General features: G+C 32.8%; 1 long non-coding RNA gene across 1 annotated transcript; it reads right to left on the bottom strand.

Moving 5' to 3' along the window:
* Window positions 1-35,005: 35,005 nt before the first annotated feature.
* Window positions 35,006-41,621, bottom strand: LOC107852883. Its single transcript, XR_001669580.2, has 3 exons — window positions 41,112-41,621; window positions 35,588-35,716; window positions 35,006-35,489 (listed from the first exon to the last, which is right to left on the bottom strand). It is a non-coding gene; the product is annotated as an uncharacterized LOC107852883 (long non-coding RNA).
* Between the last annotated feature and the right edge of the window lie 30,468 nt (window positions 41,622-72,089).

Here is a 72,089-nt window from a genome sequence, read left to right as displayed (position 1 = left end):
TGGCTAATTTTGTTAATCGATCAGCATCACCCAAATATCATGCCTATGGAAGGAAGGAGGTAAATGTGATAGAATCCACATTAATATCCTCCAATTCCATGTTAGGATTTTAGGTAGTCTATGCTAGGCCACTAGGTCTCTGATTCTCTTCTTGTTGACAATTAAGGCACTACACCATATGATCTGAATTATTTTTCAATATATTGTCCCACCAATTGATCTCTTTTAGAATCTGATAGATTTTGTAGAACTCGAGTAAAGAATATCATAAACAGTACGCCTCAGCCATAATCTTCTCTATCTTTCCATATTAGGAACACACAACCTGACTTGGTATCTTGAAGTGTCATCACCCACAAGCTGAAATGTTGTGACTTTATGCTGGAAAATAGCTTTTTTGTATAGTTTTAATTTTGGGTCATCAAACTGTCTTTCCTTCACTGTTGTCATAAACGATGAGTTTGAACTACCTGAACCACTATGGCTCCATCTGCAGTGTCAATTAACCAAACACCTAACTTGATAGCTTATGAACATCTGTGACTATATTCTGCTTTGCTGCCTGCAAGTATAAGTTACACTTCCCATAGATTTTAAAAAAGAAATCACAACGAACAATTTAATTGCCATTGTATCTTCAGATTATGTTGTGCAGCAATAGCATCCAATGCTTTTTTGGTGTTTTATTGGTTTCGAATAGCCAAATTGTTACGGTAATTTCTTCATTTAATAATTTTATGACTAATGAAAATCTTATCTAAATTGATTTACTTAATCACAAGCTAATATATATTCTTTTGATACGTTGTAACGAATCAAAGTATCAAAAAAATATCTTTCTGGAGAGCAAAGTATTAACAAGCTCTTCTAAAATCCATAAGAGAATTTTCTCCCTCAAAATAACATAAATAACATGTCACAAGAATCTTTGCTTGTACCAAGATAGATACTTGACTTATTTTATTTTCAACACTAAATAATCACTACAAAAAGGAATATGTGACTAATCTATCAATAAGAAATTCATACCTAAGTTTTTAAAAAATGGTTATCTGAAACTTCTTACACACTACACAGCGAATGCCCCTCCATCAGAAAGTTCTCTTGGTACATATTTTGGTAAGGACTTTTTTCGAGCACGAAGATGTTTAACCTCAGTAGGAGCTACAACAGGAGCAACCAATGGATCATAAATATTCAACTAGTTATGTGCATTTTCACCATGAATCATGATCAAAATGCTCATAGTTAGTTGGTTTCTTTATGATCCTATGCCTATGGTGGTTGTTTTTATTGCTCGAAAAAGAATCTTACAAAACTATGCATCCATGGTTTTTGTAGATGGAGGGGCATTTGTTGTGCAGTGTTCTAGATGCTTTAAATAGCGGTTCTTAAAGAAATTGGTATAAATTTTTAGTGGTAGATTAGTGACATATTTCTTTTGTAGTGATTACTAAATGTTGAAAAAAAAATAAGACAAGTATCTACCTTGGTACAAGCAGGGATCCTTAGACTTATTTCTCATGTTAGTTCGTGGACGCAAATTCTCTGTTGATTTTGGATGAGCTTGTTGTTATTTTGCTCTCCGGTAAAATATTTTTTAATGTTCTAGTATTTTACAAAATATCTCAAGAGAGTTTACTAGCTTGCAATTAAATAAAGTAAAGAATATATTTTGACATGGGTAATTTATGGAAGCTACGATTTTATTCTCCTAATTTGTATACAAGTCAGCAAGTTTATTTCTTTCCTTACTTATTGTTAGCAATAGGATAAATATAACAGGTATATATTAAGTGTATATTTTTCTATAGGGTAAATATGGTTGGTATATATTCAGTCGGTTAGAAGTTTTTGTATATATACGTCCTTGTATTACAGAAAAACTCATTCAATACAATCAATATTTTTCCAATTTTTACATGGTATCAAAGCCTTAGGGCTGATCCTTCCTTTCATATCATTTTCAATGTTATTTTTTTGCTTCCTTTTTTCTCTCATCTTGTTGACAATGGTGAATCCAACAGCCCATGAAATAGCAGCAGTAGCTACTGATAGCACCAAGGATGCAACCAACTCTACCTTGACTGATTCCACCCACTTATACTACCTTCACCTTTCTAACTCACTAGAAATAATACTGGTGAATGCAGTTTTAGATGAAAAGGGTTACGGACGATGGCGAAGAGTTATATGTATCACACTGTCTGCTGAAAATAAGCTAGGGTTCATTGATGGGAGTTTTGTTTAACCAGAGTCCTCTTCTCCTCTTTTTCAATCATGGAGCCGCTGTAACGACATATTAATCTTGTGGATCTTAAACTCTTTGTCAAAAGATATCACAGAGAGTGTATTGTACTCCAAAACAGCACATGAAATTTAGAACAAGTTAAAAGACAGATTTGGACAATCAAACGGTGCTCAATTCTATCAGTTTCAAAAGAAATTGAGTGGGTTGGTTCAAGGAAATTCTGATATTCCCGGATACTACAATAAGGTAAAAAGGATCTGGGATGAGCTTGATGCTCTCAATACTTGTGTGCACTGTAGTTGTGATTGCACATGTGGGGGGGATCCAAAACCCTTAAGTCACTTCTGGATGGTCGTTTAATCTAATTTTTTATGGGTCTTAACGATACTTATTCCTCTGTTCGAAGCAATATTCTAATGATCTCGCCACTTCCTAGCGTTAATCAGGCTTACTCACTTCTCATCCAAGATAAAAAACAACGTGAGATACATGTGAGTAAATATTCTATTAAATCAACTTTTCTGGTAGCAAATCAACAAGGAGGAAATCAGAAAAATAATAGGCCAGACAACAAGTTTAAAGGATATTCTGAGGAAAAGAAGACCAACATGTTTTGCAACTACTGCAAGAAACTTGGTCATACAATCGACCATTGCTACAGGTTAAAAGGATTCCCTCCTAATTTCAAGTTCTCTAAGCCTAGGAGGTTTCAAGGAGGGTTGTCCAGTAACCAAGAAATGGCTTCAAAGAAAACAGGAAAAGAACAAATGTATGACACAGATTCTTCAGGGAAAAATATCACACAAGAGCAGTTTTCTCAACTTTTTCAACTGCTTCAACAGGTGAAGTTTGGCCAACAGGGAGAACATACCTCTAATGCTACTGCTACTGCCAATTGTGCTGGTATAATCTAGCCTCACTTTAATCCTCTTTCGTGCTTTTTATATATTGATTCTATTTCCTGGATCCTAGATTCAGGAGCTACAGAGCACATGACATACGATAATTTTATTTTCTCTGATATTAGACCTTTACTTAAACCTGTCTTTGTTAATTTGTCAAACTCTTAAAAGGTTAGAGTAAATCAAATAGCAACGGTCAGAATTCTTCGAAATTTAACACTAAAAAATGTCTTGCTTGTTCCAAATTTTAGATTCAATCTTTTATCTATTTATCGGCTAACCAAAACTCTTGATTGTCACTTACTCTTTTGTTCTTTTGTTGCACTCTTTCAAGCCGCTTCAATGAAGAGGCCCATGGTACTTAGTATAGTGCAAGATGGTTTATATTTGCTCAAGTCATTCCCAATCAAGCAGTGTCCAGTTTCTAAGCCAATTATTCAGCAAGTTTCTCAGCGTTCTTCTAGTTGCATTAGTCAAAGTGATACTCAAGCTTTTCATTCATTTTCTAAGTTAAGTTCAGATGTAAGCCTTTGGCACATGATATTAGGGCATATGCCCCTCTCGAATATGAAGAACATTTCAAGTTTGCAGTTTTTGTCTCCACCTAATTCTTCTACTCCCTGTGATATTTGTTTTAAAGCTAGACAATGCAAATTAACTTTTCAATCAAGTCATATTTCCATTACTTCTATTTTTGTAGCTCATTCACATTGACACATGGGGGCCATATAAATCCACTACTTACAATGGTTTTAGATACTTTCTCACTATAGTAGATGATTTTAGTAGAGCTACTTGGACTTATTTACTTGAAACCAAGAGCAATGCTTTCTCTATTTTAAAATACTTCTTGGCCATGGTACGAACACAATTTCAAACTAGAGTTAAAACCATTAGATCTGATAATGCTCTAGAATTGGGTACAAGTTCACTTACGTCGGCATATCTTTCTTCTATGGGGATCCTACACCAAACTACTTGCGTCCACACTCCACAACAAAATAGTGTTATGGAAAGGAAGCACAAACACCTTCTTGAGACATCTAGAGATTTACTTTTCCAATCCGAGCTTCCTATTGCATATTGGGAAGATTGTATATTAACCACAACTTTCTTAATAAACAGATTTCCTTCCAAGGTTTTAAATCTTAAATCTCCCTATGAAGTACTTTTTGGAAAATCACCTTCTTATGTTGTACTCAAGCCTTTTGGCTGTCTTTGTTATGCATCTACTTCATTTCCACATAGGTCAAAGTTTGATCCTAGATCCACGAAATGTGTTCTCTTGGGCTATCCTTTTGGGAAGAAAGGATATAAGCTTTTAGATTTAACTACTAGGAAAATTATTATTTCAAAGGATGTAATATTTTATGAAATAATTTTTCCCTTTTTAGATCAGTGTATTTCCACTCCAATTTTCCTTAACTACTCTACCACTCTACTCATCGAACCTCCTATTGATTTTTTCTTGCCTGAGCACACTATCCAATCTACTCATATTAGGGAATAGTCTTCTGTTTCATCTTCTGTTCCTGTTAATCCTGTTATTTATGTTCCTGTAAATCCGATTGAACTAGTTCCTACAAATTCTATACCAAGTACTGCTCCTATTATGCCTTCTTCACAACCAGCTTCAAGGAAATCCACTAGATCGCACACTAAACCTTCCTATTTAGAGGATTATGTGTGCAATCATGTGTACTTAACTAATCTCACATCTTCTTGTTTTGATGGTTCCATTAACCCCTCGGTTTTGCCTATTTCTACTCTAACTTCCTCTAATCAGTCACTCATTCATTCCTTTTCAAGCATTGTTGAACCTAATCATTTTTCCCAGACTGTTTGACACCCATGTTGGTAGGAAACAATGGCTAAAGATTTTCAGGCTTTGGAATCTAATAGAACATAGGATTTTGTTCAATTACCTAAAGGGCACAAACCATTACCTTGTAAGTGGGTTTATAAGGTTAAATATCGCTCTAATGGGAATGTTGAAAGATACACGACTGGTGGTTAGAGGAGATACTCAATGAGAAGGCATAGATTTCACCGAGACTTTCTCCCCCGGAGTTAAGATGGCTACTGTTCGGTGTCTTCCGGCTATTGTTGTTAAAAAGGGATGGGATTTGAATCAATTAGATATGAACAATGTATTTATTCATGGAGACCTACAACCTACAAGAAGAGATCTATATAAAGTTTCCTCTAGGATTATGTGCTCCTAGTCCTAATCATGTATGCAGGTTGCGTAAATCTTTGTATGGGCTAAAGCAAGCTTCTCCACAATGGTATGCTCGACTCACTGCAGCCCTTAATTTCAAAAGATATTCCCACTCTTTAAATGACTACTCCCTATTTTATAAGAATTCTGACTCTGGGATCACTATATTAGCTGTTTATTTTGATGATATTTGGTCACTGGCAACGACCCTACTGAAATTCTAAGTCTGAAAACATTTCTTGATTCAGAATTTCAAATCAAAGATATTGGCTTGGAAAGTTATTTTCTTGGCATGGAAATCATTCGGGAACAAAATGGTTTAACTCTGAGTCAACGAAAATTCACATTAGCATTGATTTCTGAGTTTGGTTGTGCTGATATCCCACCTGTTAACTCTCCACTGGATCCCACTTGCAAGCTTCGTGCAGATTTAGGTGATCTTCTTTCAGACCCTACCATTTATCAGAGACTCATTGGCAAACTTAATTACTTGACCCATACCCGACCTGATTTGTCATTCGTTGTGCAACATCTAAGCCAATTTATGTAACAGCACCATCGTCCCCATTTTGATGCTGCTTTATTCGACCCCTCGGCTTGGAATTTTCATGTCCTTAGATTCTTCCCTTCAATTACTTACTTTTTGCGACTCTGATTGGGGAGCATGTCCCGATTCATGCAGATTAGTGAGTGGTTTTTACACTATCCTTGGTGGATCTCCTATCTCTTGGAAATCCAAAAAGTAGCCATCGATTTCCCTTTCTTCTGCCGAAGCTGAATACAGATTAATAAGACGAGTAGTTGCAAAACTTACTTGGCTCATTCGTCTTCTTTCTGATCTATATTTCAACCCTTCTCTTCATATTTCTCTTCACTCTGATAGCAAAGATTCAATTCACATAGAAAAAATTCCGGTCTTTCATGAACGGACGAAACACATTGATTTGGATTGTCACTTCGTCCGATAACAATTCCTTGCCAGTCTCATTTCTCTCTCATTTGTTCCATCAACTTGCCAAATTGCGGACATATTTACTAAGTCTCTCTCTGGTCCGTAACGCCTTCGTATTTTAGGCAAGTTGGGTATGTCTTCCTCCCCCTCCAACTTTAGGGGGGTGTTGGAACCAAGAGTTTTATCGACAAAAGCAATGAAGTGAAGAATAAATTTTCACATGGGTAATTTATGGAAGCTACGATTTTATTTCCCTAATTTGTATACAAGTCAGCAAGTTTATTTCTTTCCATACTTATTGTTAGGAATAAGTTAAATATGGTAGATATATATATTAAGTGTATATTTTTCTATAGGGTAAATATGGTAGGTATATATTCAGTCGATTAAAAGTTTTTGTATATATACGTCCTTGTATTACAGAGAAATTTATTCAATACAATCAATATTTTTCCAATTTTTACAGTATTAAACGAAGAATTACCATAGCAATTTGGCGATTCAGAACAAATGAAACACCACCAGTATTTGACATTGTTTCTACACGGAAGAATCCGCAGGCACAATAGAAATTAAATTATTTGTTGTGATTTCTTTTATAAATCTTTTGGCACTTGAAGACATTATATTTTCAATCATTCCCTGTATAATAAATAGAATTGTTTTATTATGTCATGCATTTTACTTATCACAAAAATGTATAAGTTTTACAACATGTAGTACAACATATAAAATATATATATATGTACTACAACATATAATAAATATATACGTATATTTTTTCAATAACTAAAAATTAAGTGTTTAAAAGTAAGATCACTATGTGACTATAAATAATATGAATTTGGATAAACAACTTCAATTTACTTTATTATGAAACAGGTTCAAATGTATAAAATAAAACTAGACAATCAACAAACAACAACATACCGAGTGGATTCCAACAAAGTAGGGTCTGGGTAGGGTATAGTGTATGCAGTATATACCACAATCTCAGACGAAGTAAAGATGTTGTTTTCGATAGACCGCCACCTCAGAATAGATAATGGTATAAAAAATATAAAAACAAAATGGGACAACACATCAATAGATAATAAAAGAAATAATACATTAGAGTAATACTATTCACCAATCTATTCGAAAGTTGCAAACATCACTAAAACCTCACAAACAAGAAACTACATGACACACACATAATAATATGACTATAGGTACAACTACAAACAAAGCACTCCTTCTCACTAACAAAGACGCACTCCTACCCACTAACTCTCTGTCGTAATTCGCGTCCTCCACATGCACCTTCCTATCTAGGGTCATATCCTTAATAAGTTGTAACTATCCTATGTCATGTTTAATCACCTCTCTCTAACATTTCTTAGGCCTACCTCTACCCTCAAGAAGCCATTCATAGAAACCTCTCACACCTCCGTACTGGGACATCCGTGTGCTTCCTCATCACATGCCTGACCTATCTCAACCTCACTTTCTACATCTTGTCTTCCATCTAAGCCACTCTCACCTTCTCTTAAATAATCTCATTTGTAACCCTATCTTTCCTAGTTAATCCACACATCTATTGCAGCATCCCCTTCTCCATCACCTACTTGTATGTGGGAGTTCTTGAATGACCAATACTCTGCTCCAAACAATATAATCGATTGAACAACCACTCTGTAGCTTATGAACATCTGTGACTATATTCTTCTTTGCTGCCTTCAAGAATATGTTACACTTTCCATAGATTTTAAATAAGAAAGAACAGCGAACAGTTTAATTGCCATTATGTCTGCAGATTATGTTGTGCAGCAACAGCACCCAATGCTCTTTGGTGTTTTATTGGTTTTGAATAGCCAATTGCTACAGTATTTTGTTCATTTAATAATTTTACCACTAATGAAAATCTTGTCTAAGTAATTTATTTAATCACAAGCTAATATACATTCTTTTGATATGTTGCAACGGATAAAAATATTAATAAAATATCATTCTGGAGAGCAAACTAACAAGAAGCTCTTCTAAAATCCCTAAGAAAATTTGATCCAACAAAATAACATAAGAAACATGTCATAAGAATCTTTGCTTGTACCAAGATAGATACTTGACTTAATTTATTTAGAACACTAAATAATCACAACAAAAAGGAATATGTAGCTAATCTATCACTAAAAAATTCATTCCTAAGCTTTTCAAAAACGGTTAATTGAAACTTTTACACACTACACAACGAATGCCCCTCCATTTGAAAGTTCTCTAGAAACATATTTCGGTAAGGACTTTTTCGAGCGCGAAGATGTTTAAGCTCAGTAGCAGCAGGAGCAACCATTGGATCATAAATATCCAACTGGTTATGTGCATTTTCACAATGAATCATGATGAAAATGCTCATAATTAGTTGGTTCTTTATGATCCTATGTCTATGGTCGTTGTTATTGCTCGAAAAAGGTCCTTACAAAACTATGTATCTAGGACTTTTACAGATGTAGGGGCATTTGTTGTGCAGTGTGCTAATAGCAGCTCTTAAAGAAATTGGTATAAATTTTTAGTAGTAGATTTAGTGACATATTTCTTTTGTAGTGATTAGTTAATGTTGGAAAAAAAAAGACAAGTATCCCCCTTGGTATAAGAAGGGATCATTATGACTTATTTCTCATGTCAGTTTGTGGAGCAAATTCTCTGTTAATTTTGGAGGAGCTTGTTATTATTTTGCTCTCCGGTAAAATATTTTTTAATGTTCTAGTATTTTACAAAATATCTCAAGAGTGTTTGCTAGCTTGTAATTAAATACATTAATTCAGATAATATTGTCATTAGTGGTGTATTAAATGAAGAAATACCATAGTAATTTGGCGATTCAGAAGCAATGAAGCACCATGAGCAATGGATGTTGTTGCTACACAGAAGGGTCCGCAGGCACAATAGAAATTAAATTATTTGTTGTGATTTCTTTTATAAATTTTTCTGCACGATATGACATTATATTTTCAATCATTTCATGTATAATAAATAGAAAATTTTTTATTAATTTCATGCATTTTATTTATCACAAAAATATAAAAGTTTTACAACATGTAGTAGAACATATAATAAATATATATGTACTACAACATATAATAAATAGAAAAAATTTCAGAAATAGCAACTCTATAGTCTTAATTATAACTTTTATAGCAACAGTTTCATAATTATGAAAAGTAGCAAATTGCATTTTGTATTTAAGAAAAATGTTGCTATATAAATACATATACAAATTTATATGTATTACTCATAAATACATATGCACAAATAGAAAATACATATTCTTCTGTTACTATGAAGTGGGTAAAATATTGTTACTTTTGCTATAAGTTATAATTTTGAAAAAGTGTTGCTATTTATTGTAATTATAGTCTTAAGGATGCGAGTTTCTGTAATTTTTCCTAATAAATATATATATTTTTAATCAACTAAAAATTTAGAGTCTAGAAGTAAGATCAATGTGACTATTAATAACATTAATTTGGATAAACAACTTCAGTTTACTTTATTATGAAACAAGTTCAAATGTATATAAAACAAAACATCAACAAATAACAACAACATACTGAATGTGTTCCAACAAAGTAGATGTGTGTACAGTCTATATCACTACCTCAGACAAGGTAGAGAAGTTGTTCTTACTTGACCACCACCTCACAACAAATAACGGCATAAAAAACATAAGAACAAATGGGATAACACACCAATAGATAATAAAAGAAACAAGACATCATAGAGTAACACTATACACCATCTATCCAAAAATCGTAAACATCACAAAAACCTCACGAACAAGAAACTACAAGACACACATAATACTCTGACTATAGGCACAACTACAAGCAAAGAACTCTTTACCACTAACAAGAACACACTCCTACCCACTAATCCCTCTATCCTAATTCGCATCCTCCATACCTTCCTTTCTAAGGTCATGTCCTTAGTAAGTTATAATTATCCTATGTCTTGTTTAATCACCTCCCTCTATATTTCTTAGGCTTACCTCTACCCCCTCCAGAAGCCATCCATAAATAACCTCTCACACCTCCGTACTGGGGCATCCGTGTCCCTCCTTATCTCATGTCTGAACCACCTCAACCTCACTTTTTACATATTGTCTTCCATCTAAGTCACTCTCACCGTCACTTAATAATCTCATTTGTAACTCTATCTTTCCTACTTTGAATGTGGGAGTTCTTGAATAGCCAAAACTCCACTCTATACAACATAGTCGATCGAACTTTCACTCTTTAGAACTTGTCTTTAAGCTTAGGAGGTAACTTCTTATCATATAATACTCCTGAAGGGAGCCTCCATTTCAACCACCCTGCACAATTACGGTATGTGACATCCTCATAAATATCTTCATTTCTCTTAATGATACACACAGGATACTTAAAACTATCTTTCTTCTGAATAGTGTAGGACTCTAGCTTCACTACCTCGTCACCTTCATGCTTCAAATCACTGAACTTGTACTCTAAGTATTTTGTATTGGTTTTGATTAACCTAAGCCCTTTAGACTCTAGGGTTTTCCTCAAAACGTCCAACTTATCATTAAATCTTCCCTAGGTTTCGTCAACTAGAACTATGTTACCAGCAAATAACATACACTAAGGCACCTTTTTTTGAATATCTCACATTAAAAAATCTATCACCAAGGTAAATAAAAATAAACTAAGAGTCTATCACGGGTGCAACCCTATCAAAATAGAAAAGTACTCTAAATCTCCTTCAACTGTACTTACACAAGTCTTTGCTCTATTATACATATCATGGACCTAGTGTAAGCGATGGGAACACCTCTCTCTATATTGCTCCACTAATATCTGCACGAGATGAATGGCCTCGGTAGTCAAGTGACCTTGCATTAATCTGAGCTAATTTTTAAAAATAGCCATGATCCTTCTCAGCCTTAACTATTCCCCCCTTCCCAAACATTCATAGTATAACTCAACAACCTGATACCCTATTGTCGTTTCATACTCCATCTCTAAGCTTCAAGTATCTTCATTACCTCAAAAATGATGTTAAACAACTTTATCAGCAACTCTATACATGCCCCACTAGTGCTCTTTAAAATATCAACTGAAATTTCACCTGGCCCAGTAGCCCTACCTTTACATATCCTAAGAATAGAACTGGTGACCTCATCAACCTTTATATATTTACAATAACCATAGTTGCAAAACCTCTGTGAGTGATCCAAGTCCCTCATCTTCAAGCCTTTGTCCTCCTAGTTATTCAAAAGTCTATGAAAATATGACTATCACCTCCTCCGAATGAGGGCTTCCTCTACCAATACTTTGCCATCCTCCCCCTTGATGCACTTCACTTGGTTAAGGTCACAAGCCCTTCGATCCCTAGCCTTGGAAAGCCTATACAATATTGTATCCCCATTTTTCTCTTCTAAAGTCGTATATAAGCTATTGAAAGCTATTGTTTTAGTCATCGTAAATGCTAACTTAGCCTCTTTCCTACCTAACTTAGACTTTGTCTTATGCATCAGCTTCTCCTTTTTATTTTTTCTCTCAACCGAATTTGCATATTCCAACTTCTTAGTATTTATCTTCTTTTAACTTGTTCATTCCACCGCCCCTCCCCTTGGTGCTTGTCAGATCAGTCTCTGAAGACACCCAACTCATCTTTAGTTGTCTCCCTAATATAACTAGCAATCTTCTTCCATATATTATCTGGCTCCCCTCTACTCTCTCAAGCCCCTATTATCGTTAACTTCTCTCCTATCCATGGTGCACTGGCCAAAGTCAAGCCACCCTATTTAACTCTAGCCCAATCCTCCAGATCCCTCTTTTTTCTACCTTTCTTGATTTCTAAGTCCATCACTAAAAGCTTATGTTGGGTTAATAGATTCTCGCTAGGTATTACCTTATAGTCTTTACATAGTATTATGACCTTTTCTAAGGATCAAAACGTTTATCTTAGTCTAGGACACTAAACTACGAAAGGTAATAAGGTGTTGCTACTTCCTTAAAAAGTTTGAATTGACTACCACCAACCTTAAAGCCCCAACAAAATCCAAAAAAAAAAAAAGCCCCTCCTTCATTCCTTTCCTGAGACCATAGCCTCCATAGACATCATCATAACCTTTCGTTAATGACCCAAGATACCTATTGTAATCACCTCCAACGAAAAGCATCTCAGTACGTAGCACATCTCTGACTATCTCATCCAAAACCTCCAAAAATATCTTCTTCTCCTCCTTGTCCAAACCCGCTTGCATAGCGTAGGAACTCATAATGTTTAACAAAGACCCTCCAATGAATAACTTAATCAATATTAACCCGTCGTTGATCCTCTTAAACTTAACTACTTACACCTAAGTTCTTTATCTACTAAGATACCTACCCATTCCTATGCCTCACGCTACCCGAATAATCATCCACATCTTTTGACTTAGAACCCACTCATTCTGTCTACTGGACACAAGCTATATTAATCCTTCTCTTCTTAAGAATCTTCACACCCTCGATGACTTATTCTAAGGATTCCTAATATTCCAAGACCCAATTCGTAACCTAGAGACTTTCTTATTATACATAATTGTACTACTCCTTTCTCCTAAACCCAAACCCAATCCTAACCCAAACCTAGATCCTAACCCCATCCCCCACCTCACCTTGGATCTCAATCTCGACTCCAACCCTGACCTCAGCCGATGGCATAACCCCAGTTTGCCATTAATCAACAACCCTAACCTTTACCTTATTGAAAATGTGCCTTATCTTTTCTTCACCTGCCCCTATGCTACCCAATTTTGGGACACCCTCACCCACCATTATAGTGGTAAATTGGATTTAAACATTCATCTTGTCAATCCTCCTAATTGGGAGAGCACTTGGGTACTTCTTAAGGGTACCAACTTTGATACTTTGGTTGATTGGTATACCCCCTTTCCTTTCTGCATTTGGACTATCTGGAAAAATAGAAACAATAATGTTTTCTATAACAAGTCCCACCCCCCTCTTCCTTCAAAGTTTCCTACTCTAAAGTAGTTGAATTTTTCCAACTTGAGCCCCCTCTTCCCCACAAATTAGTAGAATAATTTTGCTTAACTAGACCCCCTACCCAGTAATACTTATAAACTGAACACTGATGGTACTAGTTTGAGCAGTGTTGTCAAAGGCGAGCGCCTCATTGCCAATGAAAAATGGAGAGGTAAGGCGAGGTCATGTCCCCTCTTTAGTCCATGGCGAGGTGAAAATCAAAAGGCGACACCTTTGAGAGAAAGACGACGTGGCGAGGCGAGGTGGCAAAAAGGGCATCGACTTTTAATATTTTTAAAAAAATTAGGTTTTTAGGTATACAGGCTAATTTTAGGGCTTTATTTACACATTTTAACAGTACCCTCTTACTAACTGGTACCTGCAGCTGCTACCCTTCAACTCAGAAGTTTGATTTTGGCGACATACTTTGGCGACTTTTGCTACTTTGATAAGTAGTGATTTATGTTTTTTTTCTTATTTTTTCTTCTTCTTAATCGTTGCATTTTACTTGGTATTTTGGTGCTTTTTTTTCTTTCCTCTTTTTATCTTCTTCGTCTTCTATTTTCAGCCGGTTGTCACTGTATCTGTGATTGTAACAATAAACTGGTGACATACACTATTACAGTAATAACCAGTCAACCAGGGCCATTATCCTTAATTCTTATTATGTATTTTTTTAATAACTTATGTAGAATTAAAATAGCGTGATAGTAATATACTAATTAAATTATTTGATCATTAACAACTTTTAATTTCAATAGCGTCTCACTCTCAATCTACTAGTAGTAAATAAAAGGACATGGGATGAAATTATGGTACACAAGGACTGACAAAAGATGCGGTGATTTGTAATTTTTATCGACGTACCATAAATGGCGGCATTACTCAATTCAAACAACACTTGATAGGTGGAAACAAAAATATGAGGATATGTCAATATTGTCTGGTAAACATTAGGGATGAAGTAAAGACATTTGTTGATAGCAAAGCCACAAAAAACCCAAAGAATCAATAATATATGCCATCATATAATATCATTGATGATGATGATATGAATGAACTTGAGGAAATGATGCCTCTCTCCAAATATCAAAAAATGTCTTCGAGTGGTGGTAGTGTATCATCCTCGGCACATGTGACAAAAGGTCATATGGATAATTTTTATCCATAAAAGCCACAATATAACACCGGCTTTGAAAAGGTGGGAGTATGGGGAGGACAAAGAATTAATGAAACAAAAAAGATCTTAAGGGAGCGGGCGGTAAATGCTTTCATGATATAGATGTATGATGCGGGCCTCCCATTTAATTGTGTTAATTATGATTTATTTTCTAACTTTATAAAAGCGGTAGGACAACATGGCCTGGGAATGGAGTCACCTACCTATCATGAAGTTAGAGTTTCTCAATTAAAGAAGGTAGTAAAGAAAGTTGATAAACTTGTTGAAAAGCACAAGGTACAATGGCAAAAGTATGGTTGTTACATCACGATGGATAAATGAACAACTCATAATGGAAAAATGATCATTAATATTTTAGTCAATTGTTCGATAGGGAATATCTTTCTTGGTTCTGTCGATGCTAGCAATGAGTCTACCACTGGCACTAAGATGTACAGCTTGTTTGAGAAGACAATTGAGGATATTGGACCAGAAAATATTGTACAAGTTATAACAGATAATGCTAGCGAGAATGTAAAAGTGAGGGATCTTATGAGGGTTATTGTAATACCCTGTACTTTTACCTAGCTTAAAATCATCCCAGAAATGTTAAAGACTTATTTCAAAGATGAATCCACTTTTATACAAATGGTATTTTCAAGATTTTCACTTTTTATCATGTGAAAAATTGAATAAGATTTTCATTGATACCAAATTTTCCCAAATCCAACACCTGAGCGAAGAGTTAGAGCCATTTTAGTAAGACAGTGTGCCACCTGAGCCATCAATGCATCGCGAAGCCAACAAAAATGGCAATCATCAAAATCCAGTGAGCCTCCTTGATTATGGAGTGTCACACCAAGGCTCAAATTCAGAGTTGTCAAATTTTAGTGACACGGTGCGATAGCGCCGCGTTGCGCCAAGGGTCTAGGTCAAAGAATTTTCACAGAATTAAAATACGCGTCCAAGGGTTAAAAGGGTCAATTTCTCACCCCTATATATACCTAATAACACGTGATTCATCCATAATTCACCCAAAATATATTGTTTCTCTCAATTTTCTCTCAAAATAAGCTAGGGTTTTCAATTAAGGATTCAAATCCAAGACTCAAATTCAAGAATCTCTCTGTCAATCTTTGTAGAATCAAGAACTAAGGTATGCACAGTGTTCATTCATGGATTCCTTTCATCCATGAAGCCTAAGAATCAAGTTTGAAATCTTGTATTATGAATATTTTGTTGTGGGTTTATTATGTTCATGTGATTATGGTTGTATGATTCCCAAGTTGGAATCTTTATGTGTTGTTCATGAACCTATGCTAGTATGTGCTCTGAAACATGTAAAATTGAGTTGAAATATTAAGTTTAATTTTATTAATTTGATGGTCATGCCTATGCCCTAAGTCATGCATCCTTGGTGTTTGATAAAATGCCTAAGAGAATAAAAATTATGCATTATAGCTTAATTGTGACCCAAGTGATAAGTGTATGATTTACCCTATGACTAAGAATGACCTCCATGATATTGTGTGCATTATGAATAGTTGAGGAAATGTCCAAGAGATTAGGTTGATGAAACTATGACATGTTTATATGCAATTCCATTCATGTACAAGACTATGATAACCATGTTCTTTATGATATCCCTAAATTAATGTATTATGAATTGTTGATATTGGCCATGTGTTCAAGAAGTGTCATGTCCTGTCATTTTCTTGCTATCGAGTCCTGGGAGTAGTTGTACCCGACAATTTAGTTGTGTTCTTAGAGCCAGTGTCATTTTTTCATGGTACTCTCAGTCAAGCCAAGATTCTTAGAATTCAGTCAGTCTCATGACTCAGGAAAACTCAGTAAATTCAGTATCACTCTAGTCCTACTCAGTAATCTCAGTGACCTCAGTGGTCTCAGTAACATTGGAACTCAGTAATCTGGATAACCTCAGTATTCCCAAAAATCTCAATAACTTCAGTACTCTCCATTAGTCCTCAGTTCTCAGTAGCATTCCGTCAGTCAACAAAACTCAGTGAACTCGGTTTAGATCCACTAAACAATACCATTAGTACCAGTTCAGTTCAGTTAATTAGTTCAGTTTCTATTTAGTTGGGAGAAGGATTCAGCAGTGAGTGAACCCAAGGATGGGGACTCACCTGTTATTCAGTAGAGGGTGTAATCCTTAGAAGCAATCCTTGTGCTATAGAACTACGTAGCTAGCATAGGTTGAGATGGACCCTATACATTTAGGGATTTATACATCTCATTTGAGTTTCCTACTAGGAGGGTTTGACGGAAGAGCTCCCTGTCAGAGAGGGTATACTAACAGCTTATCTCTAGCCGTGGCACGGTACTGACACCCTTCCAGCTGGGGTTACAGGTTGGACCCTACCAGTTCACTTTTGGGGAATGTCAGTTAGATGATTACCTTCCACAGTCTCAGTTTTAGATCCAGTTTTAGTAATAGAACTCATTTTAGTTCTATAAAAATCTAGGACTGTTAGATACAGTCAAATCAGTACAGTGTAGAACCTAGCTAGTTCCATCAGTATTAGGATTGTCAGATACAGTCACTCATGTTATCAGTATTCAGACTCAGTAATCATGTTATCATGGACTCAGTTAATAGTATATTAATTATACGAAACCCATATTAGTAGTATTTAGTTTCAGGACTGTTAAATACAGTCAATCAGACCAGTTCTTCATAGTTAGAACTGTTAGAAACAGTCATTCCTTTATTAGTAATATGACATTAGTTCCTCAATATTCAGTAGACTCAGTCATTCAGTATCCCGATATTAGTAATCAGATATCAATAACTCGATGTTATCAGAATTCATAAGTCAGCGTTATCACAATCTCAGTTACAGTTACATATTCATGTATGTATTCTCACATTCATGTTATACAATCAATTATTATTGTTCATGCATATGAACCCTTACATTTGGCCTATCTCACTTGCATACCAGTACATTCAACGTACTAACACATTTGCGCTATGGTGTTTTATACCATAGGTTTAGAAGCAAAAGCTCCCGAGCATCCTTAGTATATCAGACGTTCAGCAGCCAGACTAGCAGTGAGTCCTCATCATTCGAGGATAGCATGATTATTTTATTATTTTATTATTTCAGTAGTTTGAAGTTAGTTGGGGACATGTCCCATCAACTCTATAGTTTTCAGACAGTTTAGAGGCTTTCAGACTACAGCATGTTTCAGACAATTTATCTCAGTTTTTGGTATTATCATACCCCACTACAGATATTGAATTATATTTAGTATTAGTTCAGTTTTGAACCCTATGGCTTTGCAACTTATATTTTGGATACAGATATCCGTCATAAGTTAGTTTGTGGTCCTTCGGGGTCATGAGCACTATGTAGCATTCTGGGTAATAGATTTGCGGCGTTACAGCTATGTACCCACATATCTATTGGACTCCATGTGATGCCCATTACATCAATTTGATATTGCATAACATGTTCAAGATTAATCCATATGCCTTACGTAATAATCAACACCTCTTTTTTTACTTATTACCAAAGACTGAATATTTATTAAGCTAATAGTTGATATAATGTCTTTTACGGATTTTAATAAGGCAACAAAGGTGGTTTCTTACATAAGTCAAAGGTCATTGTTTTTAAACTTGATGAGAAAATTCACCGAAGAGAAAAAATTGGTGAAATTAGCCAAGACAAGATTCGCAACGGTCTTTTTTTACTTTGGAGGCGATGTACAAACAAACGAAGAACTTGAGAACTTTGATCATCTCCAATGAATGGAGTTCTATAAGGTTGCAAAGGAACTTTTTGGGGAAAGAAGTTTCCACCATTCTTTATTCTGCATACTTTTGAAATGATGTAGTCAAGGCTCTTAAAGCTTGTGGTCCTTTGATCTTGTTCCTTCGCTTGGTAGATGGGGAAAAAGGACCCCCAATGGGCTATATGCTTGAAGCAATGGATAAAGTGAAGGAAACTATTCAACGGGGGTTTGATGGAGTTTTGAGGCATTATGAGAAAGTTCTCGAAATAATTGATTCAAGGTGGACTGACCAACTCAAGCGACCATTTCACTACGGCGGGTATATTTTGAATCCGCGATTGTACTTTAAATCAACGATGAGTGAAGAAAAAATTGCTAAAGTGTGAGAGAGTTACTACACTTGTGTTGAGACGATGGTCCCCGATCTTTCCACACAAGATTTACTACTTGCCGAGCTTGCTAAGTACAAGAATGCGGATGGATTATTTGGTTCTGGTCAAGCTATTAGAGCCAGAGACACGAGGTCACCGGGTTAGTGAATTGGTTTAGTTATCTTTATTTTAAATCACCTTAAGTTATTGACTTTTTTATACTTATTAACCTTCAATTTTTTTATATAGTTGAGTGGTGGTCCCTATTTGGGAGCGGAAGCCCAAATTTGTAAAGATTTGCCATGAGAGTTCTGAATTTAACTTGTAGTGTATCTGGATACGAGCGGAACTAGAGTGTCTTTGAACATGTGAGAATGAGTTATTATATTTAACTTTCTATATTAAATCCATTATTCTTCGAATCTAATTAGTAACTACTTGATTAAGTACAGGTTAATTCCAAGAAGAGAAATAGGCTTGAGTTATCACGTCTCAATGATCTAATGTACGTTAAGTACAGTAGAACATTGGCACATTGTTATGATATTCGCGATACCATAGATCCTATTATGTTATAAAATATTGAAGATACGAATGAATGATTAATTGTTGGCCCTGAAGATCAAGAAGATGAACTAGTGTTTGAGGAAGGGGATCTTAATTGGGGTACTGTTGCTATGGCATCTGGGGCTGATGATGATATTGTCTATGGTCTTAGGAGAAAGTCAAGGTCAAGGTCACTTGACAAGAGAAAAAAGATATGTTCAAGTCAGACTCGGGCCCTAGTTGATGAAGAATCCAAAGAGGAAGAATGTAACGACCCGAAATCACCTCCCGGGACGTCACACGGTGCTTAAGGCTACAAGTAGCCCCAAGGTAACCCTTAGATCCAGTTTCTACCCAAAAACACCTAATTCAAGATAAGGATAGACTTAAACACTCACATAGCCATATCACAAGAAATGAAATAAGAAAGGATAATTGGTTCAGATGACCACAACATAGAGAAATCTCAAAAAAACCACAAATCTGATCCCTCTCGATATATCACAAGTCTGATACTAGTGTGACAAAGCCTCTATGAATCAAAATCTAGAGATCCATTGGGAAAGGCCCCAACTGACTCGAAATGAACTGAAGATAAAAGATAGTCTCTCAAGTACGGTAAATATCTGAAGATCGTTCCTCGAATCATGAGGACTCACCACTATAGAAAACGTAGGCAAGGTACTCGAAGAATAACGGGCGAGGCTGGGACTGAGCACCTGAACCTACATTATGACACAATGTAGCACATAGACATATATGTGGATTACTACTTTGGAATGTACTGAGTATGCGGGGGTGCATGCATATGTATAAAGTAGTAACAATATTTTCTTCAATCAAATCATGTATGTATAATGAGATGACTCACATAGCTTGAACAAGTGTAAAATATGAAACTCATAAGTCATGTAGAATGAAGCATGTAACAAAATCTCGTGAGTCATCATTATTTAACTTCAAAATCAAAAACCTTCTCTTACTCTCAATGCCCAAAGGCTAAAGGATTTCAAACTACACTTTCAAGTCATGCATATATCGCAAGAGAGTAAAAGTTCTTTAATGCTCAACACTTCACAATCATTTAGAAACTCATATACTTGTAATTCGAAATCATAAAACTTGAAAACATACTTGAAGGCATTTCATTCACTTTAGAAAATATCTCATCTCAAATCAATACCTTGAATGGAGAATATCTTTGCAAGTCAACCATTTAGGGAAAATAGCTTATAGGGAAGGAAAATAAGTATTTAATTTCGAAGTTCGAAAGGCAAGGAAGGTTCTCGTAATCGATATAAACCATGCAAGCTACATGGAGTCCAACATTTTTCCCTTCTAAGAAAGAGACCCCATGTTGGGGAGGAGCGTCATACTCTTGCCAATGAGTATAACCTAGGTCTAGTGATCACTAAACAAAAATTGGCCTCGGGCCCACATAATCAAATCAGCCTCAGGCCCACTCATAATCATAGTATAATCAGCTCAGGCTCACATCCTATGGTGGCATGTAGTTTTTGGGGTAAGAAACCATAGTAGCTTACCCACTTGGTACTAAATACTACTCCATTTAGATTACCTACGCTCATCTCATAAAAGAACACTTTTAGAATAATCACATGGTTCAACACAAACCAATAATCAAAACGATAATCTCATATAGTGAAGTGGATTTCAAAGCTTTCGGACCATTAGGTCAATTCAATTTTCAACCATCTCAAAATACTCAAATCATGGGTGCTTATAGCACGAGAGTTCATAATTTCATAAGTCTCGAATAGGGCTTACTAACCCATAGTTCAATTTCAAGTTAAAGCTTATCAAAAACATAATATATAGCATATAGATTCATAAATCATATGAAAATCTAGAAATTTCAGCAATTCATCTCAAAATCTCAATGTTGTCATATGCTTCAATATCTCAACATTTCAAATATAAGTTTCTCAAAGAGTAAAGTCATGGGGTTTATCCAGCAGTAAAAACTCAAGAAAATATGTAGAAATCATGTCATTTAACTCTCAATTCATGAGAAATATCAACATAATGCATTCAATAAATATGGGTGAAAACCTCAATTCAAGCTCATGTAAAAATTCTATAATTTCAGCAAAATCATGATGTAAATAAACATTTTGGTCACAAGGGTGAAAGGGTTACCCTTGTTCAAAACCCCACATACCTTGAATTTGAAGCTTTAGCAAAACTCTCACTTTTGGAACTCTACTCTTGCTCTAGAATGAGGGTTCTTGAGACTCTTCACTAGGGAACCTAGAATCTTGACTCAATTTTGAAAATCCATGGTGGATTCTTGAGATTCTTGGAAGAGGATTTGAGTATTTAGGGTTCATGTTGAGAGAAAACTTAGTAAAACCCTTATAGGATGCTCGCAAATATCTTTGATTTAGTGTTTCCACGATTTTATAGGCTTGGAAAAAGTTCAAAACGCCCTTTTAAACATCTGTGAAAAACTAGAAAAATTGAACTGGAACCCAATTTCGAAGGCCTTCGTGATGCTTCACTAATTGTGTTGGCTCTCTGGAAAATAACAATTGGGAAATTGACAACATCCGCGACGCGGAGTCATGCATTTTCCCACTGGTTGGGACCTGGGACTCCTCCGTGACGCGCCACTATCGTAGAGTCCCACTGAAAATTGACAATTGCTAAATGCACCCTCTCCGCGACGCGCTAGGCTTTCAAATGATGCAGTTTTTACGACGAGGCTTAAATTGTCCATAACTTCTTACTCGAGTGTCCGATTTGGGCAAATCTTATATCGATGGAAAGCTTATCAGATTTTTCAAGTGATAAAAAATTTAAATTAGAGAAATTCTACATGGTTAGCATGATACTCACTTAGGAATCCACTTCTCAATATTTTAGGGCCGGAATCACGTCTCACTCGACATGCCCTAAGGCTCAAACTACGAGAGAACTTTGCGGGACCTTACAAAGAAGATGAGGGACAGTATAATGAACTGCATGTTGGAATTGAAGATTATGCAAATCTTGAAGAAGAATAGACTTGTTTTATGAATATTGAATTGTTGTCATTTAAGTTCTAGACTTTTAGTATCTATCTACTATATATTTTTAATTCTTGACTTGAATATTTCCTAATATATTAGTGTTATTGAAATTTTGATCACTTATATATTATTTTAATATTTTATATTAACTATCATCGTACATTCAAAAGGCGTTCACCACGCCGTTCGCCTCACCGCATGGCGAGGTGGGGCCTTGCCACATCTTGTCGGCTTTCACCGTCCAAAACATTGAGTCTGGGTAATCCGGGTAGGGTTCCATCGGGGGTGTTATTTGCAACTCTAATGGGGATTGGGTGCTTGGTTTTACTCAAAGTTTTCAGCATGTTTCTAACAACTTCATGGAGCTTATGGCTCTCAGCAAGGCCTGCAACTTGCAGTAGACCAAAATCTGTGGCCCATTATTATAAACATGGATTCATAAGTAATAATAAATATTCTTCAATAAGGAAATCTACTTTTTAACCATATTATCCATCTTTGCGGGTCATTACTCCAAAGGCTAGTAGATTTTTCCGTTCGCCACAGCTTCAGGGATGAAAATAGGGTTGCTGATTCCCTTGTTAAGAAAGGATTCAAGCAAACTTTACTTGGCAATGAAGAATTTTTATTTCCCCGCTTCCTTTTGTAGTTCATGCAGTCTAGAAAAAAAATGTGGGAAAAGTTTTTGTAGAACAACTTGTAATAGCAACTAGACTAGGCGTACGCCCCCTAGCTTTGAACTTGAGCCAGACTAAGTTCCCCTTTTGTACTTTCTCACTACTTAATATATCTTCTAGTTTACCAAAAAAAACTCCTCTTTCAAAGAGAGGAAAATAGTGTAATTCACATTTCATTTGATGATCATTCTTCATGAATAAAATAGAATAGTCTAAAGAAATTGATCCCATAATTTTAGGAAATCGCTAAGTCAAAGTCAACTCTTAATTAACAAAAAAGGCATCTTTTGAGTGAACAGATCAAATCTAAATATATTAGATGACTCTATTGCCTTTGTAAATTTTTGAGGCATCCATAGTAAAAATACGCTTTCACATATACAACACACATATATATATATATATATATATATATATATATATATGCATACATACTAGTTTAATGGCATGTGCCTCGCACGTGTAATATTTGATTTTTTAAAATTAAATAATTTAATCTATTACAGAAATTTTTAGTGAAGTGTAAAAAGTTTAACTCACTTTTCAAATGGTCTTCACATTTTAATATAATAATGAACATAAACATATATTTTAGTGTAAGACGTATATATTTTACCACCAGAAATTTCAAGTGGTTAATTGATCATTTCTTTTGTGTTTATCAACAGTAGCTTTTTCCCTTGTTTCCAGAGGCGAAGAGAGACGCATCAATTCGAAACATATTTGTGGTACGATTAGTTTTCTTTTTCTATTTCTATATTTAAAATCTTGGTTGTTTTTAAAGTCACATATTTACAAAATCATTGATAACATGCTTATTACGTACCTAAAACTTTTTAAAAATTTAATACTTCTTAAATTTTTCTTATTCTAACGCTTTTATATTTATTTCTTGATTTTTCAAATCTTCTTAAAATCTAATTTAGTTGGTTTAGAATTCTTAAACTAATGAAAAAAGTATTAATTATAATCAATTATGATTACGTCTAATAAGGAAAGGTTTGCCGTTAATTTTGATGACTTCTAATAAGGAAAGATTTTACCATAAATATATTTAATTGTTAACTCTTAAATATTAGAAAAATAGTGAAAAGATGATTTTTTTCATAAACAAAGACTTTTAATGAAGGACAAAAATTTTAAATAATATTCTATAGACATTTATATATATATATATATATATATATATATATATATATATATATATATATATATATAAAATATTATTCCAAGATAGGTGTGATTTGGCAAATACTATGTAATCAGGCCCGACTCACAAACCCAACTACGTGCCAACTCAAGACCTCGACTCTAATCCAAGACACAACTCTAGACCCAAGACCTAAGTCTCAACCTCAACCCAACTCTCGATCTTGATCCTAATTCCCGACCCAAATACCAACCTCTGACTTGGGACCATACTCCCGACTAGAGACCCGACCACAAACTCTACCCAGCCCTACTTTGATTCGAGATTTGGTTGTCGACTATGACTTTGAATTCCAATCTCAACCTCAACTCGGTCCTCGACCCGGATTTGGTATGCAACTCCTGGCCCCGACTCGGGACCTAACTCTTGACTCAAGACCCATAGCCCAAACTTGATTCCTAACCCGACTCCATGACCAAACCCGAATCCTAATCGATATCCGCCTCTTGATACTGATTTCATCGGGAATCTCACCCTCAATTTGAGACTCAACTCTCGATCCAGGACCCGACTTTGGACACTACCCCTGACATTGATTCAAGACCAATATAATACATATATAGATATATAGTTTGAATTCTCAAGATTATACTTATATTTTGTACTGAAAATATGATATGATACTCCAAAATAGAAGAATAACTTTTATGTAATATAGTCAAAATTAAATAAGTACCAACAAAATACACTAGTCTATTCGAGTATTTATTTTTATATGGACCTAAAAACTTGAATACAACAGCAAATACAAAATTCATTTATTAGCTATAAACATTAATAGCGATAAATATTTTATCAAACATGAATATAGCCTACTTAAGTAATATTCTTATTATTAATTAATCAAAAAAATTAAAGTCCTAAATATTGGATAAAATCTTCACGATATAATTTTATCAACTTTTATACTCGTTGTCTTAAATAAATATTTTGTTTTAATTTAATCAACTCCTAGTATCTAATATATCCTAATTAGTTTCTATGTTAATTTTATTTTTTAGTTTTAATGTGGACAAAGGAAAAAACAATTATTTTCTGTATTAATTTTAGATTTTAGCTTTAAACTTTTAATATTGGCAAAGAGTGCACTACGAACAATCCACGTAAACAAATATCGGCTTAGTTTCTATGTTAATTATCTGGGTCTATAATTCAGGGTAATGGTGAGATTGATGAGGATGTAACGCATCATATTGGGGCAGGGTGGTTGAAGTGGAGGCTTGCTTCGGGAGTCCTTTGTGATAAGAAGGTGCCCCCGAAGCTTAAAGTGGTAGTTTAGATGGCTATGCTGTATGGAGCGGAGTGATGTCCAGTTAAGAACTCCCACATCCAAAAGGTGAAGATGGCGGAGATGCGAATGCTTTGATGGATGTGTGGACATACCAGGAAAGATAGGGTGAGGAATGAGATTATTCAGGAGAAGGTGGGAGTTGCCTCGGTGGAGGATAAGTTGTGAGAAGTGAGGCTACATTGGTTCGGGCATATGATGGGGAGGGGCCCTGATGCTCCAGGGTGGAGGTGTGAGACTCTGGCTATGGATGGTTTTAGGCGGGCTAGAGGTAGACCGAAGAAATATTGGAGGAAAGTGATTAGGCATGATATGAAGCAATTACAGCTTACAGAGCACATGACCCTTGATAGAAAGGTGTGGAGGACGCGGATTAGGGTAGAGGGTTAGGGGGTGGGAGCTCGGCGGTAGTAATAGGGGAGTGCTCCTTTGGGTCTAGAGTTTCTGGTTCGTAGTGTTGGGGCTGTAGTTTTTAGGGTTAGTGGTGTTGGCTTTTTTGTATTCCGTACTAGTTTATTATGCACTTATCTTTTGTGTTTGTTATACTGTTAGTTTGTTTTGTGTACCATACTAGTTTGTATTCGCTTACTTTTTGTATTTGTTATACTGTTATTGGTCCTAAGCTGGGGGTCTATCGGAAATAGTCTCTCTACTTATCTTGAGATAATGGTATGGTCTGCGTACACTCCACCCTTCCCAGACCCCACTAGGTGGGAATACACTGGATATGTTGTTGTTGTTGAATGTGGACAAAGGAAAAAACAATGATTTTCTCTATTAATTTTGGATTTTAGCTTTAAACTTTTAATATTGGCAAAGAGTGGACTACGACCAATCCACGTAAACAAATATCGGCTTACCATATTCAGTTTGAATTGGGATCAATAAATAGTTGTTAGACAAAAACTTAACTAAATAGACATGTGATAATGCGTTTTGGAACGTTAAAAATAAAACTTAATCCAATCGTAATACAAAAATATTTTGTTTAGACCAAATACAAAGTCATAATTATACTCATTAGTAAGTATTTAGATGGAGAAAATTATAACTTAAAAAGGCAAATAAGTCAATCAATTTTTAGTGAATATTTTTGTCATTAATATATATATATATATATATATATATATTAGGTCGATAAGGATTCTCTTAATTATCAAATAGGATGGAAGTCAAGAGTTCGTATCATAGTATGACAATATCTTATTTATTCAATGTTGAATTAACCACTTATTCTAAATAATAAAATAATTTTTGATCTATGAAAAATCTATATATATAATAAAGCAAAGAAGTTAGCCTAAAATTAAGCCAAGTGGCTATTGAGAACTAGCCACTTGATATTTTGGCAATAAGAATCTATTTTTTTGACAAAAAAAATTATTTTGATGAATAACCAATTAGTAATCAAGCAACTTATATAAAAAAAAAATTATTATAACCAAAAAATCATTCCAAAATAAAAAATATTTCCATAGAGATGTCATTCCCTAAAATATGTGAACAATTAATTTACACAGCATAAATAATAATATTATCGAAAGTAAAAATATATGATTTTACAACAATTGAGTAAATCAAGAAAATGTTACAAAAAATCAATTAGTAAATAGTAATCATGTAACTTATATGAATTAGATTATAATAATCAAAAAGTCATGTCAAAATAAAAAAATATTATGAAAAATATTTATCCCTAAAACAATATACGCAGTTAATTTAAATAATAATATTATTTAAAAATATTTATGATTTCACCACAATTTAGTAAATCAAGAAAGTATTACAAAAAAATTAATTAGAGAATAACTAATTACTAATCAAGTAACATATATGAAAAAGATTATTATGATAAATGAGTCCTTCCAAAATTAAAAATATTATGAGAAAGATGTCATAACTCAAAATGTGTATATAACAAATTTAAATAACAATATTATATAAAAAAACATTTATTATTTGATTACAATTAACTAAATCAAGAAATATCAATTAAGAGAATAACCAATTAGTAATCAAACAACTTATATGGAAAAAATATAATAATCAAAGAGTTATTCCAAAATTAAAAATATTATGAAAAAGATGTGATCACTGAAATGGTAACTTTGGACTACAAAATGAAAGAAATTTATTTCAATATATTTCAAGTAATTTTATTTAAAAATATGCATTCATATTTTTTGGAAAGATTTTCAGTCGATATACTTTAAGTAATCTATATTTAAAACAATATGCATTTATATTTAATGAAAGAATTTTCATAATAAAGAATACCTATCAATTAGTAATTACACTATCATTCTATATTAGGAAATGAATAAATGGTAGTCTTGAATTAAAACGGACATAGATTGAAAATAAATAAATATTGAAAATTTTTAAAATGAATATTACTCCACAGAAAAGATTTCCTAATGTTTATAAAAGTAATTACTAAAATTACATAGTCCTAATTAATATTCGAAGTCAAATAAAATTTTGTCTTACAAAGTTATTCTTTAATTGACCAATTATATAACTTTATATATGTGTGTAAGAATAATTTCGGATTTTAAAATAATTAAATTTGCAAAAGATACTTCGTTTTGATGAATAAAAATTAATTAAAAAGATTAAATTATCTTATATAAAAATGTAAACATGCAGATCAATAAAATGAATTAAGAACAAATATTTATTAATAATAAAAATTTCAATAAACATTTATGATAATTTTTATATGAACAAATATAGATGTGAGTTACTAATAAATTAGAATATATGCACTTGAAGTATTACCATAAAATTAATATCTATATGACAAAAAGTATTTATAATTTCATTCAAGGTAAGTCAATTAAGTAAGCATGACAAAACTGGTTGAGAAATATAAATAGAAAATGAATAATCAATTAACAATCATATACATATATATGAAAAAGAATGTTGAACCAACTGCAATTAATCTAGAAGTTCTAATGCAAAAATAATTTACCACTATATAAGAAGGCTACACTCAGTAAAAGCTAATTAATTTATGTCATAACGTGTTGGAGAAGATGAATTGTGCAAGTAATCTTATCTTGTCGTGATAATCGCTAGAATCTCAATTTACTTTGAGTATTGTTTTAGAATAGATTTTTCTTGATTTATCAAGTCAACTCAATGGGAAATGATTCATTTTATTTTCTACATATTTGGTGAAAAATTTATAAGTCAGTATTCAGGTTCTTTATGTTTTATAAAAAAAAATATAATTTGTACTCTTTAAAGATTTAAGTTAGTGATCTTTTAATATGTCATACATTTTTAAAAACTTATAAAAATTTATCTTGGTCGAAATGTGCAATGAGAATTTTAGCAATAACATACAAATTTACAAGTTATACATTAAATATGAAGAAGCTAATATTGATATTAGATAGTTGATTTTCTTGCATTGCAAATATTGTTGCTTTAGACTGTAGTGAGATAATAATATAATTTTAAAAATTAATAAATTATGATTATAAATTTACTAATCCATTATATTTCCATGTATTAGGATTAACACTTGATTTATCTATACTATATTAATATATATTATGATTAATAATTAATTTTTAAATTAAATTATGTGATTTTAATAGTATATTAAAAGTTTTGTGATATTGTATTAGAAATGATAGTTAAGTGACCTTAGTAAAAACAAATATTATTGTATAACTATATACAAAATTTACCCGACACTAGGATTACTATCTCAAAAGCTATATCTCGAAGATCAAAATTTGGGTAAGTATCTCGTAGCTGATGCTCAATGGACAATGCTCAAATTCAATAAATCAACTACTTATGAATATTGATTTTTTTTCAAATTCATTATATTTAAATTCTTACTGCAAATATTATTGTACTTTTACGTAGCATATTGTACTAATGTGAAAGTAAAGGTCATTTATCATTTGTTATTTATAAACATTATCCTACAAACTTTCTTATTTTTTTGTTTTAGTTGATAGAACAGACAATGAGTTCAATCATGTTTATTTTTTTATTTGTAACTCCAATTTTAGAATATTATAGATCTTTTGGTGCAATAATTATTTTGATCTACTTTGTACAATATAAAGGATAAAGATGAATACGATTAATATCTTATTGTACTGATGAACATGAGGGGTTAAGTATTAGTTGAATGTTCTAAGATGGAGGGAATTCATTTTGATAGTGATTAATATTTACAATATCATTCAAATTGAGTAAATTAAGAAAATATGATAGGGTTGATCGAAAATAGAGTTGAAGAGTGAATATTCAAACCTATGAAGGATTAAACCATTTATTCAAAAAATAATATACAATAAGATTCATTAATATTTGTTGGTTAATTATCATAAGAGAATAAGTGAATACTGTGAAATTGTGCAAACGGGTTAGGACTTCAGATAATGTTATAAGTTATTGGGAAAAGACACCATTTCCACCCTATACTATACAAGAAAAGTCGAAGCCACACCTAAACTATATAAGTGACCTATTACACACCTTAATTATATAAAAGTGATATTATTATGTCCCCGCAACTCCATGCCCAAATTTAATGAGTGGAGTGCACTCCACTCGCCCTCTTGTGGTGCCATGTGTCTAAACTTATTTTCCTATTTTATTAAAAACCTAACCCGACCCATTACTCTTTTAACCCATCTATTTAACCCATCCGATCCGACCCAACTCTCATATTTTATCCTAACCCTAACCCGATTAAAATATTCACCTATCCAAACGAAAAGTCATCGTTTGAGAGCAAAATCCCGATAGAAGATTCACCTCTATTTTTTTTAATTTTTTGGTGAAATTTAAATCCGATAGAAAAGATAAACAATAATTTTGCTGTGTTTTCGGTTGTTGACAAGCAAAAATTATTTTTTATCTCTTCTCAGTTAAAGTTGATTGGGTTAATTTCAACGGAGGTGGTACGATCTAAGGTAAAAACTAAAGGTTATATCATTTATGTAGGAACTATTGATTTTCAGTTCAAAGGTTAGCTTTCTTTGTTCCTAAATATAGTAGATCTAGGATTTATTTTCATTCCTAAATTAGATCTCGGATTTTTTGAGTTAGGGTTTTGTCGTTTTTAATTTGTCCAAATTAATTTGTTTTATTTTCATTTAGATTCTCAATATGTGATAATATAACCCTTGACTTTTATAATAGTTCGATTTTACTAGGGTTTTGACTAGGGTTATAAATTAGGATTTTGAATTAGGGATTTTTGCAGTCTTTAATTTATCTTTAAAATTGATCTGTTATATTTTGTTTTATGTGCTTCAATCTGTAACAATATGAGCTGTGAGTTTCAATATGTGATAAATAACCTGGGGATCTCAAATAACCTGTAATACTTCTAATTGTTGCATAAATAATATGTAAATAACCTGTGAGGTTCAATATGTAATTTTTTGATTTTGTGTACTGTGTTTTTGTATTTTTTTATTTTTGCATACGGTTACACTTGTATCTTTATTGTGTTTTTGTGGTCAATGATTTCAGATTTATAAAATCAATTTTGAACTGATCACTTTGAGATTTTACCATGGTGGAGAACTTAATATGGGTAAGGTGAAGGGGAAAAAAGGAAAAAGATATGAGGGTGGACAAATTACTGAATTTTTAGATGTTGATGTAGATAGGCTGTCTTTATTTAAATTTAGGGATTATGTAAAGTATTTAGGGTATATTCCCAAACAATGCTTACTATATATTAGACTGCCTAAGTGTTCTAATTTAAAAGAAATTAGGTTAGAAAGGACACAATTGAGATTTCAAAGAAATTGTGTAATGGGCAAGTTTTGAAAGCTTTTGTGTGTCACATGGTTGCTGAACCTGAGTTGGCCCCACTTTTGAAATTTGCAAGTGATGATGAAGGATATGTGGGAGGAAAAAGTGGTGTGTCTTTTAATAAAGACACTGAAAATGACATTGGGAGTGTTGATAGAGCATTTAAAAATATTGAAGATGCCGCTCCTTTTGACCAACCTACTGCTTATACTTCTTCTCCTCCTACTGTCCAACCTACTACTCATACTTCTCATTCTTTTGTCACCAACTGCTCATATCTCTTCTCTTCTTACTAACCAATTTAATTTTTATGTCTCTTCTCCTCTTACTGACCAACCTACTGCTCATGTCTCTTCTCCTATAGCTGTTGCTCTTACTAATTCACATGTTGCTTCAGATGTAGAATCTATTGAGAGAGATGTAGAGATTAGGAGTTATGTTGATAAATATATGGATGAAGAGTTAAGAGATCTTAGAGAAGAAAAGAGGAAAAGAAAAAGAAGAAAGAAAGGAGAGAGAACAGTAATTCCTGAACATATTAAGTTAGGAATCGAAAGAAAGAAACCAGATATTGGATATGATGAATCTGTAGGTGGTGATAGAAATAGTTTGAAGGGTAAGTTAGCTGGTGATGAACCTTTTTAACCATCTAATAAATTTGCCAGCTTTAAAACTGATTCAGATGATGTAACTGATGAAGAAGATGAAGTTGAACAAGTTGAACATAGAGATAAGGCTAGAAGGAGGAAAAAGGTAAAAGAGTTGTATATATAGTTCAGACTGTCAGAAAGTTGTGTAGGGGTTAGGACTTGTTTTTTAAAGTATCAATGAATTTAGAGTTGTTGTTACTAAGTATGATATTGTTGAACATGTTGCAATTGAGAAATGTGTTAATGAACCTACAAGGGTAAGGGTTAGGTATACAACTGGTTGTCCATGGCTTCTTTATGCTAGCATTGATTCTAGGTCCATGAAATTTATTTGAAGACCTATAATTCAGTTCGCAAGTGTGATCATATCAATAGGAACAAACTTTGTAATATTAAGTTCTTAGCCAGTCACTTTAATAGAGGATAAAGGAACAATCGGATATTAGAATTTTTGAGTTTCAGCTGCTTATTAAGAAGGAATTAGATTTACATGTTGAAAGAATAGTGTGTAGGAGAGTAAAAAATAAGGTGATTGCAGAACTAATGGGTGACTATAATCTGGAATTTAAGAGAATTTTAGATTATAGAGATGAGTTGTTAAGATCAAATCCAGGTAGTACATGTGTAGTAAAGTTTCATGATGAAATATTTGAAAATGGTAGAAAATTGTTTCAAGGCTTCTACATATGTTTTGATGCAATGAAGAAGTCCTTCCTAGCTGGTTGTATAAAGTGCATTGGTTTGGATGGATGTTTTTTAAAAGAAGTGATAAAAGGGCAGTTATTAGTTGCTGTGTATAAAGATGGTAACAATCAAATGTTGCCACTGGCATGGGTAGTGGTTGAGATTGAAAACAAGACCACTTGGAGTTGGTTTATCAGGATTGTAAAAGAAGATTTTCAGTTGGGAGATGGGACAGATTTAAAAGTGATAACAAACACGCAAAGGGTAAAGAACTGCTGTTTTTATTTCTATTTTTGTTTCTGTTTATATTGTAACTGTTTCTGTTTCTGTTTATGTCGTAACTGTTTTTGTTTTTATTTTTGTTATAGGGATTAGAAATTGTTGTAACTGGATATTTACCAAATGCTGAACATAGAATGTGTACAAGGCATGTCCTCGCAAATTGGTCAAAAGATGCTACATGTAGAGGTAATGAGAAGAAAAAATATTTTTGAAGGTGTGCAAGATCTACCTTTGAGGCTGAGCTTAGGGACAACATTAGTTATATGAAGATGTTGGGGGAGGGGGGAGAAATACTAGATAAGTTGATGTATTTTAATTCAGAGAGATGAAGCAAGGTTTATTTTAGCTTTGAAACAAAGTGTGATGTTGTAGACAACAACATGGCAGAATGTTTTAATGCATGGATTTTAGGAGCTAGGCACAATACTATAATTACAATGTTAGAGGAGATAAGGTTAAAAATGATAAAAAGAGTGAGACAGATGAGGAATTTCTGTGAAACTTGGATCAGTGACATTTCTCCAGTAGCTATGAAGGTCATAAATAATAATACATCAAGGTTTATAAAGTGCAGCATAGAATGAAATTCTGATACATGGTATGAAGTGCTTGATAGAGGGTATAGACATATTGTGGATCTTTCTAGACAATATTGTAGTTGTAGAGCATGGATGTTAAATGGTATACCTTGTCCTCATGCAGTGGCTGCTCTTCACCACAAAAACTGAATCCAGCAAACTACATCTTTCACTGGTACAATAGAGAAACTTACATGAACACATATAATTTATTTTTTCAACCAATTTTGAATATGAAGATGTAGCCACAATCACAAAATATTTCTGTTATGCCACCTCTTGTTAGGAAAATGCCAGGTAGGCTTGGAATTAATAGGAAGAAAGAAGAAGGTGAAACCAAAAAGAAAACTGAAAAGTTATCCAAAAGGGGGATTGAGATTTCATGTGGCACTTGCCATAGCAAGGGTCACAACAAAAAAAGAATGTCCAACAGGTGCACCTGCTGCTAGCACTAATGCAAATCCTGGCCCCAATTCATCTAGTGGTGCAACCAAGTACAGGTTTGAGTGCAGTTCTAAGTGCAACTCCTACTTTTGGAAAAGAGAAAGGTTCAACTAGAAGAGGAAGGGGTAGACCACCAAAGAATTCTACAGAAAAGGTATTTTATTTAATTTGACAGTGTTGTGAACTAATTATGCTTACCTTATACTAAATATCTTCTTTTCTTTCTTTTTAGTGTGCTGGCAGACCAAGAGTGGTTGGAATGAAATTACTTCACACACAGAGTGGATGCACAATTCTTAATGTAAGTTTACTACTGCAGTTACTATCTAAATTTTATTTACTATAATTTTATTTAATAAAGTTAACACTTTCTTTATTTTAGCAGCCGGGAATGCTAAGTGAGAGATTCAAAACTATCAAGTCTGCAGCATTTATGACTGAAAACCTCGAATATACACCAAAACTGGTGTAAAATGGAAAGAAAAAAAAGCTATGACCTCCAGGCAACTACAAGAAATGAGAGGCAAAAAACAAATGCAAGCAAGGTCCAAGGCTGCACACTTGAGTCAAGAAAGCTCCAATGTTCAATCTCTATGAGAAGTTGGTGTATACTATATTTAAGACTGCATTTACTGATGTGACTGCATTTTCTTGTATAAAGTTTGGTTGTTGTGACTGCATTTAAGACTATGTTTTGATAATTTACTGATATTGGTAGCTGGGACTGCATTTAAGACTATTTTTTGGTAGTTCACTGATGTTGGCATCTGTGACTGCTTTTTGTAACTGTAATTAGTTCACTGATATTGGTGGCAGCTTTGACTGCATTTTGTAACTGTAATTAGTTTAACAGTACTGATATTTTTTTAAAATGTATTTGGCAACAATATGTAATTGGCAATTATTTTTGGTCAATGATTATGCAGTTGTAAGTTCATTGTTGCTGAAATTTGTGTTTATGCTTGTGCAGCAGCTGTGGCTGTATTTATTAATGTTAAATTTGTGTTGTGATGTTGAAATTTGTGTTTGTGCTTGTGCAGCAGCTGTGACTGCATTTAGTGTTGTGATGTTGTATACAAATTGTAACACAAAGAACTACTGAAAACAAAGTCAAAACTATCAAGTTCAACCTTACAATGTCATTACACAACAATTTAATTACATAACCTGACAGTTTTTTTAAAGGTAACACCTAATAATTAATACAAATTTCAGCCCTTAAAACATAACAAAAACAAAGCAACTTAGTTTAGGGAAGCCTTCTTGGAGCTCCTTTCAAGAACATAAATTGAACTAGAAAACTAACACCCAAAATACATGCACAAATGAGAGTAGTCCATAGTTGTTTGTCCCTTTTCTTGGACTTAGCCAACTTGATCTTCCATTTCTTCTCATTTACCTTCATCATCATCAAATCACCCTGAAAATTATTCATTTGCAATTCTATTTTGTTCATATCTATTTTGATTTCCACAGATTTGGTTATCCTAGTAGTCTTGTCATCACTATTTTGTGTTCAAAAAATGCACAATTTGTCGAAGATTCAACTCTTTCCTCAAGCTCCCCAATTCTTCCCAATAATTTAGAAATATCAAATTTCGATCTTTCATCAATAGAATCATGCTTCCAAAGCCAAAAATCGCATGATCTAGCATTCTAAAATGAAAGCAATTAGATTCGTATACAATTTAAGATCAATGTTTGAAGGAAAAACTCACGCAGCCCATAGTAAGGACAAGTCCAATATCGTCTACCTAGATTTCTTGAGCTCCATGAAGTCATCAAAGGCAAAACATGTCCATGTTTTCATCGAACTTCGACCAACTCATGATCGTCTTCTTGCTTACAAAGTCTCCTCAAACTTATCTTAGCCATTAAAGTACCTTGATTAAGAAATCAAGGTTTAAGAGAGGTTGAACAATACTTGAGGGAAGAAAAAATTATGAAAATGGCAACAAAATTAAGACAAGATAATCATCAATATAGAAAGAAATCGAAGGATTAAAAAGATTTAGTTACCAATTCTTCAAACAAATACTCTTTAATTTCGATTTTGAGAGACAAATTTGGGAATTAAGGTTTCCTAGCTTTGAGCCCCAAATTGGCTTATAAATAAGAATAGATCCGTTGGAAATTAAAGATGATGTACTTTTAGTCATTTACTTTTGTTATTTAATAGGCTAGATGTGCCTAAAGTAAGTGTAACATATACGCCTTAGAATGGGGGTCGCGGGGAGGTAATACTATCACTTTTACATAGTTAAGATGTGTAATAGGTCACTTATATAGTTTAGGTGTGGCTTCGACTTTTCTTATATAGTATGGGGTGGAAATGATGCCTTGTCTCTAAGTTATTTGTTGAAAAAATGATAATAAGAAAATATGAGAGACGAAAAATTGACTATTATTGAGCTTTGCTCAAAATAGTTGTCTTGATGCAAAATTATTTTAAATTTATAAAAAATATACTATAACTAAGATCGTGCAAAGGAATGCAAAATCTACTTTGAAAGAAGAATCTATTAAGACAAGAAAATAGAAGGGGAAACTCTTTTCTTCCTCTTGATAAGAGGGTGAAAATTAAAATATTTAATATAAAAAAGCTTAAAATTCAAGTTAAAATTTTACAGAGAAGTCTCATGTGCATAACTCTAAATATACCTTTCATTAGTTCTTTATTTTTCTAACAAATCTAGAAGTAAGATACTTAACTAAATAATTATGTAAAATAGGCATTTTCTTTTGTAATTATATGACTTTTTACAAAATAAATCAATATAGATCACAATACTATCTAATATTCTCAAATATTTATATTACAATATAATATTATTTGCATGCAGATACTAACTTTCGAAAAGAAATGTTTAAATTTTATGTAATTAGTGATATTATGCTCAAAATTTTAATAGTTATTTTTCGTATTGCATAAATTTATTAATTTGAAATTTGTAAATGATATTAAATAAATTTTTTATTATATAAAATAAATAAAATAATAATTTCTATAATTAATTTTATTTAATATTGACTGCGCATCGCGCGGATGCTAATACTAGTTAAGGTTAAAAAGACATTCTATAAGATCTGACACAACAACTAAAATTAGAATGTTCTTTTAAAGTCTAAATCCTTTAAAGAAAATAGAATATTTACAAGAGATAATTCATTCAATTGCTGAGGCAAAAATGAATAATACATCATCAAATAAAGAAAAAAAGAAAATAAAGAAATTACAACTTGGTAATTGATAGATTCAAGAGTAAATACATAATTACCCTCTGATGTTGGATGAGATTTTCAAAAAGATACCTTAATTTTGAATTCGACCTATTATCCCATGATTCTTACTTAATTCGTTTCAAATATATCATTTTTTTGCTGAATCTCAGTCACAACAAAGAGAGTGAACACACGCACCAATCAAGTGCTACCACGTGTTAAATATATTTAATTTCGTATTTTTTTTTAATAAATCTTTCCTTTTTATTTAATTTATCATCCACCTCACCCCCTCTTCCCCCACCCCACCCCATCCAGCACCCCCGGCGTCCAGCAGCTCCCTTCCACCCCCACCCCCATTCAGCACCCCCACCCTCTATCCAACACCCCCACCCTATCAGCATCCTCCCTAACCTCCACTCCGTCAAAATATCTCTTCCCATCCATTTTTTTTTTGTTCAAATCAATTTAAAAAATTATTTTATGATTGAATTGAGTTTTAAGAATAGTTAAATGATTGAATTGAGTTTTAAAGATAATTAAATGAGCTTTAATGAAGTTTTAAAGATATTGAAAAAAAAAACTTCAATGGAACTTTAATGGAGGAGCTTTAATGGTGTTGAAGAAGACATTGTGTTGAGCTTTAATGGAGTTTTAATGATATTTAAAAAAAAAAAAAAAGCTTCAATGAAGCTTTGATGGTGTTGAAGGTGTTGAAGAAGAAAGGATGGATTGGGGGGAGAGAGGGAGGGTACCGGGTAATTTAAAAATATAAATTAATATTAATTTTTTTCTTTTTAAAAAAATATAAATTATATATTAATTATTTACACGCGATAGTTTTTTATTGGTCAAAAAGTCAATTTTGAGCCCTTTCACGCGCCTGTGGCGCGTGTATACACACAAAGGTTCAAAATGGTGTATTTGGAACGGAATAAAGAAGAATCATGGGGTAATAGGTCAAAGTTAAAGTTTAAATGTCTTTTTGAAAATTTCAGACGACATTATTGGGGTAATTATGTATTTACTCTTGATTCAATTCTTAAATATCTATAAATAGGATACATGTTGAAATTGAATATTTCTTTAAGAGTGACTGAATAAGAGAAACTGTTAAAGCATCATTTTACATAGGAGAAATGCGGATCTGGGATTTTCTAAAAGTTATTATAAACATTACCAAAATTTTATTTGTACCTGATCTTTAATATAAACAAGTACAAGTCCCTTCTGATACATCGTGAATATTTCCTATTAATTCTCTGAAATTTTTATATATACTTATGTCTTGTTCCCAGTGGCTGAGCTACATATAGGATAGGGGGTTCATCCGAATCTCCTTCGACGAAAAATTATAATATATCTATATGGTTAAAATTATTTTTTTTATGTATATATAGTAGATATTGAACCTCCTTCGTTAGTTCGTATGTTTATTTGTAAACCCCCTTGGTGAAAATCGTTGCTCTGTGACTACTTGTTCCTCTATCTTTCTATATTAATACCATTTAGCATTTTATTTTGATACACTTATGTCTTGTTCCTCTATTTTTATATGTTAAAATATATTATTTTAAAATAATTTTCTTTTTTTGTTCGTTATTTATTGCTGCCATGTTATATTTATTATTCATTAATGTTATATCGCTAATTAACTATTTATTAGCTTCTCACTTGACTTATATTGTCATTCATTACTTTTCCCTTTCATAACATACATACATACATATACATACACACATGTAGGGTCAAAATAATTTCTCTTCCCAACTTTGTCTTAAAAATCAAACTCTTCCCTCAACTTTAACAATAATCACACTCCTCTTTTATCCCAATTGACTTTTTAAAATTCTTATTTTACCCTTTATCATCAATTTTTTTATTCTTTTTTTTTTAACTTCTTTAAAATCATCATATTTTTATTTTAAAAAGAATTCATATAACAAAATTTTCATAAAACATAAACATTATGTTCTAGGAAAAAAAGTAAGAAATACTAATTAAGTATATAAGCTAATGATGATCTTTACTAATTATGTATATAAGTTAATGATGATCTTTTTGAAGTAAATTAGCATGATAAGAAAATTAATTTTATTACTAATAACCAAACCTATAATATTTCTTTTACAAGTGAAAATAATAAGTAATACAAATTTTATAAACATATTTCAATGCAGAAAATTCAAACAATAAATGAAAGCGATAAGCCTCTAGTACCACCCCGAACTATGGTCAAAGTTGTTACGACACACTCCAACTTCACAGTAGTCCTACTATCCCCCAAACTCAAATTTAGCGTATTTTTATCATTTTTTGTGCTAATGTGACACTTTTATTACATAAAATGGAGCCCACATCAAAGGTGTCACGCCATCTAAAATGATTGACAAAAGATATTACGTTAGATAAAAAGATTGACAAAAATATGCTAAAATTTAGTTTAAGCGGTAATAGGACCCCGTGAAGTTGACGTGTGTCGTAGCAAATTTGGTCATAGTTCGGGCGTACTAGATGTTTTTCTCGAATAAAAATAAGGTCAAATTTTAAAGATTATACTTATTTATATAAATTATAAAATATGTAATACTCTATTAATGACAATCACAACTTATTTATTGATATAGACAATATGTAATATCGTTTCTTATCACTTGATTCTCGTACGAAAAATAAATGTTTTAATTTATCTACTCAATTTGTGAAATTAAGAGAATTATATTATGTTTTTTTTCTACCCTTTAGTATTAAATAACTATATAAAGTAACAGTATAGATAAATTTAAAGTTTTAAATTATCATTAATAAGATTAATTTAGCAAAATATACCTCTAAGTAAAATTTTCTTTAGGATTGTGTTATATCAACAAAAAATTAAGTAATATGAAACGAATTTAGTATGAGAGTGATAAAAAACGAAAATATACGCACATGCATGTACATACATATGTATATATACACACTTAGGGGTGGGTTGTTTGGAAACAAGTTATTCCAGAATTAGTTATCACAAAATAAGTTGTACTAACATTTATGTGTGATAACTTATCTCACCACTGTGGTATAAATGGTGCGATAAATAATTTTGAGACTACCCAATACATTTAATTAAACGCAGGATAAATAATCATGAACTTTATTTCTGAATTATTATAATTATACCTCACACCAAACGATTCTTTAATACATATAATACTAAAATAACGATCTTAAAAAATAACATTAAATTTTGTGATAAATTTATAAAAAAATATTAATTTGCTTATAAAGTTAATAAACTTAAACAAAAAGTTACAAATATCCGTGTTAAAAAAAATATTTTGTTACATATAATATAAAAAGATATTACATAAATATAGGATTAAATTTACAAGGACAAAATTGACATTACATTGGATAAATGGGGGAGTATGATTATTGTTCAATGTTGAGAGCCCCTCCCCATATATATATATATATATGTATATTACTCCTTAAATTTTATTTATTTATTCGCTTTTATTCTATTTAATTATTATACATAAAGATAATTTGAGTATTTTTACTTTGTCACATGATTTAAATTATATTAAAGTATAAAAATTCTCACATTTTCTTTATTCTTCTATTTTTACATTTTTTGATAAGTCAGACGCTACACAATACCTCATTGAAACCCAAAATTTGATTGTCTTTCCCGGTGTATATCCGCCATGTCCATTGGGCATACTCCGTCACCAACCACCACTACAACCACACAACTATCTACTATCACATATCCCTCAAAACTATATTCATTATTATTTCAAGTTCAACCTTTGCTAGTGAAGCCGATATCGTATTTTCATTAGGAACCTAAAGTTGTTTGGGAAAGGAAGAGGTAGCCTTAATGATTATTAATGAAAACCTACAATATGCTATTGTTGGGAATTTTTTATATGAATAGCATGACATATCAGAACATAGCACGTTGAGGTCTACTTCCAAACTAGCAGATGAAGCAAGAAGGTCGAAATTCATAGAATTTCAGGATACGACACAGTACACAAGAAATTACATACAATAAAGAGGAATTACCTCTTTGGGAACAGCTCACCACGAGTTGCACTTCACCGGACTCGACTCCACAATAAAATTCTTCATTCTCAATCAAAATTTCATGCTCAAAGGAGTTCTAGAGGGTTTTCAACTATCAAATTGTTCACTCACAAACAATAGAATTGTGGGGCTATATATAGGAGAATTCTTGAGGGGTTTTTGACTGATTTGGACAATCTGGGATGATAAAAAGATTTCGAATTCTTGGGGTATCTTTAGATATATCAATGAAATGAAGAGAGATCACTCCGTCTTCGTTTTTATTCATACACAGAACAAATGAGAATAAAAAAAAAAAAATGTGATAAGAACATTTTCTAATGAAATTTTTTTAATAAAAAATGGCCTTGATGATCTAGAATATTGTCGAAAAAAGCCTAAAACATATTGGGATTTCGAGGAAGAGGTGTGACCGCATGAGAGATCTTTAGGGTTCTAGACTTTTTTTGTTTCCTGGGAAATAAAAAGGGATTAATGTAATGGGCCGTGTGCAATTTTTAAGATTTGGGGCTGAAAGATTTATTTCAGCAATTGATCTAATTTCAAAATCCTTAGCCAAATCGAGTTAGTAATATGGTAAAAGCTGATTCAATTAGGGTTAAATTTGGTCAATTGAACTAAGACAAATTAAATTCTATATTAATTATCTAGCTTTTTAATTTCAACAATTGAAATAATTATTTTTGTTATAAATGTATTTACATTATAGTGAATGTTTATCAAGATCTATCAAGATCTACTTTGATATCTATTAGGATTTGAAGCATCCGTCTTTTATTCAGACTAAGAATACTTTGATATCTATTAGAATTTGAAGCATCCATCTTTTACTGAGACTAGGAGTAAATTTCCTCTAATATCTATTAGGATTTGAAGCATCCGTCTTTTACTCAGACTAGGAGTACTTTGATATCTATTAGGATTTGAAGCATCCGTCTTTTACTGAGACTAGGAGTAAATTTCCCCTATAAATAGAGGGGTTTTGTTCATTGTATTGACAATCTTACGATCTCTCATCCCTGAAGAGAAGAAATAAGAATCATTCTCTCTATTCTCTCTACTCTTCTTCTTTATTCTTCTTTATTGTTTTATAAAACGTTATCAACCCGAGACTCTGCCAAACAAGGTGAGATTATAAATCTGAAGGATTTCAAGGTTAGTAATTCTTTATGTTATCTTTCTTTTGCTACTATTAATATAATTATTATTGGATTTGAGGAAAAATAATCGGTTTGGAACCATTTATATTTTAAGTTTATTCCTCAAAAATAATATTATAAAAAAAGATGATAATATGTTGGTTTCAAGTCCCATCGATTCATGCCTAAGATGTTTTTATATGGATAAGATGTTGAGTTTGAATGTCAGTACACCATATTGATGATATTATGATGGCTAAGGGAAAATAATGGGTGTTTAATGAAAAGTCATGAAATTCGACCCATTGAATATGCACTATTCCATGAAGTGAATGTGGTAGCAATATATGATAAGTCTAAAATATGACAACTTACTTCATTCTTGAGGTGTATTTGGTAACAGTGCATAATATGTCTGAAAGAAGACAAGTGATTAAATGCACGAATATACGCATGGAGGGACAATATGATAATGATCATCAAAAGTGATGATATTTTCACACGCTTATATGATTATAAGATATGCTAGAGAAAAATTCTCTACATTATATGTATGCCTCGATTTGCTTTTGAAGTAGCAAAATATAGAAAGAGGTTATAATCTATCATAATTTGATAGACTTAAGGCACGATTATATTCCATTCCTGGGGAATGAGAAACTTATTAATGTAAACGTGCACTTGATCACAACTCACCTCCAAAAGAGGTTGAATAATTTTGAAATCTACTTCTGAAGTAGTAAATCTGAAATTTATTCATGAAATAGTAAATCTGAAATTTACTAAAGAAAAAGTACATGTCATGGTAAACTTGGAGTTTACTAGAATAAAAGTTCATAAATTGATATGAACGATTGTGACATCTCGAAGATGTGCATGTATTGAAGGACTAGAAGATTCTTCAAGAATCATTTATGTCGTTTGTTCTCACGACAAGTTGGTTGGACCAACTAATATTGGGATTAGATCCCTTCAAATCTGAAAACTATAAAAGGTGAATAGAGGTCCGTTCACCTATCATGTGATATGTTGAAAAGATGTATTAGTAAAATGATCACTTGTACATTTATGGTCAACCTATGTTTGACATTCATAAAGTTACTTGTTCAATATAAATTGAGTATAATTTTCAGATTGTGCAATCAATAAAGTTATCTTGATGATGATGGTTTGGCATTGAATGCATTCGATAAATAGCTAAACCATCGCTAATAAGAACAAAGCTTCATGTGTTGGTGTGAAATATGATATATACAATAACACTTGTATGCATTAAACCAATAAATTATGATTATTTTTTCCCTCTCAATTGGTTCAAGGTCTGGAACCAATTATTCTATCTAATAATTTTGATGTGCGGTATACGATTAATGAACATACTATAATGCACAAAGATGGATTTCTCAAAGAAGCCGACGATGTATTTTAGTTTTCCTAACATAAGGGGGAGATTATAAGCACTATGAAATATATTAGGAATTATCACCAGATCCTCATCCAAAAGATAATTCAAGTCAAATGCCAAAAGCATCCCATATTAAGCGCAAGTGCTCTTATTTTGTATTCCTAAAGGATAGAGTCTATGCATGCATGAAGCGTGGTATACTAATTGGTTTCAAATAAAATAGTCCTTGAAAAATAAGGAGAAAATAATCATAATAAGAAGGCAATGAGCTCTTGAAGAGCCTACGACATAACACTTCATGAAACCTTATGAGAGGTTCATGTACCTAAAAATAATGAAGTGATGAGATCTCAAAATGTTATGTCACATTGTGAACCGATACTAAATGATATATCATCAATATATTTGACACAATATTGGTGCAATATTGTGAAAGATTACGAGGATCTTAATTCTATGTTAATTTAAGCATGCTGACATAGAAACATTTATCAAGTGACATGAAAGGATGCATCTTGGTAAGTATTAAACTTATTTGATTTGTAGTCCAGATATTTGAAAATGTCACTCATGAAATGTTGAATATTTTCACTTGACAAAACTTATGTGAAAAACTTTTAAGGATTCAAAATGCTTGAAGCATATAAAAGTTTCTGAGAAACTTATTTATAATCCTTATATTGTATAAGCTTATAACTTGAAAATCATGGAACTCTTAGAGAGTTTTCAAAGAAATAGATTATTTGCTGAAATTCGAAATATATCGAATTGGATTGGTTATGAAGTACCATATCTTAGTGAAATTGATGCACTCATGTACCTTGCAAATACTACAAGGCCTATAGACTTTTCGGTTAATATGTTAGCAAGGTATATTTTTACTCCTACTTGGAGATATCGAAATGGGATAAAATACATGAGTTTATTTTATTCTAAAGATTGTTGTCCCGATCTTATTGGTCATGCTGATGTTGGGTACTTATCTGACCTACATAAAGCTCGGTCTCAAATAAGCTATGTGTTCATATGTGGTGGTACTGCAATATCTTGGAGATATACAAAGCAGTCTATCATAGCCACTTCATCGAATCATGCTTAGATAATAGCTATTCATGAAGCAAGCCGAGAATGTGTATGGTTAAGGTCCATGATACATCTCATTCGAGAAAAATATGGTGTGACATATGACAATCTACCCATAATTTTATACGAAGATAATGCATCATGCATAGCACATCTTGATGGAGGATTCATAAAAGGAGATAGAATGAAGAACACTTCATCAAAACTTTTCAACATACATGAGCTCCAAAAGAATAGTGATATTAACGTGCAACAAATTCTTTCAAGTGATAATGCGACTGTTTTATTCACCAAGTCTCCTTCAATTGAAACTTTTAAGAAGATGGTGTACAAGATCGGGATGCAAAGGTTCAAGGATGTTCTCATTAGGGGGAGTTAATATGCGCTGTACTCTTTTTCTCTTACGGGGTTTTGTCCCACTGGATTTTCTTTATAAGGTTTTAATGAGGCAGCCGAAATGCGTATTATTAGAGATGTGTACTCTTTTTACTTCACTAGATTTTTTTCCTACTGGGTTTTCTAGTAAGGTTTTAACGAGACACATTATCTACCAATTAGACATTCAAGGGGGGGGGGGGGTGTTATAAATGTATTTACATTATAGTGAATGTCTATAAAGATCTACTTTGATATCTATTAGGATTTGAAGCATCCGTTTTTTACTCAGACTAGGAGTAAATTTATCCTAAAAATAGAGGGGTTTTTTCCATTGTATTGACAATCTTGTGATCTCTCATCCCTCAAGAGAAATTACTTTAGTTATATACCATAAGCAGTTCAAAATTATTTAACAATAAAGAAGCTCAAAATTAATTCAGATAGTGAAGGAAAAAAATTAGGTGTTCACATGATCTCCATCAAAAGATGCAATTAGCATAGTAAGAATATAGTAACACATGAATTCAGCAGGCATTTTAGGCAGATTGAACCATAATTAAAAACTAAATCATAGAATAGCACTATGTGAACCCTTTTAAGTCAACAAACTAGTTTGTTATTTAAGAAACACAAATATAAAAAGTTGACAAGAATCTTCTAATAAGTAAATGTAAATCACAATCAAGACATATAATCAAGAGTACAAAGAAAAGTAAAGTAATGATTTGCGACATATTTAGAGCTAGGAAGCTCCGAATATGGGGATTTTTGTTCGTATTTCTTGGATAAATATTGGGTATGCGTTTCTATCTTCATTGTACTAAATTTTCAAGGATATCGATTTTATTTTTTTATGATTTTAACTCATAACTTATGAAATTTAAAATTCCAAAGTTAAGAGATCGAATTTTTTTGATTCAAGGATCAATTTGTGATGAGTTTTCATTGAATTTTAGAATTTGATGTTCTTGTAGTATGGGTAAGTTGCTTTATACGAGAATTTATCCGTTTATTGATGTTTTCTCATTTTTAAATCGCATTTGAACATGAAAAATGGAAGGCTTTTTGGTAAAGTTCAGAAATGATATTTTGGTGATTTGAAGGTCTATTTTTAACACTTTTTCAATTAAATTTCTGATTTGAACTCCATAAGTTATGAATACATTATCTTTTCAATAAAATTTTAATTTTTTTCTTATATTCTTGGGGTTGACTATTGAATTGACTTTTGGACACAAACTAGAAGTATAGCAATATAAATGTCTTTAATTTCATATTCTTATGTAGAATAAAATTTTACTAGATTTGGCTCATTCCGAGACTCTTCAAAAGGGCAAGTCTTCATCTTGACTTTGATGGTTTTAAGAAAAGTTGAGACTTTTTTTTATTCTTTTTGAAGTACTTACATGTTAATTTCTTATATTGGGAGTAATAAAAGCGGGGTTTTCATATGGATAAGGTGACGAGAATTATGGGGGTTTTGGTGCATTGTAAAGGAATAAAATTGAATTTAGTGAATTGTTTGTATAGTTCTCTATTCTTATTGTCCAATTATGTTGTGAAAAGTGCTTTTAAATGGTTATATTGATCTTGATAGGCATTTATGTTGATAATATATCATTTTATAAGCGAGACTTGAATTATTTGAGTTAGATTGATGATTTGTAGTAAGTGTTATTGAGTTAAATATGGCCTTGCAAACTGAGATTTGAGATATTGTGTTGTTTTTATCATCATTTTTCATTAGAGCCGTCAATATGGGTCAGGCCGTTGGGCTGGGATGACTCGGCCTATAATTTGATGGAGTTGGAATTTAATTTTTCCAGCCCATTTAAGAACAGGGCGTTTTAGCCCGGCCCATGTGGCTTGAGCAATGTGGGTTGGGCTAACCCCTGGGCCGACTCGTAAGTCAAATACATACAACTATTTTAATTGCTTATTAGTATTTTTATTTGGTTCGAAGAATATCATGTCAAAATCAATTTAATTTCACTATTAGGAGTATTTTTGGAGTGTTGGAGAATTGATTAACAAGTATTAACACTATGTAATATTGTTTGGTTATATTTATGTTTATTAACATTCTAAAGTTAAATTATAAAATTATTATTTTTTAAAAAGTGCGTTGGCCCATGAGGCTCGCAGCCCATAGAGTAACGGTGTGGGCTTGGTATTGTTTGGCCCATCATTTTAACGGGTTAGCTTGGCCTGGCCCATCAAAATCAAAGCCCGTGGGGCTAGCCAGAATGGGCTGGGCCGACTCTATTTGACAACTCTATGTTTCATGCGTACTCACTCTTATTCATATTATAGAACTACGAAATTGATGTTTTGAGAGAGTTTGATTTGAAACGTGTTGGATACCGGATAGGAAAGTGCTCCGGATAGATTGTATTGATTTATAACTAGCATGCTCAATGGAAAAGAGTTACACCTGAATTTTATTGATTTATAACTTGCATTCTCGATGAAATTTTTTTGTAGATGGATTTTATTGATATGGACATGCATGCGATGAGAAATTATTTCAAATGACCTGATAAAAAATTATTCATGGAAAAGTCATTAGTTTGTGTGCATGGGGGAAATTGTTACCTTGCAAGACCCCATGGGTCCTAACTAGCCAAACAGAGCAACGAGTGTGTACTATCATACATTGCATCATATTACATTTATATCTTTACACTGTACATGATAGATTTTGTTCTGATTGATTATTTTAATTGATGGGTTGTTGTTATTGTGTTGAGTTAAGAATGTGTTGACTAGAACTGTGTTGTTGCTCTATTCTTATTGTCTTCTGTTACACTAGGTGTTGCTTCCTTGAGTACATACTATATGGTTACATTGGATGGTTGGTTTGGTGGTACATACCATCACTTTGAATTAGAGTCGATTGATAGTGATGTAGAGTATACGTGTTTCCATACTCATGCTTATATTTTTCTATGTATTACATGTAGAATCTGAGTCGGTGGTCCCCGAACATTGATTTGGTGATTTCTCTTGATTTTGAGGTAGTAGCTCCTAATTCCAGATATTTCAAGATTCTCTCCTATCCTAATTGTCACGATCCAATTTCTCAAGTCATGATGACGCCTACTTTAACCCACAGAAGGTAAGACAAGTCATAGCCCAAAACGGCAAGTAACGGGTTAACCAACAAAAGATAAGAAGATATATATATATGTGTGTGTGTGTGTATATATATATAAATCCATGTTTTACGAGAGGAAAAGTGGAAAAAATATCAAAATGAATTTCCCACGACATGGTAAGATTAGTACAAGAGTCGCTAATACAAAAAGAGAGTACAATTTGTCATATTATATATATATATATATATCATAGTCGCCAAATATACAGTACAACATAGTAGAGGGAGAATGATCAGCTTCGGACTCTAAAAGCTCACCCAATCACAGAATAGTAGCGCTGCCAGAGGATGTCATCAATGAAGATGACTCAGACTAAGATCTGCATCAAGAAAAAAGATACAGAAGTTCAGTATAAGTACCAAAATAATAGGTACTCAGTAGGCATCATAGGTCAACTGAACTAATCACAGTTAAAGAATAAATAAAGTGAAAGTATGTAAACCTAACTCATTCGATAAGGGCAACAATGAAAATAATAGGCCATAGTAGGAAATCGTGAAGTAGAAGAAAATAAATTGAGAGCGATAATAAAAGCCTAGCAGTAACCTAACAGGGGCCCATAAGGCCAAACGACACAAAAATAAAGAAATAAACTCGACCGAGCCCTAATAAGCAAGGTGGGTACATGCAAAGAGTAACACAAATGTAAGGGTGGAATAATTGACAATAATGAATGTAAAATGAGCAAAAATGAGCAATATATGTATCTGATACTCCTTTCTAGTTGTAACCACAAGTTTTATTGCCCTCTATCAAATATCTAATCCCAATTTAGTATTCATAAAGGTAATAATATCGAACTCAAACTAGAACTAAAAAATTATATCATGAGAGTAAATGTTAGACTTAAACTGGAACTAATAAATAATAATCAAGAAACATATATCGTACTCGAACTAGAACTTATATTAAATAATTAGTGTGAATATATACGTCGACTCAAACTTAAACTTATAACCTAAGCCTTAGCATCAATATCCTGGAGTTTTGTCCCATCTCAAGCTGTTTGCTCATAAATTCCAATTTTAGTTGGCTAGATCCGCTAAGAAGAAGATGGTTCAATTAATAAGAAAGAAAGCAACTTAAGGTCAAATGGTACTCTACTTGGGGTAACAAAGTTAAATAGGTGAAAATAGTATCTAAGTCAATCCAAACCTAGGTAATATCCTAAAAGGTACCAATGTGATCATTAAGGTAAAAAAGGGACGTTATTCTAAGCATTCTATCTTAAAAAGGGCAGTGAGGCCCACTACACTATCTCAAAAATCCCACCTAAGGCAACCACCTACCTGAACCTAGGCTATGAATTTTCAAACTCATCCCAGGCACTAAGTAAACTATGTCTATTACTAAAGGATAATCATAATCTAGAATAAGGAAGTACGGGGCCGAAATATACCGGGAAAGGCTCGTAATCGACTCAACTAGGCAGCAATCACAAAAAGGATATCTGGGCTGTAAGAATCCGTCCGCAACTAGCATATATCCTAGTATTATAATCAATCAAAGTATAGAAAAAGAGTAAGCCTAGTGCGCGTAGATGTAGCTAGAAGCTTGTAAGATTCTTTACACCAGAGCTTTTTTCTTTCGAGAGGGGGGTCCTACTACTGCCATGCTATCAGAAAACTATTTTACATGTCAATATGATAATATCGATATCCATATTATGTATTAATCGCTCTGGGTCAAAAATCAAAAAGAAAATCCCTCATCGAACTAGCTTGTGGAATCACGAAATTGAAATTGTCATAGTGTCTCTTTCAAATTAAGAGCTATTTTCCCAAAAATAGGGAATAATGAAACCCCAAAAAATTTCCACAACATCAATGGTGAAATACAAGTAAATCAAAGAATAGCTGAAAACTTATGAGTTTCATACTTGGAGATTATCACAAAGACGGCCATGACGCAATCCCATATTCTTTATCAATTCCTATATTTATCTTAAGCACGCACACTCTCTAATGGAAATTGGAATTTAAGGAATAAAATATATACAACTAGTAGCGATGGCTTCTAAAGTAGTGAAGTGGGCGCTAAAGAGACCCAACCTCTGTTGGCCAACCACTACTAAAGTGGTCTTTGAGCCACATAAGTGGATACCGCTAAAGCAATATTTAGGATGCTAAAGTAGTTGCACCAATAGATTTGGCACTAGAAAATTTGCTAAGTTCTAATAGACTCCGATCGTGTGCATAAGATTTATTTGGAGCCTCATGCAAGGAAAAAAACTATGCTACCCTACAAAATTCAGCATTCTAGACTCAACAAAACCATCAAAAGTTTCATCCAAGGTCGTTTCAACAAAATGTAGGTCTTACACCTTGGTTCCAATTTTAACCAAAATCCACCTGATATCTCTATATGAATCTAGAAGCCTCAAAATCCAGACCAAGGATCTATCGAGCCTAAAATTGATTTTTTAGAGCTAATAAAACTATTAGAACTAGCATCTGAGTCTATTTACCTAAAGTTTTAGACTGAGCCCCATCTCTCAACTTCAATAGATCCAAAATAGAGAAATAGCTCTAAAACCAAACGAACTCTTATATAATTGAACTGTCAGTCCCAATAAGTCATAAATGACTTAGGGCAGTGATAGAAACACTATAAACATAGAAAATCATGAAAACATAGAAAATGACTTAGAGGATCATTACAACATCCATTACAAATAGACTTTCATCTGCAAAAGCAAAGGATTAGGAAATACCTCAAGGCTTGAATAGGTGAGCATAACAAGTTCATGTATCACGCTTGGTCTCCAAGGTAGCCTCCTCAATTGGATTGTATATCCACCAAACCTTAAGAACCGAAATATTCCTAGAATGCAACACTCTGACATCTTTCGTTAGACTAGAAATTGGATCCTCTATAAAGTTCAACCTCTCATCCAATTGAATCGAGTCCCATAGAATCACATAAGACTCATTTATAATATAACACTAAAAGATCGATACATGTAATATTAGATGGATGGAGAAAAAGGCTAGAGGCAAGGGCAACTCATACGCTACCTCCCCAACCGTTCGGAGGATCTCAAATGGCCAATATACCTAGGATTGGGCTTGCCTTTATCCTAAATCTCATAATGTCCTTCATGGGCAACACTTGAAGGAATATTCGATTACTAACTCTTAATCTAAAGGCATAAATCCTATGGTCAGTATAAGTATTCTATCTTCTTTGAACTACCCCTAGCCTATCTTGAATCACCCAAAATCTATTAAAAGACTCACGAAGCAAATTGGTACCCTGGGCCTAACCTCTAGTCTCAAACCAACCAACCATAGATCAACAACACCTAACATAAAATTCCTTGACTTGTGCCATTTGAATACTTGAATGGTGACTGTATTTATAGGTGAACTCTGCTAAGGCTAAAAAGTGCTCTCAGTGACCTCTAATATCCAACAAACCTAATTTTGCTCCTATCTTAGTTGTCACAATATAATTTATTAAGTCATGAAGGCACATACTTTATCCCATCAGTATGTAAACCAAACCATAGTCCAAAATTATGAGAATTGGGCTAACCAGGGGAAGAGAAGAAAATAAAGGTTTAGCTGAAGTGAAAAGTCACAAGAATATATATATATATATATATACACACACACACAAACAAACATACACACTAGTTTTATGTACGTGCTTTACACGTGTGGACTACGTTAATTATTTAAAAAAGTACGAAGAAAAATAAAAAAGATAGCAATTAGCTTTAAAATATATGTGACATTTATTTAACCGATGAAAAATAAAGATTATGACAAAATAATTGAATCTAATATTTAAATAAGCATGATTAAGATTTTAACCAATTTCAAAGTACTTAATATCGTGAATTCTTACATTTTATAAATACGTAGAGATTTGATAGATGTAATTTTAAATAATTTTAAAGTACTAAATATTAGTTTATAAATTTGACAACAAGTTTTATTTAATAGATATAACTTTAAATAGTTTCAAAGTGCTAAATATTAGCTTATAAATTTGACAACAAAATTTATTTATACCAAGTAAAAAAAAAAATTCTTAATTACTGAGAAGCTTTCAGAATACTTGTGTTAAACTAAAGAGAATCACATAAAATGTTAGAAAAAATGTTCCTCTATTTTTATTTATTAGTCACTTTTGACCTCCATTTTACTACGGGGCTATTGAACACCCAACTAATTATATGCATATCAAATAAAATCCCAAATATGAACAAACTAATTCATAATTAAAAGTTCCACCAAAATTATCAAGCTCTACGTCATTGGCTTTGAGAACTTAAATCCGAGGCATCTTGATTCCTTACAAATAAAAAAGTACCCCACCAATCATAATTTTATACTTGGAACTCAAATGAGTGCACTTTAATAAATTTAATTGGGAAGTTCAAGTTCTTGACAGTTAATGATTGTGCTAAGAATAATATCAATTGATGTTTATATTTGGGGTTATTTGATATGTTGTATATTGTCACTAACAATTTTCTAATATTACTTGAATAATAAATTAGATATTTGTTGAATTTCTTAATAAAAATGTTCTTGTTGACAATCAATCATGCTCACCTATAACAAATATATGGATTCTCCTCCTTTAGATATCTATGCATGCACACTAACGATACATTGTTATTTCACAAAGTAATTTTCTAGTATCTTGTGCATAAACTAATACAAAGCTAATTTCTTGTAGGACATAAATTTCAAGTATTATCTTGAACTCATCAAAATTTATATGTCAAATACATTTTCCTTCTATTTACTTTTTTCATGCATTATTTATCATTAAAAAAATAAAAATTTGTTAAGCACTTACGATTAAAATAGTGAAACAAAAACTAAACTAAACATCCGAATCGATTCTTTGATGAAAATGACGAATTTAGAATTTGAAGATCGTGAATATATAAATATAAGTTATTACATATCACATAGTAGAAGTGCACAACAATTTAAATGTTACAACGAAAAAAATTAAGTGAAAAATTACGAATTATATTTTCATTAGCTGAAAAAGTACTTCTCATCACAAATCACTATAAACATTAAGAATATCATGCATAGAAAAAAATAAAGGACTTCTAATTAGATGCCACAATTGTGTTCGATAACTTTTTGTATGCTTAAATAATAAATAATAATATCACTATGTATAGTTGTGACTATGATACGTTTTTCCTAACAAACTAACAAAAATGATTTCGTTGGAACTTTTTTACATGGGCATAAACAATAAGCACCGTAAGAAATCAACAATAAAAATTGCAAAAAAAATTAGAAAATTCTCACACTCATTATAATAAATTAATAATAATAATTGCAAAAAAATTTAATACGCTATTCTGTGTTCAATGTTCTTCCTTGACCTTAATATCCACTACAAAAAAAAAAACAGGAAAATCAACCACAAAAACCGACCACACGTGGTCGGTTTTCCTACATTTGCAACCAAAAAATTGATCAAAACGCGTGGTCGAAAAAAGCGTGGTAGCTTTTTTAAAATCGACCACGGGTGGTCGATTTTTTTAAAATATATTTAAATTTAAAATTCAATATTATTATTTTAAAAAAAGACTTTTTAAATAAAAATAAATTTTCAAAATAACCGACCACAAGTGGTCTATTTTTTATTTAAATTGAATAATTAATTTATAAAAATCAACTACATGTGGTCGGTTTTATTTAAATTAATTAATTAATTTATAAAAAATCGATCACATGTGGTAGGTTTTTTTAAAATTAATTAATTAACTTAAATTCAAAACCAACCACTAGTGGTCGGTTTTTTATTTAATAATTTATTTAATAAAATAATTTTGATTAATTATAGTAAACCGACCACATGTGGTCGGTGTTTAAAAAAAATTACCAGAAAAACCTACCACGAATGGTCGGTTTTTCTAAAAATTTTGTAAAAAAATACTGAATTTTTTTTTAGAAAACCCTACAAAAGCATTGCATTAGAAGTGTTATGTAATGACCAATTTGAGATAGTATTGTCAAAGGCTCATTTGAGTCCCGCTTAAGCCCTGTAGCTGAGAGAAACTAAAGATACGCACTTCACCTTAGTGAGAACATACTTCAGCGTATGTCCACTACGCAATTTTCTGTATGAACCTTTTCGTTATACAAAGGCAAAGTTTTGTCATCTTGAAATATTTACATAAAAGTCTACCTATTATGTAATTATTTACAAATAACTTTCTTATAACCAAAACATGCATGAAACTTTCGAGAGTTGTCAACATTCAGACAGTTTCTTATCTGGTCAAGATGAATGCTTCGTCACTTCCATATACTATTGCTAGTAACCAAGAATGGCATCATTATACATACATTGGACCTGTAAGATCATCGAGGCTGCCAACAGCAGGTACGACCATATATTCAATCTTCTAAAACCTGAAAAATTTAACAAGAAATCTTTAACGAACAACACTTTAACCTTAAATGGAAAGAGATCATAGTGAAAATTTTTCAAACAAAAGTAGATTGCTTAAACTAGTACATACTAAGTTGTAATGAGCTACTACAACCATGAACCTTCTTAAAAAAAGAAGATCCCGATAAACTAAAGATCTTGCTATGCGCGGAGTCCAGGGAAGGCCCGGACCACAAGGATCTATTATACGCAGCCTTACCATGCATAGTTTTATTTCTGCCAGAGGGTATTTCCATGGCTTGAAACCATGAACTTCTGATCACATGGCAACAACTTTACTAGTTACTCTGAGGCTCCCCTTCAATATTATGAAGTTTCTAAGAGTTGTTAAAAAAAGATCGGTGAAAGACTTCCCTTATAGACTGTCATGCTTTTGAGTAAAATCATCGGCAACCAACTTATCCTACTCATGTTTAATGTCAACTTAATAGGTACAGTTGGGTGCAAAAAGGATCCTGTGTCCACACAAGGTTCAAGGGAGGGTTAAACCCTAAAGGGGTGTAATGCACGCAACCTATCCTGATGCAAACATCATTTACTGATTTTACGGCTTGAACCCGTACAGGTCACAAGGAGACAAATTATTGCTCCAAGGCTCCCATACGTTTCATATTAACTTAACAGAAGCACAGGGTAAAAAATGTGCAACCTAAACTTCTTGTATTAATGAGATGTCATATTTAGAGAGGTTGTACTTGACATTGATAAAAAAAAGAACTGCCATGTTTATGATTTAATAAAGCTTCAAATGAGTAAGTGATTATTCTTACTGATTTGCCCTGATGCTACAGCAGGAAGTGCAGGAATTCTCACAGCTGCAAAATTAGTAAATTCTGACATACATCAACGACCAGTAGTATAAGAAAATAACTTTTGCAAATTGAACATACTAAGAAAGAATAGGTCTAACGTACAATCCTTGCATGATGAACCTGACGACTGAGACATAGATGGCCAAGGAGCCAAAATGATGTCATTTAAGTCACATACAAAGCCAATCCCCAAAGTTTTGTCCAGTGTTGCATCTGATGGTAAACTAGGCAAAAGACGGCCAGAAACTTCTCCAACAAAAAGAACAACAAATAATTATAACTACTACATCAACAATAACAACTAGGTCTCAATCCCACACTACGCGGGAGATAAGCAGGTAATGATATGGCATAGAATTATCATATACAAAGCGGCTAATCAAGCAAACTGAAATTAACACTTACTACATACTCTCAGAGTAAAATACACAGTTCTCTTCGCATAAGTGATTACAAGTGGTTTCACACTTCACTAGTCGAGGTTTAAAGTTATTCATCTTAATCCAATAAATTGTTCTTCTGTACAGCCAACATTAACTCAGTGTTCTTTCTTTTGAAAAGTTCTGTTAGTCTTAATGTTATTTGAGTTCATAATTTATCATATCTATCAAAGCATCTCGACATACCCTTGTACCTCACTTATTCACTTCTCAAGTGACCACACTTCACTAAAATAAAACACAAATTCACATTTCAAGTACCTAAATTCAAAACAAAAGTCACTAATTCATAGTTCAAGTAACTACACTTAAACATTTCAAGTTACTAAGTCACTTCACAAGTTACCAAACTAAACTAAATTCAAAATGAAAAGTTCACATTTCAAGTGCCTACACTTAAACATTTTCAAGTATGTAACTCAAGTAACCACACTTAACTATATTCAAAACACAAGTCCACCATTCAAGTAACTACACTTAAACATTTTCGACTTACTGATTCACTTCTCAAGTGGCCAAACTTAACTATTCAAAACACAAGTCTACAGAACATTTTCAAGTCACTTATTCACTTCTCAAATGACTAAACTTAACTAAATTCAAAATACAAGTTCACATTCCAAGTGCCTACACTTAAACATTTTCAAGTCACTTATTCACTTCTCAAGTGACCACACTTTACTAAAATAAAACACAAGTTCGAATTTCGGGTACTTAAATTAAAAAAAAAGTCACTAATTCATAATTCAAGTAACTACACTTAAACATTTCAAGTCACTGTTTCACTTCACAAGTCACCAATCTAAACTAAATTTAAAATGAAAAGTTCACATTTCAAGTTCCTACACTTAAACATTTTCAAGTCACTAACTCAAGTGACCACACTTAACTATATTCAAAACACAAGTCCATCTTTCAAGTAACTACACTTAAATATTTTCGACTCACTAATTCACTTCACAAGTGACCACACTTAACTATATTCAAAACACAAGTCCACAAAATATTTTCAAGTCACTTATTCACTTCTCAAGTGATCACACTTAACTAAATTCAAAACACAAGTCCACATTTCAAGTATCTACACTTAAAATATTTTCAAGTCACTTATTCACTTCTTAAGTGACCACACTTTACTAAAATAAAACACAAGTTCACATTTCAAGTACCTAAATTCAAAACAAAATTCACTAATTCATAATTCAAGTAACAAATTAACTTTACAAGTTACCAAACTAAACTAAATTCAAAATGAAAAGTTCATATTTCAAGTGCCTACACTTAAACATTTTCAAGTCACTATCTCAAGTGACCACACTTAACTATATTCAAAACACAAGTCCACCTTTCAATTAACTAAACTTAAAAATTTACGACTCACTAATTCACTTTGTGACCACACTTAACTATATTCAAAACACAAGTCCACAAAACATTTTCAAGTCACTTATTCACTTCTCATGTCACCACACTTAACTAAATTCAAAACACAAGTCCACATTTCAAGTATCTAAACTTAATAATTTTTAAGTCACTTATTCACTTCTCAAGTGACCACACTTAACTAAATTCAAAATATAAGTCCACATTTCAAGTACCTACACTTACACATTTTCAAGTCACTAATTCAATTCTCAAGTGACCACACTTAACTAAATTCAAAACACAAGTCTATATTTTCAGTACCTACACTTAAATATTTTCGACTCACTATCTCACTTCTCTAGTGAGCACACTTAACTATATTCAAAACACAAGTCCACCTTTCAAGTAACTACACTTAAACATTTTCGACTCACTGATCACTTCTCAAATGACCACACTTAACTAAATTTAAAACACAAGTTCACATTTCAAGTACCTACAATTAAACATTTTCAAGTCACTTATGTACTTCTCTAATGGCCACACTTAACTATATTCAAAACACAAGTTCACCTTTTAAGTAACTATACTTAAATATTTTTGACTCACTAATTCACTTCAGAAGTGACCATATTATAGTAAATTCTACACATTCAAGACAATTTATATGTCAAAATTCAAAATTTTATTTACATATAAACATTTTACATCTAAAAACTAATGTTACTTCTTATATTGTGTAACTCTCTCATTACAACATCCAATAAGGCATCTTAAAAAGGATATTTTGATACATTATCATAAAAGAAAAACTAAATAGTATATCAACTATATAATATTCAAATTGATCAAAACATACAGAACATACAGTAATTATGCATTCAAAAATCAGTCATATACCCATTAGAGGAAAAGGATCGATAATATACAATCAAGCCCATGAATTTATCAAAGTTATCGAATAAACTTAATCCTGCAAAATGAGGTAGAAAGCTTTAGAGAGAAATCAGTCCCAATACTTAGAAAAATCTAGGGTTCTTAGAAAAATCTAGGGTTATCTCACAAAAAAAAATTAGGCATTTTCGCACACGTTCATAACATGATATAGAAAAACATGAAATTGAAAGAATTATTTCAAAAAACATAGCCACGTCTCATGAATTTAAAATCTCAAAATTAGGCAAACCACACAAATAAAGAAGAGGGAAAAAGAAAAGAAATGAAATCCAACTTATGAATGGAATCAAACCCAGACGTGTCCGGCATTGGTCATGGCTGGTTCATTATGGAAAAGACTGATTTTGATGGATGGTTGGCCTTTTATTGATGGAGCAATGATGATTTTTGTAAGACATGGTGGAGATCGGGTCGAGAGAGGCACCGGTGGGCTAGTGAGAGAGATGCCAGCGGGCTAGTGAAGGAGAACAGAGAGGCAGTTTGTTGAGAAAATTGAAGAAAAGGTGTCTTTTAAGTCTTGAATAAAGGATTGGTGACATTGACAACTTAAAGGGTCAAACATCATTAGAAAACTTGATTAAGTTAATTGTGGACTTGATTAATATTTTCAAAACTTTTTAATCTTTTCAAAAATATAAATCAACCCACACCCCTCTTCAATCTAAATCAACCACTCTTTTCTCTTTCTTGACAGCTTCTCTCAACTCTCTCCCACCGACAGTTCTATAAAATTTCTCCCTTTAACCCCCGGTGACTTCCACCTCCGATGATAAATAGTTGGGCTTTAAATTCCCCTCTTCAATTGAAATCAACCTGTCTCTCATCTCTCTCGAGACAACTTCTCTGAACTCTCTCCCAACTAACTATTCTGCAAATTTCTCATTTCAATCCTCTGTGACTTCAACATCCAGCTATAAATAGTTGGGCTTCGAGTTCTTTTTCGACTTCAACCTTCAAATAAAGTGACAACCTTGCTCTCCGACCACAACAGCTTTGAATTCTTCATCGTCCTTTTCTTCTTTCACAGGTAAAAATTTATGGATTTTTTAGTTTTGAAGAAAACGAAGAACTTGAGCCAACTTATCTTATAGTATTGGTTAATAATTTCAATATTTGTTGCATTAATTTAAAATACGGTCTGAATAAAACCCTAATTTCTGGTATTTCTTCTCATCTCTTTTCAAAGTGAATTATGTTTTTTTGTTGTTTGTTGCATTTTTTTGAAGTTTGATTTTTATTATTTGTGTTTATAAAAACAAAACAACAATTTGGGTAAATTTGTTCTGTTCTTGTTCTTGGTAAAATGGCAATATTGCTATTTTTTTATTGAAAAAATCGTGCTACTATTTTTTATCTTCTCCAACAGATTATCCATCTGGTGCAACAGATCAACCATCTGATGCATTAGAGAAACCATTAGATTATAATTCTGATGTAACAGATTAATCATCTGATGTAACAGATTAACTATCTGATGCAACAAATTAACCATATGTTGTAACAGATTAAGCATCGGATAAAAAAATCTGATGCAACTAATTAACCATCTGGTGCAATGGAAGAACCATCAGATTAATGATCCGATACAAATAATGAACCTTCTGTTAGATAAAATCCTATCAACTTTTCCAATAGGAAATGTCCAAGACTTGATTTTTTCAACTGATCATTCATCTTCCGCAATAGATGACCCTATGTTGGAAGAAATCTAAATAATATTGATTGTTTATAACTGTTCCAACATATCACTCATGTGTTACAATAGATGTATGACCTGTTGCATAGACCATTCATCTTTCTCAATAGATAAGTGATATGTTTTGTATTATCGTAATAGATTACTTAGTCGTTACTGCAGTTTAGTTAACTATTTCGACAGATCACTCATATGTTGCAATAGGTATGTGATCTATTGCATAGATCATTCATCTTTCTAAATAGATGAGTGATATATTTTATATTATCACAACAGATTACTCAGCCATTGCTACAGGCTATTTAACTGTTCAAACAGATCACTCATATATTGCAACAGATGATGTCACAACAGATGTGCGATCTATTGCATAGACCATTCATCCTTCTCAACAGAGGAGTGATATGTTTGGTATTGTCATAATAGATTACTCAGCCATTGCTACAGGTTATTTAACTATTTTAATAGATCACTCATATGTTACAATAGATGATGTTGCAACAGATGTGTGATCTGCTGCACAAACCATTCATTTTTTTCAATAGATGAGTGATTTATTTTGTATTATCATAACAGATTACTCATCTATTGTAATAGGTTATTTAAGTATTCCAATGGATCACTTATATATTGCAACAATGTGTAATCATCTGTCTTAAAAATGAGTGATATATTTTGTATTGTTGCAATAGATTACTCATCTGCTGCAATATGTTGGTTATATGCTGCAACAAATATACTACCTAGTGCAATAGATCGGTGATCTATTGCAACTATTATTTTACTATTCTGCTTGTTTGATTTACTGTTATTCTTTTTTAATGATGCATTAATCAACTATAATATATTTTTGTATGTTTCTATTAATTTTAGATAATATGGTTCGCAAAAGAACAGAAACCGAAACAAGTCCAAGTAAAGAAACAAGTAAAGTAGCTAGGCTACATCCACCACTCTATGAGCTTGCTTTAAAAGTGTTATGTTAATCGGGAGTAGAATATAATGAACACAGGGAGGAGGAATATTTCAAAAAAGATGATGCAAATGCTAATAGCCCTTTCTCCGAAGAGTTGGTCAAAGCCTTCAACATTGATCGTTATCCTATGAGAATGCAGTGCGATGGTGCCACAGATTTAACGGGTGATTTCGTGGTTAAGTCAGTCACGGGAAAATCTTTCGACACCTTCAGAAAAATACTTCGAGAATAAAAATTGGATGCTTATTTCAGGGACAGCTGCTTTGGAAAATATATTGATTTACCGTAGGAAAACAATACTAGTTTCCAAATGAAAATGGTATATGAACTTCTCAAAACAGGTTTATGTATGAAAACAAAGATAAGATAGATGAGGTGTGGATAAATTACTGTGACATTCCTGTTTATTTTGGTTGAAAGGATTTTGCCATAGTTATTGGACTAAAATGTTATCCTCCTTCTCAAGTTATACCTATTATAACCCAAAAAAGCACCCCGCACACAGAAAAAAGGCAAAGGTAAGTCGGGTGATTGTGATGACCTGGTGTCTATTATTAGTCCAAGCTTAAAAAATAAATTTGATAGAAACATTGAAAGATAAAGGACTTTCAAATAAGCACAAGCAGTCGTTGTGCTTGGTTTGATTTGTACATAATATTCTTTGGGTGAGAGATGTTAACAACAACATGAGCCTCGGTTTAATAAAGCTCTCTGAGGATCTTGAGGCGTTTAACAACTATCCTTGGGGTTATGAAAGCTTCAAAATGATTGTTAAATATTTGTTGACTCCATTAGTGCCAAAGACAGTCAACTTATATGGCTTTCCATGGGCCTTCATGGTAAATGATTCTTTCTATTATTATGATATCATTCATTTTTTTTACTCAATAATGGTTTTGATTTATTGACGTTATTTTATAGGCTTGGGCGTTTGAAGACATTCCTTATTTGAGACAACAAGTGAACTACTGTCCAAGAATCTTGAGATGGTTTTGGCCAAAACTGATAAAAATGCAAAATTTCTTGATCTCTTCAACCCCCCGAAGGATGCAGTAAGTATAATTATAATTAATTTATTTTGTTAATTAATGATTTTTTTGAATGATTTAATCATCATTCTAATATATGTAGTGATTTATGTTAGATTGTGCATCCGTCGCTAGTTCCGACCAATCGAGAGTTGAATATGCCATTTTTTCTAACTTTACGGTCTATGCAAACTTTATCGACCCTAAGGTCATCGACAAAATAAAAATGGAATTGTTTGGAGCAACAGCCATTATAATAAAAATAATTTTGGAGGGTGGGCTTATTGTTATTGATAGTATTAGTGGTGATAAAGCTGTTGGTGGTGGTAGTGGTGCTGCTGTTAGTGCTAATGATACTCCTCTTACGGTATTTAAAGCAAACCATTATGAGTATGATCATACTGGTTATACAAATTTTGCCTCTCCCAGTGAATGTTTTGCATGCAAATGTCAAGACTGCAGGGCGAAACATGATGTAGTGATGAATGCTATTAATGAATTAAATATTTTTGTAAGGGAATTGACATCTAAGAGGTGTCTCATTCCATCAAAGAGGAGAAGGAAAGTAATTTCAAAGGCATTATCAAGCATACAAAAAAGTGAAATTATAACTCCTCTGTCTGTGTATTGTACTGATCAATGTACAGTGTCCAAAGAAGAGAAGCATGAGCTGAAGAAGGTGAATATATATGTCTTTCAACTAACAAACAAATAGACACATATTTGTTTCAACAGATGACACATCTGCTGAAAATTATCAAACATATATATACATCTGTTGCAACAGTTGACTAACTTATTTCACCAGATAAAGTATCTGTTGTGACATATGTCATCTATTTTAGAAAATCAAACAGCTCTTTGTACCGCTTTTATTTGTACCAACCGACGACCTATCTGCTGCAACAGATAATTCATATGTTGCAACAGATGGTTCATCCATTGAAAATTATCATACAGGTCTTCCTCAAGTATAAATTTGTCCCAATAGGTGATTCATTATTTCTACAAAAATATAGTCTATTTGGAACATTTTAAAATAGGAGGAAGACCTGTTTGATTTGCTAGAACAGATGAGTTATCTTTTTTCGTTTTGTTGTATCTCCGTGATTAGCATTGACCAATTCTGGCTTTTCAGGTGGATGTAGAAGCTACTACTGAACAACCTTGATAATATTCTACTCTTTTTATGGAAATACGGAGAACAGAAAGTGCAGAAACCATACGTAAGCGACAATAAAGACCCACGGTGAGCAAAGCCGAATTCCATAGCACCGGATGAAGAACAACTTGTCCATATTGAGTAGATAATTATAGCTTGAGCCTATAAAAGTAATCCTTGGCATCATACTTAAGTTGTTGATGTATTTGTTGAGATCTGTACCCATAACAAATTTTTTTACATCTCATTTATTCGTTGACTTATTTCTGCTAATTTCTGAAGGCTATGATTTATTGTATTTTGTCTATGAATTTTATTTTTTCCTTAGATTTGAACTTATTAATTGAAAAGGAATACTAGATTCAAATATTACAATAGATAATATATCTGTTGTAACAGACGACACATCTATTGGACAAAATCAAACAAATTTAGACATATGTTGCAACTGGTAGGTAATCTGTTGGAATTTATCAAACAAGTCTTCTGAATATTACAATAGATGAACTTAAAAAATCGAGATAATATAACAGATGAACAACCTATCGCAATAGATAGGCATCAAGTAGACAGTGTTTATTTTAAACACGTAAAATAAAATAGGCATCAATGTGTTAGTTTGGCACTTTTTGCCGACTTGCCGACATTTGGCCCCTAACAGTCATTTTTTCTCCTCCATTTTCTTATATATTCATCTTCCTCCTAAAATTTAACCCTAAATTACCAAATCTTCTTCTTCATCATCATCTTCTTTTATCTATCCAAATTCTTCAAATTATTTGCATTTGGTCTTTCTTTTCTTGATCATTTTTTCATTTTTTCCAACAGAGCTTGACAATGTCAAGTGCATGTTTTACTGTTTTTTGTGATAAATATTTTTGATATTGTAAGTTCGGTTGTGAAGCTCTGTTAAAGACTTCTTGGACTCAACAAAATCTAGGTCGTAGATTTTTTACTTGTAAGATTTCAAAGGTAATATTTTTTATTTAATTAGTTGATTAATTATTGAATTATAATTATTTTGTAATTTTGTTCTTATTTTTATAGAAATTGGGTGGATGCGATTACTTTAATTGGTATGAAGAATGACACCTTTTACAAGCAAATCATATAATCTAGGGTTTGTTGAACAAAGTCAAGGCTTCTGAAGAGAAACAAAATAGAGCTAGAAGATACTACATTGTTGTCGTTATTGCTACTGGTCTGGTGTGGTTGGGCACATGGATATTGAAGCCTAATTACTAAAATTTTTATGGTGATGTGTGTATTTTCTACTGGTTTGGTGTTGTCGAGTGCATAGATATTCAAGCATAATTGTTGGAAAATATCAAAAATATTTAGGTATATGTTGTAAAATTTAAGTCTTCTCTTGGAAATTATCAAACAGGTCTTCCTACTGTTGCAACAGATTAGACTTAGATTACATAGAAATAACATCGGCATAATGCAACAGATGACCAACCTATTGCAACAGATAAACTATCCGCCAAAACAGATTCAATATATTTTACAAAAGATTGACAATCTATTGCATTATAAAAAACTCAACTTTCATCAGATATAAATTATTGCCACTACATGTACATGTAATAAAGTGAAGGGTGACTTGAAATTAAAAATTGCTATTTCACAGGCTCTTCTATATACATAGGTTCCAATCATCCAGTTAGTACCCTATAATCCCAGATCTCTTGCAGGTTTGCCACAATATTGTCACATAGAAAAGTCATTGGATCGGCCATTTCTATGCCGGTCAGCAAATATTCGATATGTGTAAGAGCGTGCAAGCCTCTCGCATAACTGGTATCATTATTTTGAAGGATCATTCCCTTGTTTCGACCATCAAAATTTCATCATTTCTTCATCAATACTTTCTTTGGCAAATGATTCATCAGTTTACTCTCCCTCAACAAGATGGACAACAGCTCCATCAGTGGCTCCACGAGGAGAAAAAGATAAAAATCATTAACAAGAGGTTTACTGCAGTCATAAACATTGATCTTTCCCTCCTCGAGTAGTATCTCAAGAACCCAGTAATGCATGTCATTCATGCTAATGACTGCAAAAATTCTCTTTGCCTTGGTCCAGCTCTTGCCATGTGGATTTGGCCTCTCCCTTTTAATATATTTTATCATTTCTTCTTCATCCAAGTCCAACTTAGAAACTATGAAATCAAGTCCCATACCACAGGCTAAAGCCTCCCCGTTGAGTTGATCGTACCTATCCTTGAGCTTATTGCAAAATTTGAGGTCCATTATCCTATCGAGAACGTCATAAGCTTTCTAGTACATTAATTGTCTTTTTCTCATGAGGTAGAGAATTTTGTCAACATGCTGTGATATAAGAAGTTAATTTTTAAATAGGTTAGTAATTATAAACTTGAAATGGATGGTCCATCTATTTCATACTGAATAAATAATCCAATGCAACTTATGCAACAGATGGATAATAAGTTGCAATAAAACCACTACCAATTGCACCAGTATACCCAGCTGTTGCAATAGATTTCACATCTGTTTCATAGCTTTTTCTTCATGGGCTAGATTAGAAGGCTAGGTTAGGAAAAGTAAACTTGCCTTGTCCTCGTACGGTATACGCATATCAGACATAGTCTGGAAGTTTTAGAGGGAAAAGAAAGGCTTGGGATAATCTGGTGTGCCTGGCTTGGCATTCTTGGCCTGTCGCAGATCCCTCTTCTCTTCAGCGCTAAGTTCTGTGCATATGTCCACCTTCTTAATTGGCCCCTAAACTTCAACAACTTCTGGAGAGGGAGGAATTGCAATTTTTTTTTTACTTTTGATCGGAGAGTACGTCTCTAAGTGCTCTTTTCTTTCTCCTAACCAACACTGTAGGAGTGTGTGGCTCCCTTAAATTCTTGGATGGTATGACAAATCTCTTGGATTTGAGTTACTTGATAGCTTTAGTGATAGTTTCTACTTTTTCAAAGAGTTTATCTTAGTTGTCCTTGCGCTCTTCATATTTGCAACGAGAATACGAGGATAAAGAGGGGTGAGAGGGACCGATGTAAGGGTGAGAGGGACCTGTGTAATGTTGAGGGGGACTTGTGAAAGGGGTATTTTAAAACATATTTATTTTATCTTGATCATCAACATGCTCATCATCACAGGTGGTAGCAGCATTAGTATGCCTGCCACCAACACCAACAACTCCACCAGAAGAAGCACCCGTATCTATCTTAGTAGGTTGGTCATGAAGAGCCTCAATATTAGGCTGACCATGCCTAACTGCTCTTCTTATGGCTGTTGCTCCAGCCAATTCCTTCTTTACTAACTCTACCATTGGGTCTACTATAGTATTAATAGGACCTAGAGTAATATAAGAAGTCATCACTGACTCCTCCCCAGTAGGCACGATCTATGGATTCACAACCTATAAAAAAAGATAGATACATTTAAATCATATAATATAATAATTTTCACAGTTGGATTACATTTTAAGTCAACTTCTATAATAGATTAACAATATGTTTCATCAGAGTACCTATCTGTTGCATAGTTTGTAGTATATGGTTAAAATCCGTTTGAGTCGGGTTCAGAGAACCAGAGCAACACATGGATAATATGATGCAAAATATCAATCATGTGTCGCAGCAGATTACCAATATATTGCACTAGTTACACAAGATGGGTAATTTGTTAGGTTACATGTTATGCGATAGATGATCTGTATGTCATAATAGATTAAGAATATGTTACATTATATTACACATCTGTTGCATAATTTGCAGTAGATGGTTAATCTATTATAAGTTGGGTTCAGAGAACCAAAGCCACAGATGGCTAATCTGATGCAAGATATGTCGCAATAGATTATCCATTTGTTGCACCGGTTGCCACAAGACAGGTAATCTATCACAAGAGATGTCCCATCTGGTACATCAGATATAACATCTATTGCACCAGGTATAACATCTGTTCAATATATATTTCATTGAGTAAAATTATTTTATTTGAAGAAGACGTACTGGATCATCAGGACGGTTAAAGACATCAACCTCCTTGATTTTAGTATTGCTCTTTGCAGCCAACCACCTAATCATCCTTGGATGAGAAACCTCATCTGGGTAATCCATTACCTGCTTTCGGAGGGGAAGAATGGCTTCAAATGCCCAAGCTCAAAAAATGTAATTAGGAAGCAAGAAAAAAAAGTCATAATAACTATATCCAATATAAATTAATGGATGAGTAAAAATAGTGATTAATTTTACCATGAACGCCCAAGGAAAGCCGTATAATGTGGTTGTCCCTGAGGATAGCTTTGTCAGTAAATATTGAGCAGTCAAGTAGAAGCTGTCATATCCCCAGGGATAATTGTTGAATTTATCAAAATCCTTAACATGCACCAACAAATCATATTCTATGACCTTGTTGATGTCTCTTGCCACTATAACTGAATGGGCAAACCAAACTAAACACAATTGCTCCCTGTACTGCTCTGGTATGATTTTATCCTTGAGATCGATCAACAAATCTTATGCTTTGTAGCCGCGTAGATCAATGTTAAACAACCCATCTATTTTTTCCTTACGTTTTATTGCCTTGGGTGTTTTACGGGGTGGTGGTTCTTCTGGACAATGGCATCTCAAGCCTGTCACTATGGCAAACTTTTGCAAGCCAAACCAAACCAACATGCCACAATAGTTGATCCAGATTTTATCCATCTTCCTGTTGCCCCCTTCCTTCGAATCTTTATCATCCCTCACGTACTTGATCCTGCACTTGAAAAGACCATATACCATCGTCATAGGGAAATGGAAATGGGTAGGGGGATCCTCAGGCATCTTAAGAAAGCATCTAAAGTATCTCTTCTTAAAAATTTTGTCTATGTTTTCATTCTTCATAATTTTCCTAAATTTATTAAAATTTTTCCCCATCTGACATTTAAGTATAATTTGACCAGTTAGTTCTGCTTTTGGGTCATTTATCAGCATCGCAACTTGAAACTTGTCAATACTAAAAGTTTTGACAGGATCATGCTGGGATGTTGATATTAATTCACGCCCCATTGGTGATCCATTATCATCATGTTGATGATCATCCTCTTTCTCTTTCTCACTCTCTAATTCCTCCTCTTTCTCACTTTCATTTTCTTCATCACCATTTACAGACCCTTGTCCACCTCCCTCAACGTTGTTTTCATATAATTTGTCAGGTTCAGTTTGTTCAGTAAGCTCCTCCGAATTCCTCAGTACTGTAGCCTTTTTTTGGGTGGTCAGACGTTGATCCACTTTTACTTTCTTTTCTTTTGGGAGACATGTTTTACCTGGAAACAATAGAAAAATAAAAATTACATTATAATTGATATATGCATAAATTTTAAAAAATACATTACAAACACCACCAATACCGACACACCAACAACCACCACCACAAACACCACCAACCAATGCTACAAATAGCACGAATACCAACACCACCGACAGCCACTACAAATACCACCAACCAATGCCACCACCAGTGCCACCACGACGACCACAAACACCACCACCACCACTACCAACACCACAAATACAATCCAATAACAGTCAATGGAACACTGCGATAGAAACTAGAGTTTTCTCGAGTTCTTCCTATGATTTTACCATTAAAACTCAAAATTGTAAACCTATTCTCAAAGATAATACAACTAAAAGTTTTAATTTTCATCATTAACTTAAAATTCCTTATTTTTTAGACAAAAATAAAATATATAAAGCTCTTCTCAAACTCTATTACCTATGAAGAAAAAGAAAATGACTGATACAAGTAAGAACGAAGTCAAAAATAACACCGATATGGTTGGAAATGAGAAGAAAAGTGATCTGTTATGAAGGGTTTAGCAATTTGTTGAGTAGTTGTTGTCTGTACTGTATTGTTGAGTGAGAATAAGAGAGGAAAGAGTGAGAACTTGAGATTTGAAATGATGAAATATTTTGTATGGGTTGATTTGTATTTTCAAAAAGAATGAAAAGTTTTGAAAATATTAATTTGGTCCGAATTGATCTTAATTATTTTTAAAATTATAAAAGATATGCGTACTTTTTAACCCTCTTATCATGAAATTTCCAAAAGGGTACTGTAAGTCTAACATATGAATTCAGTTGAACTAGTATAAAAACAAATATTCAACATATTGCTTCAGATTTAGCATCTGTTGTAAATTATCAATCAGATTAGGTAATCTGTTGTAACATATTACAAATCTATTGTAAATTATCAAATAGGTTAAGTCATTTTTTGTGACAGATTACCCATCTGTTACAAATTATCAAATTGATTGTCATATCTCACAATAGATTACCAATATATTATAAATTATCAAATAGGTGCTGCCATCTGCAGTAGTTGACCCTATGAGAACTCACCCCTAGTCCTAGATTAATTAATGAAGGTATTAGTTGAACATATGAGGTAGTAAAAATTGGTTTAATTCAGAGTGATCGATTGATGACTTTGGTCAGGAGGAACACAATACCTTCTCATCAAGCCATTGACAAATAACTATTAAATTAAAGTTGCAGTTGACCCTATGAGAACTCACCCTTAGTCCTACATTATTCAATTAAGGTATTAGTACCCTAGTCCTAGATTAATCAATTAAGGTATTAGTTGAATATATGAGATAGTAAGAATCGATTCGAATTAGAGTATCGATCAATGAATTTGGTCGGGAGGAATGCAATACCTTCTCATCAAGCAATTGCCAAATGATTATTAAATTAAAGTTGTAGTTGACCCTATGAGAACTCACCCCTAGTCCTAGATTATTCAATTAAGGTATTAGTACCCTAGTCCTAGATTAATCAATGAAGGTATTATTTGAACAATATGAGGTAGTAAGAATCAGTTTGGCTCAGAGAGATCGATCGACAACTCTGGTCGGGAGGAATACAATACCTTGTCATCATGCAATTGCCAAAAGACTCAATTAAAGTTGTAGTTGACCCTATGAGAACTCACCCTTAGTCCTAGATTATTTAATTAAGGTATTAGTCTAACATATGGACTCAATTGAAATTATACATAAACAAATGTTTAACCTATTGCAACAGATGTCTTTTTTGTTAGATTAAATCAAACAGGTTATATAATCTGTTGTAACATATTATGAATCAGTTGCAAATTATCAAACAGATTAAGTCATTTGTTGCGACAGATTACCCATCTATTGTAAATTATCAAATTAATTGTCATATGTTGCAACAGATTACCCATATGTGGTAAATAATTAAATAGGCACTGCCATCTATTATAGTTGACCCTATGAGAACTCACTCCTGATCCTAGATTAATCAATGAAGGTATTAGTTGAACATATGAGGTAGTAAGAATCAATTTGGCTCAGAGTGATCGATCGATGACTCTGGTCGGGAGGAATGCAACACCTTCTAATTATGCAATTGCCAAAAAACATAATTAAAGTTGTAGTTGACCCTATGAGAACTCACCCCTAGTCCTAGATTATTCAATTAAGGTATTAGTCTAACATATGGTCTCAATTGAAATTATATATACACATATGTTCAACTTGTTGCAACAAATGTTTTCTCTGTTGGATTAAATCAAATAGATTATGTAATCTGTTGCAACATATTACGAATCTATTGTAAATTATCAAACAGATTAAGTTATCTGTTGCGATAGATTACCCATCTGTTGTAAATTATTAAATTGATTGTCATATGTCGTAACAGATTACCCATATGTTGTAAATTATTATATAGGCACTGCCATCTGTCGTATTTGACCCTATGAGAACTCACCCCTAGTCCTAGGTTAATTAATGAAGGTATTAGTTGAACATATGAGGTGTAAGAATCGATTCGGCTCAGAGTGATTGATCAACAACTTTGGTCGGGAGGAATACAATACCTTCTCATCTTGCAATTACCAAATAACTATTAAATTGAAGTTATAGTTGACCCTATAAGAACTCACCCCTAGTCCTAGATTATTCAATTAAGGTATTAGTACCCTAGTACTAGATTAATCAATTAAGGTATTAGTTGAACATATGAGGTAGTTAGAATCGGTTCGACTTTGAGTGATCGATCGATGACTCTGGTCAGGAGGAATGCAATACCTTCTCACCAAGCAATTGCCAACTAATTATTAAATTGAAGTTGTAGTTGACCCTATGAGAACTCACCCCTAGTCCTAGATTATTAAATTTAGGTATTAGTATCCTAGTCCTAGATTTATCAATGAAGGTATTATTTGAACATATGAGGTAGTAAGAATCGATTCAGCTCAGAGTGATCGATCGACAACTCTAGTTGGGAGGAACACAATACCTTCTCATCATGCAATTACCAAAAGACTCAATTGATGTTGTAGTTGGCCCTATGAGAACTTACCTTTAGTCTTAGATTATTTAATTAAGGTATTAGTCTAAATATGGGCTCAATTGAAATTATATATAAACAAATGTTCAAACTATTACAACAGATATCTTTTTTGTTGGATTAAATCAAACAAATTATGTAATATGTTGTAACATATTATGAATCTGTTGTAAATTATCAAACAAATTAAGTCATTTATTGTGACAGATTACCCATCTATTGTTAAATATCAAATTAATTGTCATATCTTGTAACAGATTACCCAAATGTGGTAAATTATCAAATAAGCACTGCCATCTATTGTAGTTGACCCTATGATAACCCACCCCTGGTCTTAGATTAATCAATGAAGGTATTAGTTGAACATATGAGGAAGTAAGAATCAATTCGGCTCAGAGTAATTGATCGATGACTCTGGTCGGGAGGAATGCAATACCTTATCATCATGCAATTGCCAAAAGACATAATTGAAGTTGTATTTGACCCTATGATAACTCACCTCTAGTCCTAGATTATTCAATTAAGGTATTAGTCTAACATATGGACTCAATTAAAATTATATATAAATAAATG

The sequence above is a fragment of the Capsicum annuum genome, chromosome 6 (genome assembly GCF_002878395.1).
Source record: "Capsicum annuum cultivar UCD-10X-F1 chromosome 6, UCD10Xv1.1, whole genome shotgun sequence".
NCBI lineage: Eukaryota > Viridiplantae > Streptophyta > Magnoliopsida > Solanales > Solanaceae > Capsicum > Capsicum annuum.
This window is presented reverse-complemented; position numbering and strand designations above follow the sequence as displayed.